We start from the raw sequence: 51,621 nt of genomic DNA on the forward strand, positions 1-51,621 counted from the left end.
GAATAATGTAAACATTTCCATGTCCTCGAGTGTACCTGACCCTCTGACCCATCTAACTGTATGAAGTAACCTGAAATTGTACATCGTGTCATGTGTAATAACTGAAATATAACAACGTTGCAAAAATCAGAATATAAATATATATTTAAAAAACACCCCAAAAAAACAGCAGTTAGATAAAAAAACATTATGCAAAAGATTATAAACTTTCAGCGGGTTGTGAGGGTATGTGTAGTTGCATTACATGAACTGTAGCTACAATGTTATTTATTATTTTTAACCGACAGGCTAAGTGAAATACACAGTTTGAAATGGAAGAGATTCTGTCATGATGTAGGTATGTATTTGACAGATTTTGGTAGCCTAGCCAGAATGTTTGAACTCAGCATCACTGTCTGGTTGGCTGGCAGCAGCTGACTAGCATAAGATCGCATCCGCTGGTGGAAGCGGTTTTGTGCAGGCTAGTAGTGAGAAAGCCGCAACATGGGGAACGATATGTGCATGCTCTGTACGTTCTTACTATGAAATTCGTGTATTTTTATTTGAGAAAATTCTAAAGCAACAACTATCTGACAGGTTTTAGGACGATGGAAATTTAACGACGATGAAATTCTCTGCTTCGACCGCTATAGACGTTGACACCAAGAAACAACTTGCTCAGGTTCTTCACCGGGAATAAAGCTGTTCTCTGGGCAGGCTACACCGGCCTGCGCAGACTCTCCCAGCCATGGCTCTGGTTACTTTGCAGCGCTCCCCTACCCCAAGCGCTGCATCCACAGCCAGCACAACCACCACCAACGTGGGGGAGGTAAGCTTGGAAATAGCTGGAGAGACGTTTTAGAAACGTCAACAAAGCGCAAGAAAACACCGGGGATACGTGGGAGTGACATAGGCCTAGAAGTGCTAGCTAAATCTAGTAATGGGATAAGCTAACTAGGTAGTAGCTATTAACCTCAACTCCATCGCTACCTAGCTAACGTTAGTTGTCTAGAAAAGCTAGCAAGCAAAGTTGTATGTCAGTAACACACTGATATAACGTCATGCTATTGCCGGCTATTAAAGTTATTAGCTTGCCAGCTAGCTAACGCACAATAAATATAAAGTTAATATAGTTAGCTAGCTTCTTGTTTGCCTTACTAGCTAGCTAATGATTGAGCTAGCCTGCTAATGAGCAGCGTAACTGCTGTGGCATTAGCGGCCTATCCATTTCCAATAGCATCGTTAGCCTACATAGCTAGGTATCTGGTTGTTTGTCACTCTGCCAGGTAGTTTCATGTAAGTCCTACCGTAAGGTCCTGCTGGTGAATGCAGTAAGATAGCTAGTCAGCTAACAAACCACCAGTGTACTGCAGTGGTGCCATACAATTTGGTAGGCCAAAATGTTAACATTTAGCAAGTTAGTTGCCTAATATATCAGCTACTACCAGCTTATTTATTTGGCTAACTACTTGCTTATGTCAAAGTCAGGTGTTATGGACAGCATGGGTTATTTTCAATGCTGTTCTGAGATGTCTTCTAAAAGAGACCAGTCAATAAGGTGAAATGTGGCATGTAACTTAAAACAGTCATGTGGTAGAGTAGTGGTTCCCAATCAGGGATACTAGGACCCCTGGGGATACTTTAGAATTGTATTTTATTTAACCTTTATTTACCCAGGCAAGTCAGTTAAGAACAAATTCTTATTTACAACGACGGCCTACACCAGCCAAACCCGGACGATGCTGGGCCAATTGTGTGCTGCCCTATGGGACTCCCAATCACAGCCGGTTGTGATACAGCCTGGAATTGAACCAGGGAGTCTGTAGTGACGCCTCAAGCACTGAGATGCAGTGCCTTAGTCCGCTGCGCCATTCGGGAGCCCAAGAAGAAGACTCATGAGACTATATACCTACTGGTAAAATGCACATGAGGAGGTACTTCATGGGTACACTGGGCAGAGCAAAATTCATTTGGTGGTACAGTAACCGAAAAAGGTTGGGAACCACTGTGGTAGAGGCCTAGTCATACTTTCCATAACAGAGTAAAGATAGTCTGCCAAACACAAACTAGTATAAGTCAGGTGAGCTTTGAACACTTCCACAATGACAAAATAAACTCTTGGTACTGCTCCTTGTGCTTATTTGTTTATTCAGATGAACCTAAGAGTAGGCATCAACAACAGCCAATGAATAAACCACAAGAACAATCCCATCTCAAAATGCAAATCAAATCAAAGTTTATTGGTTGCGTACACAGATTTGCAGATGTTATCGCAGGTGCAGCGAAATGCTTATGTTTCTAGCTCCAATAGTGTAGTTATACCTAGCAATAAAAAAACAATACACACATAATCCAGAAAAATAAAAAAAGTTTTATATAGGATGAGCCATGACTAAAATACAGTATATACATAAAGTGGGTAAAACAGTTTCTAAATATTTTTAAAGTGACCACTGTTCAGTGACTATGTACATATTGGGCAGCAGTCTCTAAGGTGCAGGGTAGAGTACCAGGTGGTAGATGGCTAGAACAGTGATTAAGGTTCAGGGCAGGGTACTGGGCGGAGGCCGGCTAGTGGTGACTGTTTAACAGTCTGATGGCCTGGAGATAGAAGCTGTTTCTCCGTCTCTCGGTCCCAGCTTTGATGCACTTGTACTGTCTCCGCCTTCTAGATGGTAGTGGGGTGAACAGGCTGTGGCAACAGTTTGGGGAAGGCCTTTCCTGTTTCAGCATGACAATGCCCCCGTGCACAAAGCGAGGTCCACACAGAAATGGTTTGTCGAGATTGGTGTGGAAGAACTTGACTGGCCTCAACCCCATCGAAAACCTTTGGGATGAATTGGAACGCCTAATCGCCCAACATCAGTGCCCGACCTCACTAATGTTCTTGTGGCTGAATGGAAGCAAGTCCCCGCAGCAATGTTTCAACATCTAGTGGAAAGCCTTCCCAGAAGAGTGGAGACTGTTATTGCAGCAAAGGGGGGACCAACCGTATTAATGGGCATGATTTTGGAATGAGATGTTCGACGAGCAGGGGTCCACATACTTTTGGTCATGTAGTGTAACTCCTGAGTGGCGCAGTGGTCTAAGGCACTGCATCGCAGTGCTAACTGTGCCACTAGAGATCCTGGTTCGAATCCAGGCTCTGTCGCAGCCGGCCGCGACCGGGAGACTCATGGGCGGCGCACAATTGGCCCAGCGTCGTCCAGGGTAGGGGAGGGAATGGCCGACAGGGATGTAGCTCAGTTGATAGAGCATGGCGTTTGCAACGCCAGGGTTGTGGGTTTGATTCCCACGGGGGGCCAGTATAAAAAAATAAAATATATTCACTAACTGTAAGTCGCTCTGGATAAGAGCGTCTGCTAAATGACTAAAATGTAAATGTAGTGTAACAGTTAGTGCCTACACATCACAGCTATGACATTTAGATGTCACTCATGAAAAGATAGCTACAATAGAAGTACTGTTTTTGTGCACCTTTTCAGCCAGTTGGGGGCGCTAACTGTTAACAATAGAAACAGGAGTCATGCTCAATACAACAAAGGCACTAGCCTACAGCAGGAAGGAAGGTTTTCTCCGTTAGCCCTTATTGAGGGAGTATTGGGTAGATTTGTCTCGAAGATGACAACAACCATGGTTAGGCCTAAATCAAGAACTGGTACTTGAGCATTAACTGGTCTTTATTTTCTTTAATTAGGCTGCTGCTTAGCTTTTTTAGCTACTGAGTCATTGGGCCTGACGCATTACATCTGCCATTTAAAAAAAGAAAAGTGTAAAAAGAAACACATTTATCGTGAAGATGATTGAGCTGGCCTGACTGAGGTCCGGCCTTCCCTGTCACTGCCTGCCACTCACTTTCCATGTGGGATAGAATTGACTGGCTGCCTGGCTGCTTCCAGGGCTCTTCCCAGGGTCCTGTCTGATGAGGAGCAGCCAAGCCCCTCAGGAAGCTGCTGCAGCTATGATGTCATTCTCACATGGAGGGTGGGGGGATGTGGAGGGAAAGCGATGAGGGGAGGACTGTGGTGGGGTAACAATATGGTAGCTGTTGTGACGGTGTAAGGTAGGCTACATGATTTTGCCAAGAATGGAGAGTTTCATCCCTCTGTTTTAGACTTCCCTACGAGGTGAAATTCTGCTATTGTCATGTGTCTCGCTGTGGCAGAATTATGGCTGGGAATTCACTTGTAGTGGGTGCAGGGCTGTTCAAGTCAACTATTGGATTACCCTCCCTGATGGCCAACTGAAACACATCTTAAACACAGCGTTTGACACGTCCCTGGTTTGAGTTTCACCCTGATGCCCGTCCCCTGGTTGAATGGGTAGAGGTAGAGGCCAACCTCAGAGGCCTTACCTTACCTTACCTGCACCTTACCTCACCTTACCTGCACTGTTTGTTTAGATGGGGCATAAAAGCCTTTACGTACCGTTTTGTGTGTGTTTATAAAAATGTGAGGTTTGACAATGTCTGTTCACTGTTATGAACCTATTCTGCTCATCACAAGTGTGATGAGCACTTGTTAGATACCGTAATGGAAAGTGGCGTGTGTGTTTTTGGAGCTGAAATACAGTGTTGGATACATCTTGTCACATTTTCTCTTAGTGCTGCAGCACTCTGGCCCGTCCTACCTTACCTTGGCAGGGAACTTGTGCTTCTCACTAGTAGTGCTTTGGTTGACAACCCTCAGGCTTTAGTAGGTGAAACTTCTGGAGAATGGCCCACCTCCTCACAGTTACCTGTCACCATATAGCTATAACCTGATACTCCCAGTCTATGATATCTCTCCTGGAACAATAACTGTTTTTAAGACATACCCTCCATTTAGTGGCGTTCACCTCTGATAAAGCCAGGTGTGTCATTCTCACGGAACTGTGAATAAAATACATTCTCAAGTGTCATTTTTCACAACATTTCCTCTTGAATCACTGATATTAGGATCTGTACTAATTTAATTTGTATAATTATTGTTCAGTTTTTTAAAAATCAGATATTATGCATTTTATCAACATTTTCACACAATTCTCATTAACGTAAGTCCAGAAAGTAGTAAACAAATCAATATTTCTGATATTTTTTGTTACATTGCTCCCATAATGAAAAGGAGTGAGTTAAAGATCACACAGAAAACATACATATTTCAAATGAAATTATACAATTATTATAAAATTAAATCAGACTTTTTCCCAATTTGAACTCTTTAGCCGTTTCGGTAATGAGAAGGCCAAGTGGGGTAAAGGGGGTGTTTTGAGAATGAGAACCTCATTCTGAAGGATATAAGCAAATAAATGAACTTGTGTTCATATAAGGACTACTCCTCTAGTTGATGCATCATGGGTGAATACAACTTTACAGTGCATTCGGAAAGTATTCGGACCCCTTGACTTTTTCCATACTTGGTTACTTTAAAGCCTTATTCTAAAATTGATTAAATAGTTTTTTTCCCTAATCAATCTACACACAATACCCCATAATGACAAAGCAAAAACAGGTTTTTAGAAATGTATAAAAAATGGAAAAATAACATTTACATAAGTATTCCGAACCTTTACTCAGTACTTTGTTGAAGCACCTTTGGCAGCGATTACAGCCTCGAGTCTTCTTGGGTATGACGCTACAAGCTTGGCACACCTATATTAGGGGAGTTTCTCCCATTCTTCTCTGCAGATCCTCTCAAGCTCTGTCAGGTTGGATGGGGAGCGGCGCTGCACAACTAGCTCTGGAGCAGGTTTTCATAAAGGATCTCTCTGTGCTTTGCTCTGTTCATCTTTCCCTCGATCCTGACTAGTCTCCCAGTCCCTGCCGCTGAAAAACATCCCCACAGCATGATGCTGCCACCACCATGCTTCACCGTAGGGATCGTGCCAGGTTTCCTCCAGACGTGACGCTTGGCATTCAGGCCAAAGAGTTCAATCTTGGTTTCATCAGACCAGAGAATCTTGTTTCTCATGGTCTGAGAGTCCTTTAGGTGCCTTTTGGCAAACTCCAAGTGGGCTGTCATGTGCCTTTTTACTGAGGAGTGGCTTCTGTCTGGCCACTCTACCGTAAAGGCCTGATAGGTGGAGTGCTGCAGAGATGGTTGTCCTTCTGGAACCTTCTCCCATCTCCACAGAGGAACTCTGGAGCTCTGTATGAGTGACCATTGGGTTCTTGGTCACCTCGGCCAAACGATTGCTCAATTTGGCCGGGCAGCCAGCTCTAGGAAGATTCTTGGTGATTCCAAACTTCTTCCATTTAAGAATGATGGCGGCCACTGTGTTCTTGGGGACCTTCAGTGCTGCAGACATTTTTTGGTACCCTTCCCCAGATCTGTGCCTCGACACAATCCTGTCTCGGAGCTCTACGGACAATTCCTTCGACCTCATGGCTTGGTTTTTGCTCTGACATGCACTGTCAACTGTGGGACCTTACATAGATAGGTGTATGCCTTTCCAAATCATGTCCAATCAATTGAATTTACCACAGGTGGACTCGAATCTAGTTATAGAAACATCTCAAGGATGATCAATGGAAACAGGAGGCACCTGAGATCAATTTAGAGTCTCATAGCAACAGCTCTGAATACTTACGTAAATAAGGTATTTCTGTTTTTTATGTGTAATAAATTTGCAAAAAAAATCTAAACCTGTTTTCGCTTTGTCATTATGGGGTATTGTGTGTAGATTGATGAGGAATTGTATTTATTTAATCAATTTTAGAATAAGGCTGTAATGTAAACATTTTTGGAAAAAGAGAAGGGGTCTGAATACTTTCCGAATGCACGCACTGTATTTAAAAGTTTTGACAGGAACTTGAAAAATGTTACGGTGATGAGACAAACTACAGCAATATATTTGGTGTTTTATTCAAATAAGTTAGGTTTTTCTAAAGCTGTTATATTTTCTAAAAAGACCAGAGAATACCTGATACTAATGGCTGCACTGTAGATCTTCAATGTCTTGAAGTATCAGATTGATAATTTTTGCTTCTTTTTCCTCTGCCTTTTCTTGGTTTGCAGGACTTTGGGAGTGACGATGAGCGCCGGCTAAATCAGAGGTAAGTGTTGTTAGTACTTACTGTACTAAAGATGGACTTGCTAGGGTAGCTCAGAGCTGCTGCTCTTTTCTATCCATTATTTTGCATGGGGGAGCACAGTACAGCTACATATTATGCCAAATGGAGAATAATAGGAGGACATTTTTTGGCATTTGCGTTTGTTTGTGGGTGGAGGTAGGGGGTAAGCGTTCCAGATCAACTGATGCCTTACATCTGGGTTTGTGTAGAGTTTGGAGATACTGTATGTCCGGTCTGGTTCCTCTCAATGACAGTCACCACCAGCGGTGAAAGTAAGGCGTTACGGTCCGGTATGGCGTCCCGGCAAAATAAATAGTGGGGGTACTCCGTACCGGTAAAACGTGAGCATATCACAATTAATACAACATGCCCAAAAAACTATAGGCTATTACACCATTATTTAATATTACTGCATGTCGGCTGCATTAAACATTTGCTAATTGACTGGAAACCGGGTGGTATACGCTCAAAATTGCATTGTGGTTTGAGGAGAACACTTACATACTTACATTTTGTCAAGGCGGAGATGAGTGGCCGAGACGCTCGTGGACAAGGCGGAGATGAGTGGCCGAGACCAAGGCTCGTGCGGACAACAGTGGATTAATCAATTCAGGCTACAAGTGTAGGCCTAATGACAAGGCCTAATGACAAGGCCTAATGACAATCGCAGAATGTCATTACAATGCACGTAGGTGTTTTGTAACAGATGTCTCTTTCCATTCATCAAATTGCGGGTGCACAGTGCACTGTTGGGGTTTGGATGCTGAAATTATTTTGTGAGTGGACAAATGTGCGCAGGTAGCCTACAGGAGCGCTTTTTTGTTAAGTGATTGTTTGACAATCAGATGAAAACATCATGACTGGTTGTGTTTATGCCACATTAAAAGGCAAAGGCGGCATGTCTATAAGGCTAGGGGAAGCTTTCCCTAAAGAAAATTGAATTAAATTGCCAAAATTATATAGCCTAATTAGCATACTCCTGTCTATACAGAAATAAATAAAATCATTCAAAATAGCCTACTACATCAGAAAGCATGATTTGGCCACAGAGGATCATTAGCTTCTAAACAAACATTTTTAAAATTGCATAGCCTACAGTCGGAAGGGCCTGCAATTTGGGCAGCTTGCGCTGAAATACCAAATAGATGATTGTTGAGTTGCGACTGTCAGTGAAATTCAGAGAGACCCACCCAGTCATATTGCAATATTTAAAAATTGAATCGTAGAAAAACTGTTTGGAAAGCAAATGGCTATTGCTGTAAAGAGATGACAATGAAAATACTCCAATCTGTCTTTTAGTTATCAACATTTTCTACCTAATTGAGCCAACAGTAGCCTGTCATATTGGCACTAACGGAGAACATAGGCGATATCCCCGGTGAGTGTGCATATTCACTGTCTTTGTCATTGAGTCAGTGCCACTTTTGTTTGTTTTTGGACAATCATTTCCACCTCCAGGTTAGATGGACGTCATATTGTATTTGTGTCTCCCCTTTTCGTAGACCAATTATATGTATCAGACAACATAGTTTTTATTGATCTGTTTGTCAGTGTCAGCAGAGTAAGCTACCTTGTAATTTTTGTAGTCCACGAGCATCTCGGCCACTCATCTCCGCCTTGACAAAATGTAAGTATGTAAGTGTTCTCCTCAAACCACAACGCAATTTGGAGCGTATACCACCTGGTTTCCAATCAATGAGCAAATTGTTAATGCGGCTGACATGCAGTAATGTTAAACAATGGTGTAATAGCCTATTTTTGTTTCTTTTTGACCATTTTAATAGAAAATAATCACAGAAATATACTTCATTGTTACCTGGAAATGATTTGATATTGAGATAAAAATGCCCACACCAGTAGAAATCCACTTTTTCGAGCTGAAAGACGATTTAAGTCAATAAGTCATCGTTTTAGTCAAAGTATGATATACAGTGCATTCAGAAAGTATTCAGAACCCTTGACCTTTTCCACATTTTGTTACGTTACAGCCTTATTCTAAAATATATTCAATTGTTATTTTTCCTCATCAATCTACACACAATACCCAATAATGACAAAGCAGAAACAGGTTTTTCGAAATGTTTGCAAATTTATTTTAAAAAAAGAAACTGAAATATCACATTTATATAAGTATTCAGACCTTTTACTCAGTACTTTGTTGAAGCACCTTTGGCAGCAATTACAGCCTTCTTGGATATGACGCACAAGCTTGGCACACCAGTATTTGAGGAGTTTCTTCCATTCTTCTCTGCAGATTCTCTCAAGCTCAGTCAGGTTGGATGGGGAGCGTCGCTGCACAGCTATTTTCAGGTCTCTCCAGAGATGTTCGATCGGGTTCAAGTCCGGGTTCTGGCTGGGCCACTCAAGGACATTCAGAGACTTGTCCCGAAGCCACTCCTGCGTTGTCTTGGCTGTGTGCTTAGGGTTGTTGTCCTGTTGTAAGGTTGAACCTTCACCCCAGTCTGAAGACCTGAGTGCTCTGGAGCAAGTTTTCATCAAGGATCTCTCTGTACTTTGCTCCGTTCATCTTTCCCTCGATCCTGACTAGTCTCCCAGTCCCTGCCGCTGAAAAACATCCCTACAGCATGATGCTGCCACCACAATGCTTCACCGTAGGGATGGTATTGGCCAGGTGATGAGCGGTGCCTGGTTTCCTCCAGACGTGATTGCTCAGTTTGGCCGGATGGCCAGCTCTAGGAAGAGTCTTGGTGGTTCCAAACTTCTTCCATTTAAGAATGATGGCGGCCACTGTGTTCTTGTGGACCTTCAATGCTGCAGAAATGTTTTGGTACCCTTCCCCAGATCTGTGCCTCGACACAATTCTGTCTCGGAGCTCTACGGACAATTCCTTCAACCTCATGGCTTGGCTCTGACATGCACTGTCAACTGTGGAACCTTATATAGACAGGTGTGTGCCTTTCCAAATCATGTCCAATCAATTGAAATTACAACAGGTGGACTCCAATCAAGTTGTAGAAACATCTCAAGGATGATCAATGGAAACAGGATGCACCTGAGCTCAATGTTGATTCTCATAGCAAAGGGTCTGAGGACTTATGTAAATAAGGTATTTATTTTAATTTTTAATACATTTGCAAAAATGTCTATAAACCTGTTTTAATAATAATAATAATATGCCATTTAGCAGACGCTTTTATCCAAAGCGACTTACAGTCATGCGTGCATACATACATTTTTGTGTATGGGTGGTCCAGGGGATCGAACCCACTACCTTGGCGTTACAAGCGCCGTGCTCTACCAGCTGAGCTACAGAGGACCACTTTGTCACTATGGGGTATTGTGTGTAGGGGGGGGGGTGTCTGTAATAAAGCCCTTTTGTGTGGAAAAACTCATTGTGATTGGCTGGGCCTGGCTCCCAAGTGGGTGGGCCTATGCCCTCTGAGGCCCACCCATGGCTGCCCCCCTGCCCAGTCATTTGAAATCCATTAGGGCCATGAATGTATTTTAATTGACGGATTTCCTTATATGAACTGTAACTCAGCAAAATCTTTGAAATTGTTGCATGTTGCATTTGATATTTTTGTTCAGTATATGTTGTTGTGACCTTGGCACACAATGTACACAATGTAGTTAACTACTGTGTCGTTCCACCTCAAAAAGCACAAGGAGGAGGATTTCAACACCGACCATCTCAAATTGTTCTGAAAGCGTTTCTGTTGTTAGAAACATAAGATTAGCAATTTTGTAACATTATTTTGTTGAAATATAATTTGATCTCTAATTGATTGCATCCAAATTGGCCATTTTAATTAATAGGATTCATATAATATTCAGTTAATATAGTACTTAACATCCGATTTGGACCAAACTTTTTTTCTAACAATGAGTTTGACGTGGAATCCTTAGAAATTATCAAAAGCCACCCACGGACCACCCACACCCCACGCCAATCCCACCCCAACAACGAGTATATAGTATCAGTTCTCTATTTTTGACAAGTACTATGGAGCTGCAGCTTGTAGTATTGTTTTTTCATCCTATGCAATATACAGCTCTGGAAAAATTTAAGAGACCACTCCAGTGTCTGTTGAATTCCAACACAGGCACACCTCATTCTACTGAATTAGGTACTGATTAGGTGATCACCTGAACCAAATCTTATTTAACGGGGAAAAGTATAAAACCCACTGCTGTGGTCATCACTATCCTCTTGCAATAGTACCAGCTGCATGGCAAAAACAGTGCTAATAGTACCTCAAAAGTAATATTAATCAAAAAATAACTATTGACCATGCGAAAATAATTGAAAAGGAAAGTTTTGAGTGAGGAAAAGAAAGGTTCAATTCTGGCTTTACTGGCAGAGGGATACAGTGAGCGTCAGGTTGCTTCCATCCTTAAAATTTCAAAGACCGCGGTTCATAAGAACAAGGTCAAGCAGCAGACATTGGGGACAACAAAGCTACAGACCGGCAGAGGGCGAAAACCACTCTCTACTGACCGGGATGACCACCAACTCATTCGAATGTCACTCAACAACTGTAGGATGACATCAAGTGACCTACAAAAAGAATGGCAAACGGCAGCTGGGGTGAAGTGCACAGCGAGGACGGTTCGAAACAGGCTCCTAGGGGCAGGGCTGAAGTCGTGCAAAGCTAGAAAAAAGCCCTTCATCAATGAGAAGCAAAGAAGAGCCAGGCTGAGGTTTGCAAAATACCATAAGGATTGGACCGTAGAGGACTGGAGTAAGGTCATCTTCTCTGATGAGTCCAATTTTCAGCTTTGCCCAACACCTGGTCGTCTAATGGTTAGACGGAGACCTGGAGAGGCCTACAAGCCACAGTGTCTCGCACCCATTGTGAAATTTGGTGGAGGATCGGTGATGATCTGGGGGTGCTTCAGCAAGGCTGGAATCGGCAGATTTGTCTTTGTGAAGGACGCATGAATCAAACCACGTACAAGGTTGTCCTGGAAAAAAACGTGCTTCCTTTTGCTCTGACATTGTTCCCCAACTCTGAGGATTGTTTTTTCCAGCAGGACAATGTGCCATGCCACACAGCCAGGTCAATGAAGGTGTGGATGGAGGACCACCAAATCAAGACCCTGTCATGGCCAGCCCAATCTCCAGACCTGAACCCCATTGAAAACTTCTGGAATGTGATCAAGAGGAAGATGGATGGTCACAAGCCATCAAACAAAGCCGAGCTGCTTGAATTTTTGCGCCAGGAGTGGCATAAAGTCACCCAACATCAATGTGAAAGACTGGTGGAGAGCATGCCAAGACGCATGAAAGCTGTGATTGAAAATCAGGGTTATTCCACCAAATATTGATTTCTGAACTCTTCCTAAGTTAAAACATTACTATTGTATTGTTTAAAAATGAACATGAACTTATTTTCTTTGCATTATTCGAGGTCTGACAACACTGCATATTTTTTGTTATTTTGACCAGTTGTCATTTTCTGCAAATAAATGCTCTAAATGACAATATCTTTATTTGGAATTTGGGAGAAATGTTGTCAGTAGTTTATAGAATAAAACTAAATTAGTCATCAGCCTATAGTCATCATGCAGCCCATATATATTTAGATTTCTAAGACATTCTAAGGTTTGTATCATTCACAACTAAAGTTGCCAAGTAACTCCAAATCTAGCGTATAGGACCTGTTTCAAATGATCACTTTTGCGCTCAACATAGCCAATGGGAAAAATATCCTTGCTATTTTATTAAGTTCAGTTATATTCTTCTTACTATAAAATCATATAATATATAATAATGGCATGGGATTTATAAGCATATCTTGTCAGCTAAATGAACAAGCCTACAGCCTATGGCATGGAGCATAACCAGATAACATACAGTAGGCCAACTCATATTCTGTTATTCTAAAATACATTTTATTCATATCATGATGTTTCTTTAGACCTGACTAAAATAAATAATGGATTTATTGTGATGGTGTATATTAAATTGATTTATTAGACTTTTTAAATGTAGATGTTCCAAAGGCACACATCAGCAGGTTGAATGCAGCTTGTATGCTTGGAGGCCTGGAGAGGCTAAACTTGTTTATGTTAATTAACAGTCAATTACCGTTAGACTGGCAGGCTTTTATATGACAATAAAGGCTGACAAAATGTCATTACCACCACAGCCCTAGCCACAGCTCCATACTACTTGTGGGGGGGGGGGTTCCATGGGTGGCTTTTTACAATTTCTTACCATGTCTTACTCATTGTTAGAAAAAAGTTAGATGTTAGGTACTATATCAGCGGTTCCCAAACTAGGGGTCGTGACCCCATGTTGGGTTGCCTGATATGGAAATAGGGTCGCAGGAGAATTTCCAAAATCCTGAGGGGAACAAAAATATATACAAATAAATATGTATATTATAATATTGTCTTTGTGTCTCAATCATTGTAATGTGGTTAACCTTAAAAATCTAAATAAATTATTCTAATCTAAAAGATAAAATTCAACCAGTGAGCGCCCTTAGATCATGGGAAAGGGCCGCACTTGACCGTTGCACTTGAATCATTCCCACGTGAGGCCCACTATGCTATGAAACCACACACTATTGCAGAGACTTTGATATTACCGGCTGCAATTGATATGGTGAAAACAATGTGTGGGGAGGCAGAGGCACAGAAATTTACATCAATACCTTTGTCAGATAACACTGTTGAACTAAGAATTTATGCTATTGCTAGCAATCAAGAGGAAACTCTGACTGAACGACTCAAAAATTCCCCAGCGTATGCTCTCCAAATGGACGTTAGCTGTGAGGGCCGAGATGCCCATGCATTGACTTTTGTTCGCTATACATGTCGGGGGATGCTATTCACGAGGGCATATTGTTCTGTCTCACGATTCCGGAGCATGAAACGGCATATGGGATGTTCACTGTGCTGTGTGGCTATATTGACGATAAACTGATTCTTTATGGGATCGAATGGTGGGCCTTTGCACAGATGGGGCTCCATCTATCACGGGACGGCGGGCAGGCTGATTGAGCTGTCATGTGACCGGATGCTGCAGACAACCCATTCACGGGTCACTACGGAGGAGTTTTGGTTCCTTACCCAAAGGGAATACCCTGCCATCTTCCTCTGAGCATTACTGCCGCGTTCAAAACAACTGGGAACTCTGAAACTCCGGCTTCAGTGCATTCAAGACAACAGGGAACTCTGAAAGAAATTAGCTCCGACTGGGAAAAATAGTTTTGAACGGTCATCCAACTCAGAATTCCAACTTTCTAGAGCTTTTTTTCACATGGGTGGGGTCGTGAGAATTTTCAGATATCAAAATGAGGTCGTTGGCCAAAGAAGTTTGGGAACCCCTGTATTGAATATTATATGAATTCAAAAATTGCCAATTTGGGTGCAGAAACGATTTCAGAACTATGTTATATGGTGGGTGTCATGGCTTGCTGAAATGACACGTAACGACCCTACTCATAGAATTTCTTCTGAGAATGTACTTTCTTCTGGTTATGCGATTTTGGCACTCAAAGTGATGCACGTACTCAGGAATGACATCGGTGAGATACGAGTTAAGGCCTGTCTTGCCTCCAGGTCTCATCGGTTCAGTATGGGATATAATACACTATATTACACAACTTAAAGATATTCTCTGGTACTTTTGTATACTTTTTTAGCCAGAAGTTCTGAAAGTAGCACCCACGAGCCAAAAATGGTCCCCGAAAGTTGCGTACCACCTCACAAATGTGCAGATATGTGCACCACATCATTCTCTCTCTCTGGCTCTACTGTGTGCGCATCTTGCTAGCTGTCACTCAAATAGTGAGGGGCAGGAGCTCATTGGCTGAAACTCGAATTGCTAGGGAGCTGGCCCACATGGGGGTAAATGTAGGGAAAATGACTTCCAGAAAAGTAACTTTCAAACTAGGGATTTCGTGTCTAATTGAGGTAAGAAAGTAATTCTGCTCCTAGATTAGGCATGTATGAACTACACATTGACACATCCAGCCCAAAGCGGGAGGTTTAAAAAATACTTACTAGTCGCCAAAGTACCGGAGCATGTCTTTAACTGCCAAAAAACCTCCACTTACGTAATGGGTAATGCAATGTATTGAGTTTTATTAGGCATGTGGAGACATGAAATATTTTATTTTTAGGTCTCAATCCACCACCTGACCTGTGAACATGTTGTACATTAAACATCTGGTCATCTATGTCCCTGGCATCTTTGTGTGTGTTCTATGTCTGTAGCATCCTAGAAGGGACCCAACAGAATCTTTGTGAAGTGTTCATGTTTCACAGTCTTTTTAACAAATGGTGGGTTGTGGCCATTCCCTCTTGGGCTTGTGATAAAAAAATGGTGTTGTAGTTAGAACATGATGTTGTCTCTTTGATGGGCCACAACTCCTACAGTGCCTTCAGAAATTATTCACACCCCTTGACGTTTTCCACATTTTGTTGTGTTACAGCCTTAATTTAAATTGATATTTTGTGTCATTGGCCTACACACAATACCCCATAATGTCAAAGTGGAATTATGTTTTTAGAAATGTTTACAAATTAATTAAAAATGAAAAGCTTAAATATATTGAGTCAACATGTATTCATTGTTATGGCAAGCCTAAAGTTCAGGAATAAACATTTGCTTACAAAGTCAAATAATAAGTTGCATGGACTCACTGTGTTTAACATGATTTTTGAATGGCTACCTCATCTCTGTACCCCACACATACAATGATCTGTAAGGTCCCTCAGTAGAGCAGTGAAATTCAAACACAGATTCAACCACAAAGACCAGGGAGGTTTTCCAATGCCTCTCAAAGAAGGGCACCTATTGGTAGATGGTAAAAAAAAAGGCAGACGTTGAATATCCCTTTGAGCATGGTGAAGTTATTTATTGCACTTTGGATGGTGTATCAATACACCCAGTCGCTAAAAAGATACAGGCGTCCTTCCTAACTCAGTTGCCGGAGAGGAAGGAAGCTGCTCAGGGATTTGAAGTTTGTGGAAATGTGAAATTAATGTAGGAGAATATAATGCATTAGATCTGGTAAAAGATAATGCAAACAAAAAAACATGTTGTTTTTTTGTTTTTTGTTCCATCATCAAGAGAAAGGCCACAATATAATATTGCAGTTTAGGCACAATTTAGATTTTGGCCACTAGATGGCAGCAGTGTGTGTGCAAAGTTTCAGATTGATCCAGTGAAGCATTGCAATTCTGGACTATTTTGTATCAAGTCTGCCCAAATGTGCCGAATTGGTCAATTGATACATTTTCAAGTACATAACTATAGAGAACATACACAAATTATATGGTAATATAAAATGTAAGTTTACACACTCCCAGGAATGTCATACATGATGGATCGTTAGCTTATACACTAACTTTCACACATCTAGATGGCCGGGCGGGGTCGGTGTGGAGCCAGAGACAGCAAGGGTTCAAACTGTAGAACCCAGTTCCTACATTTGAATATAAAAATTTATTTTATCAAACAAAGCTATGCTACATTTTATCTCTGGGACCCTCAGGATGACAAATCAGAGCAAGATTACAGAATGTAAGTACATTATTTACCTTCAGAGGTGAATGTATCAGACCAGTTGCTGTGATACGTTTTTTGTTGTTGTGCACACTCCTCAAACAATAGCATGGTATTGTTTCACTGTAATAGCTACTGTAAATTGGACAGTGCAGTTGGATTAACAAGAATTTAAGCTTTCTGCCCATATAAGACATGTCTATGTCCTGGAAAGTTTGCTGTTACTTACAACAGTCATGCTAATCACATTAGCGCACGTTAGCTCAACCGTCCCGTATAGGTTAAAAGAAGGAATCCTGTACAGAAAGTATTCAAAGACATGCATCCTGTTTACAACAAGGCACTAAAGTTATACTGCAAAGAATGTGGCAAAGCAATTAACTTTTTGTCCAGAGTACAAAGTATTATGTTTGGGGAAAATACAATACAACACATTACTGATTACCATTCTCCATATTTTCAAGCATAGTGGTGGCTATATGTTATGGTAATGCTTGTAATTGTTAAGGACTGGGGAGTCTTTCAGAATAAAAAATAAACAGAATGGAGCTAAGCACAGGCAAAATCCTAGAGGAAAACCTGGTACAGTCTGCTTTCCACCAGACACTGGGAGATGAATTCACCTTTCAGCAGGCCAATAACCTAAAACAGAAGGCCAAATCTACACTGGAGTTGCTTACCAAGAAGACCGTGAATGTTCCTGAGTGGGCAAATTACAGTTTTGACTTAAATCTGCTTGAAAATCTATGGCAAGACTTAAAAATGGTTTTGTAGCAAGACAGAGCTTGAAGAATTTTGAAAATAATGGGCAAATATTGGACAATCCTGGTGTGCAAAACTCTTAGAGACTTACCCAGAAAGACTCAAAACTGTAATCGCTGCCAAAGGTGATTCTTATGTAAATGTAATACCTATGTAAATGAGATATTTCTGTATTTCATTTTCAATAAATGATCCAACATTTCTAAACATGTTTTCACTTAGTCATTGTGTGTAGATGGGTGAGAAACATATATTTAATCCATTTCGAATTCAGGCTGTAACACAACAAAATGTGGAGTAAGTCTAGGGGTATGAATACTTTCTGAAGGCATTGTACAAGATATTTGAAATGGGTTTAGGTTGGTCATAACAAAAAGTTAGGGAATCAAAACCATTGATGTAGGGCACTACTACTGCAGTGTTGCAATGGAGTGAGTGTGTGTTAGCACTCGCTGCTCCCACCCTGCTGAACTAGATAAGGATGACAAGACCAGGCCTTAGTGTAGTGGGCCAACATAAACACTGTAACATCATCCAGGTGGCAACGGCACTGTACCAACCAATGATTTCACCAAACATACCAACAGGGTAGCAGAATCAGGCAAGAGCAAGTGTGTGTGTGTGTGTGTGAGGTTGAGAGGTGGGGTCTTCACTGGGAGAACATTTACTGAAGCGTTGCACTTGCACAAACAGGAGAGAGACAGTTTTATCTCACATACAGGAGAACTCCCATCTGTCAAGTGTTATTTCATTCGGGTCTTGACTTGATGCAACATGCTGTGTTTGCTTACTTAGAAAATACACTTATCTAGAGTGGTTTATGCAATTCAAATTAGTCAGGAAGGCATTTGTTCAGCAAGGCATTTAGTTTGTGAACTTTGGGATTGTGGGCAGGGCCCTGTGGTTGTTGGACAGATACTCAGAATTCTGAACTTGAGGCATTTGTGTGTGTGTGCTGCCTATTAATAGGGAGCAGGCTGATGTCATTGTTTCCTTTCCTTACAATCCATCTCCTCCAACTGACACCTGAGTAGTTGAGGTTGTCCCCCTCCATACCCCCCTACCCTCCTACCCCTTCAGTTGTGTCAGCGGTAAAACGCCAACATCGGCTAGCCAGCCCTGAGAAGAGGCTTTTCTTCCATTGTGCTGGTGTGTGCAGCAAGCCCTGGACCCATGAATAACCAACCTGGCACGTAGCGACTCCCCTTCTGCAACCTCTCTGTGTGGAGAGTCCTCTTCAGAGTGTAAACACCTTGCAAACACCTGGTGATTCAGAGGAGAAGATTACTGGCAGTTCAGACCGGTCCAAGGTATCGTAGGCCCATCTGGCTGCAGTAGTAATTATATTAATGCCCAGCTAACAACAAATGTTCCCACAACTTTAGAGAATGTTCCCTTAAGAGCGTCATTAGGTCATTAACTAACGTTTTCATAGGAATGTTCCCATGATGTGCAAGGAATGTTTCCAAGAGACCATTCTCTTAATGTCAAATGGAACTTACCCAGAACGGGGTTACCATGTTCTCAGAACACAAGATATTAATGTTCTAGACACGTTAAATGAGAACGTTGCAAGAACATTTGTGGCCAAAGAAAAACTCATTACACATCACGTCTTCTTGCCGAGCCACTGATTGGTGAACCACTGATCCAGTCATAGCTCTTTGTCTGTTGGCAAAGGATACTTACACACAGTGCTTTTAACATAGTGTTTTCAACTTACATATTTTACATACATGATTACGTTGTGCATGTTCATTTATACAGTAATTATTATTCAACATGTCCTCACCTGGGATTTGAACTCACTACCTCTTAGTTCACGGTACTCTGATCTTCCTACTACGCCACCATGTCCGTGTCAGGTATCAGTTAATCTGACTATTCTCATCATTGATATTATTGATTTATTTCAGCAATTGAAGGGCTTTCTGTAGAGTTGTCTAATGTTGGTGGGGCATATTAACCTGTTTTAATGATACTCCTGAATCATTATGATCAATAAAACAATTTATTGAGTGTACTTTTAACAGAGCAGAGATTTACTTCAAAGTGCATTCACCATATTGCTTACATCTATCAAGTTGTTTCAGATCTGCAAAAGTATCTACAGAGGAGGGTTTATGGTTTATTCTGTACAGGGCCTAACTATATGGCTCAATAAGCACATGCTGTAAAGATATCCCTTATTGGGACAGTGGTTAGGGCATTTGTCATTGGTGCTGGTGGCCTGGGTTCGAGATCCGCTAAGGGAGTTGCCCTACTCTCACTTCCTTAGCAATATACACTGAGTGTACACATCATTAGGAACACCTTCCTAATATTGAGTTGCACCCCCTTTTGCCCTCAGAACAGCCTCAATTTGTCGGGGTATGGACTCTACAAGGTGTCAAGCGTTCAACAGGGATGCTGGCCCATGTTGACTACAATGCTTCCCACACTTGTGTCAAGTTGGCTGGATGTCCTTTGGGTGGTGGACCATTCCTGACACACAACGGGAAACAGTTGAGCGTGAAAAACCCAGCAATGTTGCAGTTCTTGACACACTCAAACCGGTGGACCTGGCACCTACTACCATACCATGTTCAAAGGCACTTCAATATTTTGTCTTGCCCATTCACCCGCTGAATGCCACATATACACAATCCATGTCTTAATTGTCTTGAGGCTTAAAAATCCTTCTTTAACCTGTTTACTCCCCTTCATCTACACTGATTTAAAGTGGATTTAACAGTTGACCTCAAAAAGGAAAAAATAAAAGACAAGGACACAGGAATGTTTTAGCAACGTTCTCATGAAGCGTGTCTAGAACGTCAATATCTTATATTCTGAGAACATGGCAACCATGTTCTGTGTATGTTTGATGTGACGTTGATGGAATATTCTCCTAACTCTCAGAAAACTGGACACATTAATGTTCTTTAAGCGTCCCATAAAACGCATCTAGAACATTAATGTTGTATATTCTGAGAACATTGTAACCACTTTCTGTTTGACATTAAGGGAATGTTCTCCTAAGTAACACCAAAACATGCAAAAAAAAGTTCTCAGAAGGTTTTTACTAACATAGGTAGAATGTTCCCCTTACTAATGGATAACTGGACACTCAAACATTAGGAGAACATTATGGGTAATGTTACAAAAATGTTCTCTCTCCTTAGAATTGTTAGCTGGGTGCCCAGTCACATGGTTTAGGCCTGGGTTCTCCCTCTACCAAAGCTGTCCTCAGCACCACCTTCGGCTAATCGTTTCACTATTCCTGACTAAATCGATCACATTAGTTTTCCAGGAGTTTTGAAGGAGTTTTCCGGCTAGAGGTCAGTTTACTAGCTAGTAGCCTGTTGGCTAGGTATCACAGAGCTCTTCCTGTTGACGAGGAGATGGTGTTTTTAGCTGTGTCCTAGAGCTCCTGCCTTTGTCTATGCCAGCAAATCCTCTCAGATGAGTTTAATGACTTGAGTGCGTGTGTGTTTGAGAAAAGAGGAGTCTACCTCACCATAACATAGGCCTAATACATACTCCTCAACTCTTTCTAAAGTTCTCCCTTCCTAACCCCCATATCCACCCCGCTCCATATATGACACAAGTGTGGAGTGACTAACAGTAACAATGTGTGGGACAGATGGGAATGGGAGTGAGTGAGAGGCGGCAGTGGCCAGTCTTAAAGGAGGGAGATGGGCAGGTCCCACCCCTGAGGTTAATGGGATTTAGGCAGAGCTGTGTGTGTCAGCCTCCCCATCCATGCTTGGTCCACGTGAGGAGCTCCCTGGCAGCGCTGCCTTGGAGTCAGTTGACTTGTTGGGTGGCATGCAGCCTACTAGCTAAGGAGATCAAGACATCCATTCTGAATTTTTGGCAAAGAATCCAATTTCTTTAAATCTTTTTTTGGTGTGCAATTGAACAAGTAGCTTTGCTGGTCCCAGAGAAGGGAAGAAAGAAAGCCATTCTCTGAGGTCTTGGAGAGCAGGTTTCTGTTGGACAGCGGTATAAGATCCTGGATGAGGACCTTATTTTCCCCCACTGAAGTGGAAACCTGTTGCTCTGCAGCTGAGAACTAGGACAGACACATTGTTTGGTTGCCTTCTTAGAATTGAATTGATTAAATAAGGATGGATTTCATGCCCGGGGAAGAATTGATGCTGAGAAAAGAGGTAGTCAAACATCTGAAATCCTCTGGATTCGTAACACTTCTGGCTAAACAGTGTCCCGTTTATTTGTGCGTACGTTTGAGTCTGTGAGTTTGAATATGTGTGAGAAATTAGGAGGTTTGATTGTGTGAGGGAGAGAGAGAGGGGAGTTTGATTTTGTGAGCGTGTGAGAGAGAATGAGGGAGGCAGAAGAACACAAGCCTCTGCCTCAGGCTGCGGGTGGAGACAGTGCGCAGCAGCAAGTCTTCTTAGGCAGGAGCACTCTGACTTGGCTTTTCTTCAGTGCTCTACTCAGTGCCACTACAGAGCAGCAGGCAGCCGCCTACCTACATCTCACAGATGAGACCGGACTAAGTAACTGTCAGTCTGTTACCCAGGGGTTGGGTCAGGCCCTGAAGCTATCTCTCTCTTTACATTACTTTACTCCAACTCTGTTTCTTGGATCTAAAGACGAGGGCTGCAGAGCAGACAGGGGAGAGGCTAGAATTCTCTCTGGCCGGTCAACAGAATGCATCTGGTGGTGGAGTCCCCTCAGGAGGCTGTACTGAAGATGCTGCCCTATTTTGTTGAGAACGCTGTGCTGACCCAGAGTGAGATATGCTGCATGTGAGTTTAGCAGAGTGCTTCTGTGTAGAGTGGGTGGGGATTTCTGAACCGGTCCCTCATAGATGTAGTGTGTGATCTACAAGAATAGAAATGCTATAAGATTATTTAAGTGTGTGCCTGTGTGGTTCTAAGACAGGAGTGCACCCAGTGCTTCTTAGTTGTGTAGAATGTATGGATGTGTACGACAGATAACTCAGTGGTGTACAAATGCATTAGGAAGGCTACTGGGATGTTATTGTGTACTTACACAATCTGTCCTGCTAACTTGTCCGTCCATCTTAAATGTTACACTTCCCTCTATATTTGGACACAATGACTGCTACATCAAGCTTGTGAAATGTGGATATTTTTGCAGCTTGTTTTGGTTGTGTTTCGGATTATGTTTTGCCCAATAGGAAGTGAATGGTGAATAATGTGTTGTGTAATTTGAGTCACGTTTATTCTAAGTAAGAATAGAATATCTTTCTGAACACTTCTACAGTAATTATGGATAATCATGAATTAATTGTGAATGATGATGAGTGTGAAGGTTGAAGAGGGACAAAGATCATACCCCCCCAAAACATGCTAACCTCCTCTTTGTAATGGTGAGAGGTTAGCATGTTTTTTTGTAGCCTCTGTAACTTTCTCAATCATCATTATTCAAGATGTGTTCATGATTTTTCTTTAATCATGCCATTACATTATCAGGATTAATGTAGAAAATTACTCCAGTCATTATTCACCATCCAGTTCCTATTGGGCAAAACATAACCCAAAACAAACTGCAAATGGATCCAACGAGTTTGTAGAGTCAGAAGCTTGATGTAGTCATTGCGTGCAAGGAATATGGGACCAAATACTACACTTTTTACTACTTGAATACCCTTAAAGTGAATACATTTGTCCAAATACTTATGACTTCAAATGGGGGGACTAGATATATAAAGTGTTTTAATTTCTAAATGGTAAAACATATATGTATGAAAATACCATCAAATAAAAGGTGACATTCTGTACTGTCGCCTCATATGAAACATTTAATCTCAAATCCAAAATGCTGGAGTATAGAGACAAATGTAAAACATTTGCTTCACTGTCCAAATACACACAGAGGCGTGTCTATATAGCCTAGCTACTGGCTTGAAACTTCCATAGATCAACTGTAGAGCAATCATGGGATCAAGTTAATGCGCATAACAAGCCTGATACTAAAAGTAGTCATACACTTGCCGATTGTATGAATTCTGCTCATTCAGAGTGAAGAGCCTGTCTTCTTTTCTCTCCCTGAAGAATAGGTAGGCCTACTCTATAATCATAAGGGATCATTGAGGCTATTTGGCATGCCTCTCTGTTGTTGTCTTTGTGTGCCGTGATAGCAGATATATTTTTAGCCCTGGTGTTAGTGGAGAGGCTGATAGCAGGGTGGGTGCCGGAGGACTGGAGACACCAGAGTAGAGCAGAACAGAAGCTAGTTAATTAGACTGTCTTAGTATGGATCATGGTGGAGGGCTGGTGATTTACATGGCAGGAAAGGAGAGGACGGTTCACGTTCAACACATCCTCCGGTTGGTTTCTCACTGTGGTTTACGCATGCAGCATATTTCAATGGATCATACAGCATTGCGTGTACTATGTGTAGATTCCAACAAAATAGAATGAAACTTTCATTTTTTTCTAGTAAGAGAGAAATACTGTATGTTTACAATTCTATAATAGATTGATATCCTGCCGAGATATCACAGGGAATGCTGAAGGCAGCTCAAAGTGGTAAGCTAGATGAAGGAGGTAGAATTGGAAAAGGTGTTTGATGAGGATTATCTCTAGTGGCTTTCCCACACTGTAACTGCACACACAGTGACATGATGTTTGAAGGAGGTGCTCCATTTCCTCCTATAGACTTAGCAAGCTGCAGTTCTACCTCATATTCATCATTCCCTGACAGGAGTCTCCACACAGCCCCATACATTTAAAAACAGGGGAAAGGAGGAGAGAAACACAAGGCCAAAGTGAAACAAAGGCTCTTGTGATTAGCAGCCGGCCACCCCCATGGGCCTGTCACTATGGAACTCTGTCTCTGTGGTCGGGGGGCAGGAATTTTAGTGTGACTGCGGCACAAAGCAGAGCCTGTTATTTCAGTGTTATTGTATGCTTGGGCCAGGCCTCTTCCTCCTCTGGCCTGGACACAGGAAGTCCAGTCAGGGACAGACAATGAAGGAAGGGGGTGGTGGGCTAACTCAGGGATGGTTCTTGACCCTCACAGGGCTTAAATATGTGACCCCAGAATGTTTAGACTAACCCCCTTTTCAACCAGACTTTTGTCATCAGCGCAACCTATGGCATTTATTGTCTCACCTGAAATACTGGTTTAGACATTTAACAATACATAGGCTTTGGTGTTGTCTAGTTTTCCTGTTAGGTGTTGGTTTTGTTCCTGTCTCTCATCACACCTGTACTTTCCAATGACATGCTGGTTTGCTAGACTGCACAAACAGGGTACATTGGGTATGTGTTCCGCCCTTCTGTCAGGTGGATTTATGAGCCTGGCGAGAGACTCATTCTGAAAGCACAGTGTAAGCGATTAATTGGAGCTAGCATGGAGAACAGCTTCAGCCCTACTTTGTCTTTCACCATCACCATGCTATATTAATTGTCACCTGCAGATTGCTCAGGAAGTCAATGAGAGGTTTGCCATATAGCCTAGACAGGTGAGACGTATAAATGCTGTGTGTAGCTCCACGGAATGCGTTACAAAATACTGCAGCTAATTATTCAAGATGTTTTGCATTTAGCTGGGCCAGCAGAGACCTGACAGATCCCATCAGAATGCAGCAGCTCATGCAAGGGAAAAAGGACAGATAAGCGTTCATGATCAAAGCTTGATTCATAGCTGCTGTAGGTTGAGGCTCCAGCTCCCTCTCAAACCTGGCTTACTGCTGGACCTTTCCTATTGGGTTTAGTGGCAGAAATAGTGGCAGCCAACACCCAAGATGTATCCTCATCTCAGTGCCTGTCTGGGCCTCCTGACCTGAAGCCCTAGATTAAACACTGTCTGGTCCCAGTATTTGATCCCCTGCTGATTTTGTACATTTGCCCACTGACAAAGAAATGATCAGTCTATAATTTTAATGGTAGGTTTATTTGAACAGTGAGAGACAGAATAACAACAAAAAAATCCAGAAAAACGCATGTCAAAAATGTTATTAATTAATTTGCATTTTAATGAGGGAAATAAGTATTTGACCCCCTCTCAATCAGAAATATTTCTGGCTCCCAGGTGTCTTTTATACAGGTAACGAGCTGAGATTAGGAGCACACTCTTAAAGGGAGTGCTCCTAATCTCAGTTTGTTACCTGTATAAAAGACACCTGTCCACAGAAGCAATCAATCAATCAGATTCCAAACTCTCCACCATGGCCAAGACCAAAGAGCTCTCCAAGGATGTCAGGGACAAGATTGTAGACCTACACAAGGCTGGAATGGGCTACAAGACCATCACCAAGCAGCTTGGTGAGAAGGTGACAACAGTTGGTGCGATTATTTGCAAATGGAAGAAACACAAAAGAACTGTCAATCTCCCTCAGCCTGGGGCTCCATGCAAGATCTCACCTCGTGGAGTTGCAATGATCATGAGAACGGTGAGGAATCAGCCCAGAACTACACGGGAGGATCTTGTCAATGATGTCAAGGCAGCTGGGACCATAGTCACCAAGAAAACAATTGGTAACACACTACGCCGTGAAGGACTGAAATCCTGCAGCGCCCGCAAGGTCCCCCTGCTCAAGAAAGCACATATATAGGCCCGTCTGAAGTTTGCCAATGAACATCTGAATGATTCAGAGGAGAACTGGGTGAAAGTGTTGTGGTCAGATGAGACCAAAATCGAGCTCTTTGGCATCAACTCAACTCGCCGTGTTTGGAGGAGGAGGAATGCTGCCTATGACCCCAAGAACACCATCCCCACCGTCAAACATGGAGGTGGAAACATTATGCTTTGGGGGTGTTTTTCTTCTAAGGGGACAGGACAACTTCACCGCATCAAAGGGACGATGGACGGGGCCATGTACCGTCAAATCTTGGGTGAGAACCTCCTTCCCTCAGCCAGGGCATTGAAAATGGGTCGTGGATGGGTATTCCAGCATGACAATGACCCAAAACACACAGCCAAGGCAACAAAGGAGTGGCTCAAGAATAAGCACATTAAGGTTCTGGAGTGGCCTAGCCAGTCTCCAGACCTTAATCCCATAGAAAATCTGTGGAGGGAGCTGAAGGTTCGAGTTGCCAAACGTCAGCCTCGAAACCTTAATGACTTGGAGAAGATCTGCAAAGAGGAGTGGGACAAAATCCCTCCTGAGATGTGTGCAAACCTGGTGGCCAACTATAAGAAACGTCTGACCTCTGTGATTGCGAACAAGGGTTTTGCCACCAAGTACTAAGTCATGTTTTGCAGAGGGGTCAAATACTTATTTCCCTCATTAAAATGCAAATCAATTTATAACATTTTTGACATGCGTATTTCTGGATTTTTTTGTTGTTATTCTGTCTCTCAATGTTCAAATAAACCTATCATTAAAATTATATACTGATCATGTCTTTGTCAGTGGGCAAACATACGAAATCAGCAGGGGATCAAATACTTTTTTCCCTCACTGTATGACTTACCTGCTCTCCTTATCTTCACTCCCTCTGTAACATAGGGCTGTAAAAGGTGTAAGGATTCTGTTATAAATTAGAACTGGAACAGTTTGCACAGTGCTGAACTGTGAGTGACCATGTGGCTCAGTCTGCCCAGATTGCTGCTTGATCCAGAGTTTCTAACTGCTCTCTTCATCTGTTGTGCTTTTGCAGCCTGAGCGAGAGCTTCTTCATGGTGAAGGGTGCCGCCCTCTTCCTGCAGCAGGGCAGCAGTCCTCAGGACCAGAAAGCACATCCCCACCACAAACATGCAGGTGAGTACCTACCATACAACCAAAGGACAGGACCCAATGGAAGTTTGGGCTGCCAGGCAAAGTTGGTAAATGGTCCCAAAACTCGAGACAAATTAACTTCATTACTCTGTCCATCTTAGAGACAGTGTTGTAATTGTTGTTGTTTTGTTTGGTTAGCCTATTTGTTGCTTTGTCTGATGAGTCTCTCTACCTGCTGGCCTGGAAAGCACACCAGATGAGTGAGTGCACCCGAGTTGAGGTGGACAGTGTCTGGCTGATTATTAGCATATTCCAGACGTGTCGTGTGTAGCTTAGGCAGATTAGTGGTTAAGTAGGACTACAGTATGTGTGGCTGCTGGTTGTGTTCAGTAGTAGGCCTACATCTGTTCCGTATCAATCAAAACAGGACACTGAGGGTTTGTCATTTGGCAGTAGGGCTGTCCCCGACAAAATAAATCTTCATAGACCGAAAGTCATCTGTTGTTTCGACTAATTGATTGGTCAACATTTTTAAACATGTATTTTTCCATATATATATATATATGTGTTTGAATAAAATCAACTATATGCATTGAGCTTATCTGATGCTTTAAGCTTACGGTTTGATGAAATAAGACAAATGTCTCAAGAGGGCGCCAGAGATTTTAACCTTAACCTGACCCATCTATTCTCCTCCCGCTCCTGCTGGCTTTCGCAGATTCTGCCGTTACTCTCCTGAAGTTGCCGGTAATAGGCTACACGAGGAGTCGGCAACCTTTCTCATGTTGAATGCCAATTTATCTTACCATTTCTACCGATCTGCGTGCCAGTTATGGTTTTCATTTTAAAATTTTCATGAAACAGTTTCATTTAATTTATAAGAACGTTTCATATCTCAAAATCATTGTCATGTGGTTAATCTTTTGTTGCCATTGCCAACTATGTAAAAATAGCCTACATAAAGCCAACAAATAAAAACATTGCAGCCTGCAGGTAGAAAATATCCTGGGGGGAAAAAAAATAATCCTATAAATCACATTGGCTACACATGGCCTGTCTGCAACGAACTTGAAACATTGTACCAACTATTAACTTGGGTCCGGCCGATTGCAACATTGTATAAAGTATTCTGGGGCCTCAGTGTTTCCTGCGCCAGTGAGCTCGGGACAGACACAGCTGTAGGCTATTTGCGCAAGGGATAAGAAGCAGTGCTTGACTTGGGCAGGAGCTCACTGGAGCTGAGTACGAGCACCTCAAAATTTCTACTGCTTGAGCTCCTGTTCCTCTTATAGAATATTAGCTCAAACGTATTGTGGAGCTCCTGCACCTAACTATAGTACCAGTTTCAGTCCAAGTCAAGCACTGATAAGAAGGAATCAGGTAGGCCTATTTTATGACGTTTCCACTGGATCAGAGCATGACATTTTTCAATTTCACGCTAAGTGGTTATCAAAAGGGAGAGAGCTGGAAAGATTTTTCAAATACATTGAGGAACTATTGTAATTCTCAATGGATGTAAAAACAGACTTTGTTTGTTTGCGGTTTTAGGTGAAGAAAATATTACTTTGAGAAGCTCCACATGTCATTAGTGGTGGTGCGCGTTAAGCCAATCAGAAATACTATCAGATCCCCAAATGGGCACATTTAAATGCCTACATTTGCGCGCAGGCCAGGTAGCCTATAGGCCTACTTCTATGCGTGCGTGTCCTTACTCAACATTGACAGGAGCGCTCCAAACCAAAAGACAATGACACAATGAAATAAACCAAAACTTATTTCTCACAAGTGTAGCATAGGTTGTGCACTCTGCAAACAATGTGTCCACTCAGACAATGATAATGGAAAGACTGGAATAATAATAATACTGAATGCATCAAAAGAGGTTCCAGTGTTTAGCCACCGGTATAATGTAAAGTATGATATTTCAGGTATGATTCTAAGGCAGAGGTTTTAATTGGTTAAAAACAAGATCCTGCAGCTGCTTGGGGAGAGCTTAACATGCACTCTCAATATCACAGAGAACCAAGGATCGTTTTTTTTCTCCCACTGCTGTTCTAGTTTTACTCTGTGAGCCATTATTTTGTTCATTTGATTCCAATTAGTTTCTCATTTTTGGTTCCCTTGTTTAAGTGAATTAAAATGGAATTTGGAATCGTTTGCGTCACCAAGTGAGTTGACTGAACTTGAGGACATTCAGGATTGGCTGCTAGCCCACATTGAGTGATTCAGTTGGTAGGGAGTTACTGCAGGATGCAGTCATGTGTTTCTTATAGAGAAAGTACTGCCTGTGGAAAGTGAATAGGCCAGTTTTTTTTTTTAGGTTGTTTGCTGTAGGACAGAATGTTTTCAAATAGGAATGGATAATCTCCTAAGCCTAGCCTCTGGGTAACGTTTATCCTGTAGCCCACTGCCAGTGAACATTGCGCCTTGTAGTTAGAATACTTAGCGGTGCCCTCAGGTTGTGAGGTGACTGATTTCTGATCCATGAGCTGAGGCCACACTGTGCAGTCCCTTCTGTCTGAGTAACCCCAATCTTGGCTGGCCACTATCTTTTGTCAAAGCTGTAACAGTGGCAGGAGATATGTCATGAAAACACCACCCAGTGAAGAACTTGCAGAACTTCCAAAACAAAAAGAAAGATACCCGAGTGTCAACTGAAGTGGGCCTCAACCAAACCAAATGCAGAGATTAGCATTTGTCTCAGTAGTGAGACTGAGCATCTGAGCTGAGCTGAGGAGAACTCCTATAGCCCCTGGCTGTTAAGGCCCAGAACAGTTGCAGAGTAAAGTACTAACTTACTAATACATGTAAATGAATATACAGTACCAGTCAAAAGTTTGGACACGTACTCATTCAAGGGTTTTTCTTTATTTTGACTATTTTCTACATTGTAGAATAATAGTGAACACATCAAAACTATGAAATAACACATATCGAATCATGTAGTAACCAAATAAGTGTTAAACAAATCAAAATATATTCAAAGTAGCCACCCTTTGCCTTGATGACTGCTTTGCACACTCTTGGCATTCTCTCAACCAGCTTCATGAGGTAGTCACCTGGAATGCATTTCAGTTAACAGGTGTGCCTTGTTAAAAGTGAATTTGTGGAATTTCTTTCCTTCTTAATGCGTTTGAGCCAATCAGTTGTGTTGTGACAAGGTAGGGGTGGTATACAGAAGATAGACCAAGTCCATGTTATGGCAAGAACAGCTCAAATAAGCAAAGCGAAACGACAGTCCATCATTACTTTAAGACATGAAGGTCAGTCAATCCTGAAAATGTCAAGAACTTTGAAAGTGACTACCTCATGAAGCTGGTTGAGAGAATGCCAAGAGTGTGCAAAGCTGTCATCAAGGCAAAGGGTGGCTACTTTGAAGAATATCAAATATATTTTGATTTGTTTAATCGTTTTGATGTCTTCACTATTATTCTACAATGTAGAAAATAGTTTTTAAAAATAAAGAAAAACCCTGGAATGAGTAGGTGTGTCCAAACCTTTGACTGGTACTGTATGTCTGAACGTGTCTTTATGAGGTGTCTACCTATGGATGAGCCATGAAGCAGGGGAACATGCCCAGAGCCAGCATGGCGCCGACAGCTGTAATTAAGGCCAGGTCATCTGATGCATCACTCCATCATTCTCCTTCTTTATAAAATAGCCCTTACATAGCCTGGAGGTGTGTTGGGTCATTGTCCTGTTGAAAAACAGATGATAGTCCCACTAAGCCCAAACCAGATGGGATGGCATATCGCTGTAGAATGCTGTGGAAGCCATGCTGGTTAAGTGTGCCTTGAATTCTAAATAAATCACAGACAGCGTCACCAGCAAAGCACCACCACACCATAACACCTCCTCCTCCATGCTTTACGGTGGGAAATACACATGCGGAGATCATCCGTTCATCCATACCGCGTCTCACAAAGACACGGCGGTTGGAACCAAAAATCTCAAATTTGGACTCCAGACCAAAGGACAGATTTCCACCAGTCTAATGTCCATTGCTCGTGTTTCTTGACCCAAGCAAGTCTCTTCTTCTTATTGGTGTCCATTAGTAGTGGTTCCTTTGCTGCAATTCGACCACGAAGGCCTGATTCACACAGTCTCCTCTGAACAGTTGATGTTGAGATGTGTCTGTTCCTTGAACTCTGTGAAGCATTTATTTGGGCTGCAATTTCTGAGGCTGGTAACTCTAATGAACTTATCCTCTGCAGTAGAGGTAACTCTGGGTCTTCCATTCCTGTGGCGGTCCTCATGAGAGCCAGTTACATCATAGCGCTTGATGATTTTTGCGACTGCACTTTGCGACCCCCACCACCACCTTGTCACAACACAACTGATTGGCTCAAACGCATTAAGAAGGAAAGAAATTCCACAAATTAACTTTTAAGAAGACACACCTGTTAATTGAAATGCATTTCAGGTGACTACCTCATGAAGATGGTTGAGAGAATGCCAAGTGTTTGCAAAGCTGTCATCAAGGCAAAGGGTGGCTATTTAAAGAATCTCAAATATAAAATATATTTTTTATTTGTTTAACACTTTTTTGATTACTACATGATTCCATATGTGTTATTTCATAGTTTTGATGTCTTCACTATTATTCTGCAATGTAGAAAATAGTAAAAATAAAGAAAAAACCTGGAATGAGTAGGTGTGTCCAAACTTTTGACTGGTACTGTATATATTGGTGATTTATAAAGCCAGGCACATTTAACAGTCTATTGATTATAGACCTAATTCAATTGGGGTTTCCTCTTTCCTCAGTTTTCTTAGACAATTAGGCTAAGGTAAGGGCTGTTTCCTCATCTCTGCAGCTGCTGCCTCCGCCACATTGTTCTCTTAACTTTGCTATTATGCACATAGCAACATAGGGAAAGGCACCAATTCTATGGCGCACTGAAGATTATGTTTCAGAACCGCGGACAGCGACCGTATCCAATGTGGGAGAAAGCACATTTGTTATAAAATAATATTAGATTTATTAGTGTTGCACCATTATTTTTACATAATATAACCATATACAATTTCAGTATCACATGTCTTAGAGTGATGGACTGTGCCATCCCCGTTGCCTCCGCAATGGATTAGTCCACTGAGACAGGCGTGAATCAAACAGGTGTCTTGTGCCCCATGAAATCAAAAAATTATTGCGAATGCTCGACTAAAAAATCTTTGTCGACCAACAGCCTATCGAACAAACAATCGACCAGTCGACCAAATGGGGTCAGCCCTAGTTGGCTCTAAGATCTTTTACAACTTTAACTAAGGATGTCTCTGTGCTGTGGTGGGCATGAAAACCAGATTGGAATTTTTCAAGAATCATTTAGCTGTATCAAAACCAATTTCTCCAGAATTTTGCTTAAGAATGGAAGGTTGGCTGAAAATGTCTAAGAGCTGAAGAATCTAGATTACTTTTATTCAGAAGTGGTTTCACCATAGCAGTTTTTAGTGCAGTGGGGAAAATGCCTGAACAGGGAGTGATTAATAATAGCTTGCACTTCTTCAGATATGCAATTAAAACTTTTTTGAAGAAGGTGGTGGGGATACATTTTCCCTTCATTTTTTAGACACTGAGCAAATTTCAGGTTTGCTGAGTGCAAACTTGAGCGTTGTGAAAATTCTGTGCAACTTCCATTGCGCGTTTACTGTGAACACTGAGGCTGTACCCGCTTTAAGTTACAGTTTTAACAGTGGCCATGTAAGCTACTGTGGCTATTTGATCATATTGTTGGCCTACCATAAAAAACAATGGAGAAAATACATCCCATAATATTTTAACATAGCTGTTCTATCATTCAGCCTACAGTAGCAGCCAATGTGTGGTGTTCATTGTAGGCCTACTTTCCATGAGAAGAAGAAATAAAACTTGCAGGGCTTGACATTAACCTGTTTATCAACTTGTCCTTCAGACAAGGAGGTGACTGAAAATGTTGTTGTTGTGTTTGATGCAAGAAACCACTTTACAAAATAAAATGCATTATTATTCCCATACCATTATTACAGAGAATCAGAACATTTTTGCTACCCTCTGCCTATTGGCTACTTCGCTTATTCAAGCCTGTCTCAAAATACAACAATGCCCCTTTAAGACAAACAAATGCTCTTTACCTGACTCGCTTTTCAAAGATGTCTAGAAATGTGTACGTTTTGTGCTCTTGTAGGAAGCAATCACACCCCCATTGCCTGACTACAAATTATCTATAACTGGGCTAATAACTCACTAACTAGCAAAGGACAAAATGTGCACACGTGGCTACATGCAGCTCTCGCTTTGATCTCAAAGCAAGCTTTGATCTCTACTCACGATCACTCATGCTGTAAACAGTTCAAAGTAAATGTCACAGATCCATATGTGGCAATGGTCTATTTGCATATAGGCATACTGCAGCTCTGATTGTTTCTGCCGCACGGGTCTGTGTACAGTAGGGGCTGAGTAGTGCGTGTCAATGCAATAGAATCCTACTCCGATGCGTTCTGCCTACAACAAAATATCTTGCATAGTTCGGTTTGTTTCGGTATGCTGCATTGAAAGTGGCTAATATTGCGTTGATTCGATCACAATTGTCACAGTAAAGGGGAACGTTAACAGGGAAAACTATAGAACAGTGATCACCAAACCTTTTCTAAGTCAAAATGCAAACGTAAGCCTATGCAACATTAACCAATTAAAAATAGTACTTTAGCAATGAGGTTTGTGCAGTAAGCTATAGGTCCAATACATTATCACCGCATACTGGCTTTGCTTGAATTGCCTTGCTAATGCATTGTTGTTCGGGCCATTTTTAAAAATTATATTTCAAAATTTGAGGTAGGCTATATGATAACACCGGTAATAGATCAGTTGTTTTTTTTAGTGATCCAATTTACATTTTAGTCATTTAGCAGACGCTCTTATCCAGAGCGACTTACAATTAGTGAGTGCATACATTTTTCATACTGGCCCCCCGTGGGTTGTTGTATTTCTTGTGAAGCACAGCTGAGTGACCATACATTTTAAATAATTTGCTTTTTATTTTTATTTTACTGGGCTGATGGTGCCTGCATCTGATGTTCAGTCTCAGCGGAGGGATAGAGCAGCAGACTGACAGACCGCCTCTCAACATCCCTCCGCTCGCCCTTTCCTCCACTGACACTGACCAAAAAGGTACACCGTCTTCCAGCTGATGGTGAAACTCGAGTCGCACCGCATAATTTCTGCCTCCTATGAACAGAGAAAGTGAACTATTCCTCAATATTAAAAAAGACCCAAGCTGCTAATAATAACAACAACGCAAGCCTACACTTTCCTACTCATTCATTACTGCTGCAGTGCTTGTTGTAGCGCTGAGTGGAACGCATTTTATGGCTTATAAAAGTGTTGAATACAAAGTGTTGAAAGTGCTGAGGAAGGACTTAAACATGAACTCACTCAAAAAAACAGCATCTCTTTGCTGTATTCGTTGACAGTCTCTCTCTAGTCATGGTTTTAAACGTTTTGAAATCTCACAGTTTCAACTTTGCTGTAGCTTTATTTTACGCCTGCTACGTTACTGCAGACGCAGTCATCTGAGTCATATGATTGGTCAGCGGTAAGTTATAGTGCACTTGATTTGCTCTCTGGGCCCGCCGGGACACATTAAATTGTTCAAAATGGCAACAGTTCGTCTACCCGGCGCGCAGGGCAGCTGTATCGGGTGCACCTAAATGAAGATAAGGCTTTATCGTTGGGTTTCTTATAGGCGTTTTTGGCGATCGACTAGGAATGCCTTGGAGATCGACCAGTCGTTCGCGATCGACCGGTTGGTGACCACTGCTCTAGAACGTTGAGTGAAGTTCAATCTCGTGCTTCTCTCTGTGGGCTGATATTTATGCGTGGTAGTCCCGGCGGAGCTGCGCGGCAGTCTCGGGGCTACTGCTCGCGTTTAGAGGGAACATTGGTAGTAGGCTATTCTGAATGATTTCATTTATTTCTGAACAGACCGCAGTAACTATAACTTTGGCAAATGTATTTCAATTTATCAGGCCTGCTGCAGCTCCTCCAGAATCGTTTGCATGGGTCTGTAAGAAAATAAATTATGAAGTGCAATGCTGGAGAGATGAGAGTTGCAGGCTCATGTCTATCAGAGCAGAGATCGGGAGAGAGGTCATAGAAAGTGAATCTCATTATAGTTCTGTGAGAGATAGGAGGGGGGGCAACTCGAATGAACTTTGACTGCGTTTATTAGAAAAGTGACAATTATTTTTCATGCCACGAGAGGTACCGGATCCGGCCAAATTGGTTCCGGAACGAAACAGTCCATGTGCTGTATCCTGTTGTGGCAGGTTCCGGCTCAAATTAAGCACTGGAAAGCTGTTTTGACTTTGCGGCTGTGTTATCTAGTGGACATATTTTCACTCTGTCAATGAAAGGCGCTGCATGGTCAATCTCATGGCCTCTGCAGAAGGCAGGGCATTCAAACTTCTTGCGCTTGGCGGAGCAGTGCAGAGCTGTTGTCAAGGAAATTAGTTTGTGTTTATACAAGACCTCCCGCCCTCACCTACCGTCAAACGATCATGTCAATGTGGAGCGATATGTAGCCCTCCGCATTGTTAAACAATTTATGAGGCGCATGGCGATGCGGTGTGGAGCTAAATTTGGCCTCTGCGTGCCTCCAGAGGCTCTGCAATTGGGTCAAACCATCCATATGGCCACATTTTCGGATCAAGCATAAATTGGCTCTTAGGTTAGTATTGTGGAGTAACTACAATGTTGTTGATTCATCCTCAGTTTTCTCCTATAATAATAATAATATGCCATTTAGCAGACACTTTTATCCAAAGCGACTTACAGTCATGTGTGCATACATTTTTACATATGGGTGGTCCCGGGGATCGAACCCACTACCCTGGCGTTACAAGCGCCATGCTCTACCAATTGAGCTACAGAGGACCACCTATCACAGCCATTAAACTCTGTAGCTGTTTTAAAGTCACCATTGGCCTCATGGTTGAAATCCCAGAGTGGTTTCCTTCCTCTCCGGCAACTGAGTTAGGAAGGACGCCTATATCTTTGTAGTGAGTGGGTGTATTGATTCACCATCCAAAGTGTAATTAATAACTTCACCATGCTCAAAGGGATATTCAATGTCAGCTTTATTTAAAAAATTGTACCCATCTACAAATAGGTGCCCTTCTTTGTGGTTGAATCAGTGTTTGAAATTCACTGCTTGGCTGAGGGACCTTACAACTAATTGTATGTGTAGGGTACCGAGATGAGGTAGTCATTCAAAAATCATGTTAAACAGAGTGAGTCCATGCAACCTATGATGTGACTTGTTAAGCAAATGTTTACTCAAAGGTGTTGAATACTTATTGACTCAAGACATTTCAGCTTTTCATTTTTTATTAATTAGTAAACATTTCTAAAAACATAATTCCACTTTGACATTATGGGGTATTGTGTGTAGGCCAGTGACAATTTTTTAAAATCAATTTTACATTCAGGCTGTAACGCAACAAAATGTGGAAAAAGTCAAGGGGTGTGAATACTTCATGAAGGCACTGTATGTGGGTTGTTGATAAACTTACAGAAGTTTTGATATTAGTTGGCAGGGGTCTTTACGTCAACATTATTGTGTTTTGATATATTTCACTCACTCACTCAACAATGGAGTATATTGAGTTCTCTTTTATGTTCTCACTCAACATCCATTGCCCGTGGCATGATGAGTGATGTTCAGTTTCAAATGTCAAGATTTGTTTTATATGACTAAAATGTATTTATAATCACATAAAACCATGTTATCTGATGACACTAACCAACCAGGTGTTGTCATGGATATCTTTTATTTTTTATATATTTTTTTATGTTCTCTCGCAATAGGAGACTTACCTCAGCACCTGCAGGTGATGATCAACATTCTTCGCTCGGAGGACCGAATCAAACTGGTAAGAGACAACACACACACACACACACACACACTTCCCCACAGCCCTGGCCAGTGACTAACCACCTGGCACCATGACATAGTCAACCTGCCTGAATGCTTTTTATTGTGTATTAAAGACTTGTTTGCTCACTGTAATTATTTAATAATGAGAACATGTTTGAACTCACACAGAAGAGCATTACCAAGTGTTTCCATGGTGTCTGTGAAATGGAGAGTTTATTAGTTTGTTACCTACCACTATGTTCTCACACTCCATTGGAATGATGCCTCCCATGTATTAACAAACTGTTTTTGACTGAGAGAAATTACTTTAGAGGATTGGAGTGTATGTGTGTGATATGGTTGGACTGTATTGGTGTTATGCTCATGCTATGTACTTGTGGAATTACATGATGCAGACTGTGTGTACCCTCTATATTCAGAGTCAGTTTGTATTACCTTTAATCAGATTCACATGTTGGGAGAGGTGCGTGGACAGGTAGGCCATGTAGCCTAGTTGTTGATGAACCTGTCATGTCCTCTGGTACAGGCGGTGCGGTTGGAGAGTGCCTGGTCAGACAGAGTGCGCTACATGGTGGTGGTGTACACCAGCGGACGACAGGACACGGAGGAGAACATCCTGCTGGGCATAGACTTCAGCGACAAGGACAGGTGTGTATGGGCCTGGGCCTGGGCCAGCTCCTGGCTGTGTGTGTGTGTGTGTGTGGCTCTTTCCTCACTTGCTATGGTCGTCCTTGATGCCAGATGTTAGACCCTTGTTGTTGTAGCAGCATCTCCATTTGAAGTCAAACCAGATGTGTTGTACTGATCTGCTGGGAACGTGTCTTTTTGTGTTGTTCCCAGTAAAAGCTGCTCCGTTGGCATGGTGCTGCCTCTTTGGAGTGACACCAAGATCCATCTGGATGGAGACGGGTGAGTGAGTCCCCCATAGACATACAATTGTTCTATATCTGTGACCCCTCTGTCAGACTACAGCCCCCTGCTGGACACTCTGGAGAGAAACAGCTCTGTTTGCTTAAAGTTGTAATAACTGGAAAACCTGTAACTGGAATACCTGTAACTGGAATAACTGGAATACCTGTAACTGGAATAACTGGAATACCTGTAACTGCAATAACTGGAATACCGGTACAGAAAATGACACTGAGCACAGCACAGCCTAATTTGCTAAAATGACTTTGACCTCCACATGTGTTTTGATAGAGAGTTATGTTTTAGTGGTTACTAGGTAATAATCAGTGTGTGATCGGGGAGAGTCATTGCCTGTCTTGTGTCTCCCTCAGGGGTTTCAGTGTGAACACAGTGAGCCGGAATCATGTCTTCAAACCTGTGTCTGTACAGGCCATGTGGTAAGTAGACACAACCGTAGGAATGACTGCTTAATACATTGTTGTTAATGAAGCAATCCCACATCAATACATTGGCTGCTGAATTCATATCAGAGCACAAGGTTGAGGCATTTCAATACTCTCACTCTGCCAAATACTGGTGTAGAGATGCAGGTGCATGCATCAATCAATCAATCAATCAAATGTATTTTATATATCCCTTTTTATATCAGCAATTGTCACAAAGTGCTTTACAGATACTCAGCCTAAAATGAATGCCATTCGTTCATGTGAATCAGCTCATTGCCCTTTAAAAGCCTATTGGTAGAAAATGATTATACTGCACCACATTTCTCCCAGATTAACAAAGATGGTTGATTGAAGATAAATTGACCCACTTTGACCAGTGTCTTTTTCTAACCCCTGTCCCAGGTCGGCTCTGCAGATCCTCCACAAGGTGTGTGAGGTGTCCCGCAGATACAACTACTTCCCCGGGGGCATGGCCCTCACCTGGATGGGTTACTATGAGAGCTGCATCGCCTCAGAGCAGAGCTGCATCAACGAGTGGAATGCCATGAGAGACCTGGAGATCTTGCGGCCTGACTCTCCCACCATGTTTGTCGACAAGTGAGTCTACAGAAATTGCAAATGGATATGAAATAATATATTAATAGTTTCACACAAAGTCAAACATATACAGTGGGGGAAAAAAGTATTTAGTCAGCCACCAATTGTGCAAGTTCTCCCACTTAAAAAGATGAGAGAGGCCTGTAATTTTCATCATAGGTACACGTCAACTATGACAGACAAAATGAGAAAGAAAAATCCAGAAAATCACATTGTAGGATTTTTTATGAATTTATTTGCAAATTATGGTGGAAAATAAGTATTTGGTCAATAACAAAAGTTTCTCAATACTTTGTTATATACCCTTTGTTGGCAATGACACAGGTCAAACGTTTTCTGTAAGTCTTCACAAGGTTTTCACACACTGTTGCTGGTATTTTGGCCCATTCCTCCATGCAGATCTCCTCTAGAGCAGTGATGTTTTGGGGCTGTCACGGGGCAACACAGACTTTCAACTCCCTCCAAAGATTTTCTATGGGGTTGAGATCTGGAGACTGGCTAGGCCACTCCAGGACCTTGAAATGCTTCTTACGAAGCCACTCCTTCGTTGCCCGGGCGGTGTGTTTGGGATCATTGTCATGCTGAAAGACCCAGCCACGTTTCATCTTCAATGCCCTTGCTGATGGAAGGAGGTTTTCACTTAAAATCTCACGATACATGGCCCCATTAATTCTTTCCTTTACACGGATCAGTCGTCCTGGTCCCTTTGCAGAAAAACAGCCCCAAAGCATGATGTTTCCACCCCCATGCTTCACAGTAGGTATGGTGTTCTTTGGATGCAACTCAGCATTCTTTGTCCTCCAAACACGACGAGTTGAGTTTTTACCAAAAAGTTATATTTTGGTTTCATCTGACCATATGACATTCTCCCAATCCTCTTCTGGATCATCCAAATGCACTCTAGCAAACTTCAGATGGGCCTGGACATGTATTGGCTTAAGTAGGGGGACACGTCTGGCACTGCAGGATTTGAGTCCCTGGCGGCGTAGTGTGTTACTGATGGTAGGCTTTGTTACTTTGGTCCCAGCTCTCTGCAGGTCATTCACTAGGTCCCCCCGTGTGGTTCTGTGATTTTTGCTCACCGTTCTTGTGATCATTTTGACCCCACGGGGTGAGATCTTGCGTGGAGCCCCAGGTCGAGGGAGATTATCAGTGGTCTTGTATGTCTTCCATTTCCTAATAATTGCTCCCACAGTTGATTTCTTCAAACCAAGTTGCTTACCTATTGCAGATTCAGTCTTCCCAGCCTGGTGCAGGTCTACAATTTTGTTTCTGGTGTCCTTTGACAGCTCTTTGGTCTTGGCCATAGTGGAGTTTGGAGTGTGACTGTTTGAGGTTGTGGACAGGTGTCTTTTATACTGATAACAAGTTCAAACTGGTGCCATTAATACAGGTAACGAGTGGAGGACAGAGGAGCCTCTTAAAGAAGAAGTACAGGTCTGTGAGAGCCAGAAATCTTGCTTGTTTGTAGGTGACCAAATACTTATTTTCCACCTTAATTTGCAAATAAATTCATAAAAAATCCTACAATGTGATTTTCTGGAAAATAAATTCTCAATTTGTCTGTCATAGTTGACGTGTACCTATGATGAAAATTACAGGCCTCTCTCATCTTTTTAAGTGGGAGAACTTGCACAATTGGTGGCTGACTAAATACTTTTTTTCCCTACTGTAGAAAGAGATATACAGTATAGGAAAAGTGATGGTCTGCTGGTTCTGACTGACCCATTGACAGAGAGTAGAGTAGTGTGCTAATGAAGCCTCTGTGTGTCTGTCTCTGCTGATGCAGGCCCACAGAAAGGGAACGGACAGAGTGCCTTATCAAAGCCAAACTCCGTAGCATCATGATGTTCCAGGACCTGGAGAACGTCACCTCTAAACAGGTAAGCAGAGTGGAGGGATTAACTAAATGCACACATTAGCTGCGTGCCATCCCTTTATAGTGCACTACTTTTGACCAGGCCAATAGGGCTCTGGTCAAAAGTAGTGCACAATATATGGAATAGGGTGCCATTTGGCACACGGTATTGAAAACAAATATCTTTGTATTACAGCCTTACTGGCTTGTAGTGTAGTCTTCAGTCAATTTCGACCAGACATTATTTGATGTATTTTGAAACTGTAATCAGGAATATTACAAGTACAAATGGTAGAATATCAAATGGTTGGGAGTTGATGACTTTGATGTCGTCTCAGATCCGAACGGAGCTGGAGCAGCATATGAACTGTAACCTGATGCAGTACAAGGAGTTCATCGACAACGAGATGCTGCTGATCCTCGGCCAGATGGACAAGGCAACGCTCATATTTGACCACCTCTATCTGGTTAGTCACCTGGCAACAACTCCTTATCCAGAACTGCTTGGTACCGCTCAAACTCTAGCCTGGTCCCAGATCTGTTTGTGCTCTTGCCAACTCCATTGTTGTCATTGGTATGACAATGATTGACAAGAAATTGGCATGATGGCACAAACCGACTGGCACTCAGGCTACTCAAACTCTGCTTAATCTGATGAATCAAGTGCATTTTAGAGTTTTTCTCATTGGTTAAGGTCGGATCTATTTTCTCAATTAGATTTGGCCTACTGAAGCCATGATATTTGGCTGATACTGCTAGCAAAAGTAGTACTCTGGAAGAGCAACATTTGGACAGCCATAACTGTGGAGCATGTGGAGGAATTTACTGTGTATTTATGTGTAGTCAGTCTGACATTTTTCCACATTTGTTTGCAGGGATCTGAATGGAATGCCTCCAATCTGGACGAGCTTAAGGACACTGGGTAAGTACAGCCTTTTGCTAGCTACAAACAGTTCTATTCCATAGAATGAATTATTTATTGTCTCTCGTCTCCAACACTGTCAATGGAGTTCTATTTTTCAGAGGCACTAAGGTTGTCATGAATACGATTGGTTGTCACAAAGGTTGTCTCATCGATAAAACATAGATTAGTCATTGGTGTGAGTCAGAATATTGTGGGAGTATTATGGGATAGTTTCTGTCTTCATCCAATAACAAACCGTCTCTTCACCAGGGTGGGCTATATCCTCAACGTCACCAGGGAGATAGATAACTTCTTCCCAGGAACATTCTCCTACCACAACATACGGGTCTATGACGAAGAGACTACAGACCTGCTGGCCCACTGGAACGAGACGTACAACTTCATTGTTAAAGCAAAGTAAGTCCTGTTAGCCTTGAAACAGGGAAGAGGGATGGAAAGGAAAGAGATATTGCGAGGGAAAGAGCTGATAAAGCAAGCTATTCTTTACCATAACACACTCCTGTGTAATCCTTATTTTATTCATACAGTACATAGGTGATTCTCTTGGTCAGAACCACGTTGGTAGTAAATGTATCTTCCTGCTGCTTTCACTTGAGGTACAGTAATAGTAGCTTACAGAGAACTGTGAGTGACTTTACTGGGGTGTAGGACCAAGTCTGTGACCAAGTTGTCCTAGAGAAGGAAACTGAAGGTGGTTACCACTAGCAACCCAAAGGCTGTCGTTATCTTTGCCACAGACAGAGAATGGTCATCTGAGTGACAGAACTGGCAGAGGATTCTAGTATGATTCTCCTAACTACAGTTGAAGTCAGTCGGAAGTTTACATACACTTAGGTTGGAGTCATTAAAACTTGTTTTTCAACCACTCCACAAATGTATTGTTAACTAACTATAGTTTTGTCAAGTCGGTTAGGACATCTACTTTGTGCATGACACAAGTAATTTTTCCAACAATTATTTACAGACAGATTATTTCACTTATAATTCACTGTATCCCAATTCCAGTCGGTCAGAAGTTTACATACACTAAGTTGACTGTGCCTTTAAACAGCTTGGACAATTCCAGAAAATGATGTAATGGCTTTAGAGGCTTCTGATAGGCTAATTGACATCATTTGAGTCGATTGGAGGTGTACCTGTGGATGTATTTCAAGGCCTACCTTCAAAGGCCTACCTTCAAACTCAGTGCCTCTTTGCTTGACATCATGGGGAAATGAAAAGAAATCAGCCAAGACCTCAGGAAAAAAATTATAGACCTCCACAAGTCTGGTTCATCCTTGGGAGCAATTTCCAAACGCCTGAAGGTACCACGTTCATCTGTACAAACAATAGTACGCAAGTATAAACACCATGGGACCACTCAGCCGTCATACCGCTCAGGAAGGAGACGCGTTCTGTCTCCTAGAGATGAACGTACTTTGGTGCGAAAAATGCAAATCAATCCCAGAACAACAGCAAAGGACCTTGTGAAGATGCTGGAGGAAACCGGTACAAAAGTATCTATATCCACAGTAAAACGAGTCCTATATCGACATAACCTGAAAGGCCGCTCAGCAAGGAAGAAGCCACTGCTCCAAAACCGCCATAAAAAAGCCAGACTATGGTTTGCTTCTGCACATGGGGACAAAGATCGTACTTTTTGGAGAAATGTCCTCTGGTCTGATGAAACAAAAATATTACTGTTTGGCCATAATGGCCATCGTTATGTTTGGCGGAAAAGGGGATGGCTTGCAAGCCGAAGAACACCATCCCAACCGTGAAGCACGGGGGTGGCAGCATGATGCTGTGGGGGTGCTTTGCTGCTGGAGGGACTGCCCTTCACAAAATAGATGGCATCATGAGGAAGGAAAATTATTTGGATATATTGAAGCAACATCTCAAGACATCAGTCAGGAAGTTAAAGCTTGGTCACAAATGGGTCTTCCAAATGGACAATGACCCCAAGCATACTTCCAAAGTTGTGGCAAAATGTCTTAAGGACAACAAAGTCAAGGTATTGGAGTGGCCATCACAAAGCCCTGACCTCAATCCTATAGAAAATGTGTGGGCAGAACTGAAAAGGTGTGTGCGAGCAAGGAGGCCTACAAACCTGACTCAGTTACACCAGCTCTGTCAGGAGGAATGGGCCAAAATTCACCCAACTTATTGTGGGAAGCTTGTGGAAGACTAGCCGAAACGTTTGACCCAAGTTAAACAATTTAAAGGCAATGCTACCAAATACTAATTGAGTGTATGTAAACTTCTGACCCACTGGGAATGTGATGAAAGCTGAAATAAATCATTCTCTCTACTATTATTCTGACATTTAACATTCTTAAAATAAAGTGGTGATCCTAACTGACCTAAGACAGGGAATTTTTACTAGGATTAAATGTGAAGAATTGTGAAAAACTGAGTTTAAATGTATTTGGCTAAGGTGTATGTAAACTTCTGACTTCAACTGTACTTTTGCATTCATGGTGTGTTAACCCTACCAGGAAGAACCACTCCAAGTGTCTGGTCCACTGTAAGATGGGCGTCAGCCGCTCGGCCTCCACCGTTATTGCTTACGCCATGAAGGAGTATGGTTGGTCGCTGGAGAAGGCATACAACTTTGTCAAGCAGAAGAGGAGCATCACACGGCCCAACACAGGCTTCATGAGACAGCTGGCTGAGTACGAGGGCATCCTGGACGCCAGGTACAGTCACACTCGACTACACCCTCTGTAATTACCATAGCCCAGATCAACTAGGGTAGCCCAACAAGGGATCAAAGCACTGAAATAGTGCTGTAGGTTATAGATTTTGCTGTATGTTCTATGTGTATTATTTGAGCATATCTCCCATGCTCCTCCTTACCCCCCCTCTTTTGTCCACTTCCAGTAAGCAGCGTCACAACAAGCTGTGGCGTCCTGACCGCCCCGACCCAGACTGTGACCTCCCTGAGGGCCAGCAGGCCCAGTGCTGTGGGGGGGAGGACCCAGGTAACCGGACCCCTGAGCCGGGGTTGTCCCCCTGCTATGAGGAGGCTCTTGGGGAGAAGGGGGCTGCATGTCCCCTTTCCCCCTGCAGGATGATCAGTCTGGAGGTGGACCCCGCCTACAACAACTACTACTTCCGCAGGCTGTCTGACTCGGCCCTGGACAGTGACCCCTCCACGCCTGTCCGCGCCCCGCACCTCCTGGACGTGGAGCGGGTCTTCATAGAGATAGAGGACGTGGAGCGGGACGCCCTGTTGGATGACGAGGCCTTTGAGGGGCGAGAGGGCCTGCCGCTGCCACACTTTGGGCTGGCTGGGGAGGGGACGGCGGCCCAGACCTCTTGCCGAGGACAAGAGCCCCTGGAGGAGCTGCGCCTGCGTCTGGAGTTCAGCACCGTAGAGGAGGAGGACGAGGAGGAGGTTCAGAAAGATGAGGCAGAGATGGAGGCATTAGCACCGCCAGGAGGAAGAGGGGAGAGTGCAGGAGAAGGTGATGGTGAAGGAGAGGTGGAGATGGTTCAGGAAGAGGAGGGAGAGAAGGAGGGCAATGGGCTGGACCTGGTAACCCTGAACCAGAACTCCAACAATAACAACCACTTTAATACCCTGTCCAGACTCAATGTAAGTGGGAGCGGTTTTCATTATGGTGTCTTCTGTCTCTGTAATATATAACCAATTCAGATGTATATGTAATAGCTCATAATAAATAGATAACTTAACTACTAAAGAGTAATGATTATTCTATGTTTCTGACTTCTTGTTTCCCCTCTGTTTAGGACACTGCTCCTTCCAAACCCGCTCACCCAGTCAAGCCTTCAGCCCTCTCTCGATCAGACAACAAGCCCAGCCATAAAATGGATTCACTAGCCCAGGACGCTGATCACTGCCTTAACCCCACACCCCTCCCCAGTGTCTCTGTGGAGGTCCCCAGTGCCACGCTCCCTCTCCCCCCACCTCCCCCGACACACCCTGTTCCCCCAGCCTGCTGCACCCCTGTGGCCCTCTGTGTGACTGTGCCAACTGTGCTGCCCCGCCCTCTACACCTCTACCTGATGCCCAGGACTCCCCCTGCTCTCTGACATCTGAGGACATGGCTGATGTTCTGGAGGGGGAGGCCGAGGGTGAGGAAGGGAAGCTTTTAGGGGTCTCTGAGCCTTTCCCTGTCCCAGAGCTGCTGGGACTGAGCCTGGAGGAGAAGAGGCCGGCAGTGGCCTGCTACGTGGCCCAGCAGCAGGAGACTCTAGTGCAGCTACAGAGGTCAGGGCTGGTCCGCCGGAGGGCAGAGAGGCTGGAGAGGCTGTCAGGTCTGTCCCAGGAGGGGCTTCATCCCCTGGAGCCTCTAGACAGCCCCCACTCAGGAGCCAGGGAGGGCCACAGCCCTGTGGAGGTGGAGTTCTCAGCCTTCCCAGAAGACTTCCCCAAGTCCTCCACGCCATGCCTAGTGCCCCTAGAGCTGCTGGTGGTTCCTCTGACTAACGAGGCCCTGCTGGGTGCAGTGGGGTCTGGGGGGCTGACGCCCACCTCCTCCCCCCATGGCTCCACACTGACACGTAGCTCCAGCAGTGACAGCATCCGCAGCGTCAGGGGCAAACCCGGCCTGGTGCGACAGAGGGCTCAGGAGATCGAGACCCGCATGCGGCTGGCCGGCCTCACCGTGCCCTCAAGCCTCAAACGCTCCAACTCACTGGCCAAACTGGGAAGCCTCAACTTCTCCGCTGAAGACCTGTGCTCCGTCTGCTCCTCGGATGCAGGCACCCTCCTGCTCCTCTCTCTTTCCCCAGAGCCAGGCCAAGAAAGGGAGTGCCCCACCACCTCCATCTCTTCCTCCACCCAGCCCAGAGCACACAGGGACCAGACCACCCCAGAGAGAGCACTGTCCGGGGGTCCCAGGAGCTGACAGGAAGGATGGAGGGACACTCCTCCACCCATCCATCCATCCCCCACTCTGAGCTGGGGAGGGTCACACAGATTTTGGAGAGGGGAGAGGGACAGTCTTAAAAAACAAATGTGTATATAGAATTATACATGTATGAATAAACATTTGAATAATATAAATATATATTAATATAAATCCACATCATATTTAAGGAAAAATAAACAGAATCCAAATATGATACCATAATCCAGATGGTATCTTGGTTAAAGGCTGTTCTTGCATGGAGCGCAATGAATGTGTGTGCAAAGATGAACCTCATACAGAAGACCTGGTCTCCCATCGGACTTAAAAAAGTGGTTTTCATTTCTGGTCCTTTCTATCTGTCGAGAGATCAGAGTTACAGCTTCATCATTATCATATCATCATCATCATCATCATCGGTATGCTAAAACGTTTTCTTCCTCTTTTCACCTCAGTGTTAATGACTATCCGTTACAGGTTGGAGGTTGTTACCAACGATGTGATATTCGAAATGTATTTTAAAAATCATACAAGCATAGAATCTAGCTCCTCTGCTTCTGAGCCTGCGTTGTATTTTGGTATTTGCATAAAAAAGTTAATCAAACAGATTATTTTGGGATGAGACAAATATATGTTAGAAATAATTTTCAAACAATTCAGATCCCAAAATAATAGAATACAAAAAACAAAAAGACCATAGCCCCCTCCTGCAAGTACAGCAGTGGGATTCCACTTCTGTATCAAAAGTAATTCCTTCATCCTAGTCCCCTCCATTTCTGACGCTTTCATGCTATAATGTCCTCCAAGCTTCCAACATGTCCCTGTGTCAAAACGTCCAGATATCATTCCAAGAATCTTCTGGGACCATTCTACCTCTGTGACACCACAGTGATGTGGTGCTTTTAATTTTGTTCAAGTAGTTCTATAGACCCCGCTCTTGTCAGGTGAGAGGTTCACATGCTGTATCATTGAGATCCTATATCTCTACGGGCTGTATGTTGTATCTATATATGATCTCTATGGGTTGTATGTTGTATGCAGGGTAGTCCGTAGTTGTCTGGTTTATAGTCTTAATAGGGTTGTCTGCTGAGCCCCCCATACCTGGACACTCACCTGAGATTCAGCAACAGTAGAGTACAGTGGGAATGATATGATGACACAGCCAAAGGGGCTGGAGAAACCATTCCCTTAACAAATCTTGCTGTTCCTTTCTGCCCTCCCTTCCCAACATGGATTAGCCTGTGTCTAAGCCTGGGTTTACCTGTGTAGTTGTACAGGTCCTTTCTGAGACTGGCTACACTGAACGCTAATCTTATTAGGGGTTCAAGTAGCGAAGCTGCGAGAAACCCTATTGAATTTGTTGGCGTTCATTGTTATACTGGTTCTTTCCGCAATGAAAATTAACATGTAAATTCCTGTGTCATTGTTATACCGGTTCTTTCCGCAATGAAAATTAACATGTCAATTCCTGTGTGATGGTAAGGCTGAGGAGGGTGCAACTTGGCATGATGGTAAAGGCCCATAGTCCACACCATCTCATGCAATGCCACGCCAGGGCCTCATGGTGGCGCTATATCAAGCGATTGAAATTGCACATTTTGAAAGGTCATGCCCCTCACCCCATGTGACAAAGAGTCCTGAAATTCAGTACATAGGTTTCTCTCCTCACAAGGAACACATTTTCCTCAAGATCCCATAAGGTCCGCTATGATGGATTTTCCGCCGTTTAGAATTTTGTGAAAAACACAAATTAAATCTCCTCCGGAACCACTGAGCCGATCTGGATGAAACTTGATATATAGCGTGTGTGGACCAAGGTCTCTCAACGCAATATTTTCCTGGCTAGCATCTCAAAGAACATGGACCAATAAACATTCAAATGGGGGTGACCTGCCACATAAATGCATATAAATCTGACACGGTTATTCGTATTGTAACAACATGTTCAAAACACTGTTGGGACTTAACGTATGCAAGCACATTCAGATCGACCACACGGTGAGTCTAGCTAACCTGTAGAGTATGGTTCTGTTTGGCTGCATTGGGGCACTGTTGGACATGAAAAATAATACATGCAAGCTTTGGCTTAGAGCGGCTATATTGTTTGAGATAGAGTCTTATTTGAAGACGTGTCTATAGATGCTAAATACCATATTTGGTGCTGATCGGTCCAGCGGTTCTGGAGAAGAAGACGTTTATGGTAGTCAACATTTGAAAAGGTCCAAAGTACATCAAAAGCATATTGCATGATCTGTTGGATTTTGAGTTCTGATATTTGGCAAGCGTGGTAAGGAAGGAGTACAGAAGTGACTCGCCCTAGGGCGACGTGTTTAATTTGTCCTGATGGTGGCGCTGTGGGGACATAGCTTGAACCCCGGCATGGCTGCTTGCGGCTATATTTTAAACAGCTCTTGGTCAGGTTTATAAGTTGAGCAGGGAACTCACAGGATTCTCCCCCTCTAACTTCTTTTTGATCCACGCTTGTCTGTAATCATGTCCTTTATTTTATCTGAGAACTGAGTTGCGCTGCAGAATTTAATTTGTGAGCAGTTGCATTGGGAGTTGTACAAAGTCTTCTTTAGGTTCCAGAGAATGTTTTTCTCTGATCTTCCTCTGAGGGTCACACAATTCCTTATGCATGAGGTCACAAGAGCCATGATGTGTCATTTCACTTCCATCATTCTTCTTTCTCTACCTCTTCCTGTATCACTACTGCTGTCCTGAAAGTGTCCAACTAACTATTCAACTTCTATGTCGCCCAATTCATTCCACTCAGCTTGTCTTCATCTATAAGTGAAAAGAATAGAGGTTATTTATGCAACATCTTGCTACTTTGTCATATGTTTTTTTTTACAGAAATGTTGCAGTCAAATATTTTCTTTCAAATTATTTTATAAGTTCAGTGTTTGTGCATGGGAGTGGTTACATGGTTACTGTGAACTATTTATGAGAAGTGAAAATAAACTTTAAACACATGAATAGGTTCATATTGCACATGCATTTCTCCCACACGTATGAGAGCACATGAAGTATGTACTGTATGTTAATATGTATGTACAGTAGTTGATGACGTTACAGAAGATACTGCTGTATAGCACTGTATGTATGTGTCTGGTAATATGGAGAGCACAGACTTAGTTCTTCCCTATGACTCCAGTTCCTGTGCGGAGACACACACTGTTAGTGCAAGCAGTGACCTTCCAGTTTTAATCAGTTATACTGTGTGTGTGTGTGTGTGTGTGTGTGTGTGTATGTATGTATGTATGTATGTATGTACATATGCTATTTTATTGAAATGCCGTGTCAGAGATGCCTGTTTTATTTTGTTTTTTGAAAAGATTTTGGTTCTATTGGTCACAACCCAAACAGCCACTTACCGCTGAAATCTTGACTTCAAACAAAGTGTTCAATTAGCTGGCACATTGCCTCTGTCTACCCACAGTTCTCCCCAAAGAATGTAAGAGAGGTGCTGTGCCACCTTGTGGACTAGCTGCGCCACTATGTAATATTTAGTTTTTAAGTAAAACAATTTTAAAAACATAGTACTTTATTTGTTATCATACAGTGGGGGAAAAAAGTATTTAGTCAGCCACCAATTGTGCAAGTTCTCCCACTTAAAAATATGAGAGAGGCCTGTAATTTTCATCATAGGTACACGTCAACTATGACAGACAAAATGAGGGGGAAAAAATCCAGAAAATCACATTGTAGGATTTTTTATGAATTTATTTGCAAATTATGGTGGAAAATAAGTATTTGGTCAATAACAAAAGTTTCTCAATACTTTGTTATATACCCTTTGTTGGCAATGACACAGGTCAAACGTTTTCTGTAAGTCTTCACAAGGTTTTCACACACTGTTGCTGGTATTTTGGCCCATTCCTCCATGCAGATCTCCTCTAGAGCAGTGATGTTTTGGGGCTGTCCCTGGGCAACACAGACTTTCAACTCCCTCCAAAGATTTTCAATGGGGTTGAGATCTGGAGACTGGCTAGGCTACTCCAGGACCTTGAAATGCATCTTACGAAGCCACTCCTTCGTTGCCCGGGCGGTGTGTTTGGGATCATTGTCATGCTGAAAGACCAAGCCACGTTTCATCTTCAATGCCCTTGCTGATGGAAGGAGGTTTTCACTCAAAATCTCACGATACATGGCCCCATTCATTCTTTCCTTTACACGGATCAGTCGTCCTGGTCCCTTTGCAGAATAACAGCCCCAAAGCATGAGGTTTCCACCCCCATGCTTCACAGTAGGTATGGTGTTCTTTGGATGCAACTCAGCATTCTTTGTCCTCCAAACACGACGAGTTGAGTTTTTACCAAAAAGTTATATTTTGGTTTCATCTGACCATATGACATTCTCCCAATCCTCTTCTGGATCATCCAAATGCACTCTAGCAAACTTCAGATGGGCCTGGACATGTACTGGCTTAAGTAGGGGGACACGTCTGGCACTGCAGGATTTGAGTCCCTGGCGGCGTAGTGTGTTACTGATGGTAGGTTTTGTTACTTTGGTCCCAGCTCTCTGCAGGTTATTCACTAGGTCCCCCCGTGTGGTTCTGGGATTTTTGCTCACCGCTCTTGTGATCATTTTGACCCCACGGGGTGAGATCTTGTGTGGAGCCCCAGATCGAGGGAGATTATCAGTGGTCTTGTATGTCTTCCATTTCCTAATAATTGCTCCCACAGTTGATTTCTTCAAACCAAGCTGCTTACCTATTGCAGATTCAGTCTTCCCAGCCTGGTGCAGGTCTTCAATTTTGTTTCTGGTGTCCTTTGACAGCTCTTTGGTCTTGGCCATAGTGGAGTTTGGAGTGTGACTGTTTGAGGTTGTGGACAGGTGTCTTTTATACTGATAACAAGTTCAAACAGGTGCCATTAATACAGGTAACGAGTGGAGGACAGAGGAGCCTCTTAAAGAAGAAGTTACAGGTCTGTGAGAGCCAGAAATCTTGCTTGTTTGTAGGTGACCAAATACTTATTTTCCACCATAATTTGCAAATAAATTCATAAAAAATCCTACAATGTGATTTTCTGGATTTTTTTTCCTCAATTTGTCTGTCATAGTTGACGTGTACCTATGATGAAAATTACAGGCCTCTCTCATATTTTTAAGTGGGAGAACTTGCACAATTGGTGGCTGACTAAATACTTTTTTCCCACACTGTATATGATTTTTCTTTGCTCTAGATCGCAGGAAA

General features: G+C 42.8%; 2 protein-coding genes across 3 annotated transcripts; both read left to right on the top strand.

Moving 5' to 3' along the window:
• The first annotated feature begins 409 nt into the window (after positions 1-409).
• On the top strand, positions 410-45,603 carry LOC121584909 (protein phosphatase Slingshot homolog 1-like). 2 transcript variants are annotated; one of them, XM_041901154.2, is made up of 15 exons: positions 410-808; positions 6,975-7,012; positions 26,858-26,958; positions 36,761-36,825; positions 37,357-37,478; positions 37,671-37,739; positions 38,111-38,176; positions 38,588-38,782; positions 40,572-40,665; positions 40,979-41,107; positions 41,516-41,562; positions 41,815-41,961; positions 44,043-44,243; positions 44,428-45,145; positions 45,301-45,603. In XM_041901154.2, the coding sequence occupies exons 1-15, from the start codon at positions 728-730 to the stop codon at positions 45,601-45,603; spliced, it is 2,376 nt and encodes a 791-aa protein (XP_041757088.2). In that variant the 5' UTR covers positions 410-727. The 2 variants fall into 2 exon arrangements, with proteins under 2 accessions (XP_041757088.2, XP_041757089.2); XM_041901155.2 differs by having other exon boundaries at positions 37,677-37,739.
• LOC123492724 (protein phosphatase Slingshot homolog 1-like) lies at positions 45,523-49,400 on the top strand. Its single transcript, XM_045225662.1, has one exon. It carries the CDS (start codon positions 45,615-45,617, stop codon positions 46,419-46,421), a length of 807 nt encoding a protein of 268 aa, XP_045081597.1. The 5' UTR covers positions 45,523-45,614; the 3' UTR covers positions 46,422-49,400.
• Positions 49,401-51,621: the final 2,221 nt, after the last annotated feature.

Source organism: Coregonus clupeaformis, chromosome 16 (genome assembly GCF_020615455.1).
Source record: "Coregonus clupeaformis isolate EN_2021a chromosome 16, ASM2061545v1, whole genome shotgun sequence".
Taxonomy (NCBI): Eukaryota; Metazoa; Chordata; class Actinopteri; order Salmoniformes; family Salmonidae; genus Coregonus; species Coregonus clupeaformis.

What these genes read in the sequence shown, in the direction of transcription:
- LOC123492724 (XM_045225662.1), top strand. Translation starts at nt 45,615, where the DNA reads ATGGCTGATGTTCTGGAGGGGGAGGCCGAGGGTGAGGAAGGGAAGCTT.
- LOC121584909 (XM_041901154.2), top strand. Translation starts at nt 728, where the DNA reads ATGGCTCTGGTTACTTTGCAGCGCTCCCCTACCCCAAGCGCTGCATCC. An exon ending in CGGAGGACCGAATCAAACTG is followed by an intron (nt 36,826 to 37,356) that starts GTAAGAGACAAC and finishes CCTCTGGTACAG; the next exon opens with GCGGTGCGGTTGGAGAGTGC. An exon ending in GAGGGCATCCTGGACGCCAG is followed by an intron (nt 44,244 to 44,427) that starts GTACAGTCACAC and finishes GTCCACTTCCAG; the next exon opens with TAAGCAGCGTCACAACAAGC.